The sequence below is a fragment of the Nycticebus coucang genome, chromosome 16 (genome assembly GCF_027406575.1).
Source record: "Nycticebus coucang isolate mNycCou1 chromosome 16, mNycCou1.pri, whole genome shotgun sequence".
Lineage (NCBI taxonomy): Eukaryota > Metazoa > Chordata > Mammalia > Primates > Lorisidae > Nycticebus > Nycticebus coucang.
Window position 1 is genome coordinate 58341156 of NC_069795.1, and position 72089 is coordinate 58413244.

A 72089-nucleotide genomic window follows, 5' to 3' on the forward strand; every position below is an offset into this window, starting at 1 on the left:
TAGTAAAGGAATTATAGGATTGAATGGCAGGTCTATTTTTAGGTCTCTAAGTATTCTCCAAACATCCTTCCAGAAGGAAGGATATTTAAGCAAGCCTCTTGCTTCAGTTTTTCTATTTTTAGTAGAGATGGGGTCTTGCTTTTGCTCAGGTTGGTCTTGAACTTGTGAGCTCAAGCAATCCACCCTCCTCGGCCTCCCAGAGTGCTAGGATTATAGATGTGAGCCACTGCTACTGCCCTTCTACTCTTTTTAGTTGGAGTAGTTTGTCAATAATTTAATGCTCCTTTCATCAAAGGTCATATTCTTTCTCAAGTTCATCTTGGTTTTATATAACCCTAATCTAGCAGAGGGAAATCTCTAATATTACCAGTAGGGATAAGTTAAATAAGGCATAGAAGGTATGCCAGTATTTCCAAATTTACTTACAGCCTAGTCCTCTTTTCCTTATATATTCAACAAATACAACCATAGAGTCCTAAATGTTATGATACACCTAGGGACAAAAGTTGATGTGTTATATTCCTTCTACTTTAAGCTTTGCTTTATTTTTCATCCCCAGATACTGGTGAGTTTTTTTTTTTTTTTTGAGACAGAGCCTCAGGCTGTCGCCCTGGGTAGAGTGCTGTGGCATCACAGCTCACAGCAACCTCCAACTCCTGGGCTCAAGCGATTCTCCTGCCTCCACCTCCCAAGTAGCTGGGACTCCAGGTGCCTGCCACGACACCAGGCTATTTTTTGGTTGCAGCCGTCATTGTTTGGTGGGCCCAGGCTGGATTTGAACCCACTACCTCAGGTGTATGTGGCTGGTGCCTTAGCCACTTGAGGCACAGGTGCTGAGCTGATACTGGTGAGTTTTTAAATCGACTTCTAATTTGGTCAAAAAGTCATTCAGTTTTGTAATTAGTCATCATGCAGTGGTGTTTTCCCTGTTTGTGTCTCACTTTTTGTAATTTAACAAGGGGTTTTTAGCTTAATAAATCTTGGTAAGTTTGTTTTGACAAGCTTATCTATTAGATAGCTTCCTGAACAGAGTCTAGGGAATAATTTTATATCAGAGACTTGTCAGTTTGGGTAAAAATGTTTCTATGAGCCTTTAGAAGTAAAATGCAGGGCGGTGCCTGTGGCTCAAGGAGTAGAGCACCGGTCCCATATGCCGGAGGTGGGGGGTTCAAACCTAGCCCCGGCCAAAAACCAAAAAAAAAAAAAGAAGTAAAATGCATATTTAGCTGGCTAACTGTGGCTTGGCAGTTGTGTTACTGAAGTCACTTAGTCACTTCTAAAGATGAATTGTTAACAAGCTGTAAGGTGTTAACCAGTGTCCCTAAGAAGAATGTGCAAGTCCATAAGCGCAGGTGTGAACAGAGACTGCACACCACACGAAGAGGTAGTGCCGGGCTTTGAAGGACAGGGTGTGTAAGTGGCTAATAATAAAATGGTTATGGAGTTTCCCAGGGGTTGCTATGCTCACGTGCATTTAATTATGCAAAATTAGGCTGATAATCTTGGCACTCTAGGAGGCTGAGGCAGGTGGATTGCTTGAGATCAGGAGTTGGAGACGAGCCTGAGCAAGAGGCGGTGCCTGTGGCTCAGTGAGTAGGGCACCAGCCCCATATACCGAGGGTAGAGGTTTTGAACCAGGCCCCCGCTAAACTGCAACAAAAAAATAGCTTGTTGTGGTGGGAGCCTGTAGTCCCGCTACTAGGGAGGCTGAGGCAAGAGAATCGCCTAAGACCAAGAGCTGGAGGTTGCTTTGAGCTGTGACTCCGTGGCACTCTACTGAGGGTGACAAAGTGAGACTCTGTCTCAAACAAACAAACAAACAAAAAAAAGCGAGATCCCATCTCTACTAAAAATAAAAAAACTAACTGGTTGTTGGGTGGGCACCTGTAGTCCCAGCTACTCGGGAGGCTGAGGCAGGAGGATCACTTGAGCCTAAGAATTTGAGATTGCTATGAGCTATGATACTATGGCACTCTACCCAGGGCAAGGGAATGAGACTCATGTCTCAAAAAAAAAAAAAATTATACAACGGCGGTGCCTGTGGCTCAGTGGGTAGGGTGCCAACCCCACATGCCGAGGGTGGTGGGTTCAAACATGGCCCCGGACAAACTGCAACAAAAAAAAAAAAAGAAAAAAAATTATACAAAATTATCTGTACTAAATCAATGCATATGTTTGGAAAGAAGTGAGATTTATCAGAAAGAAAATAGATTTGGCTCACCTAGATGCTGGGTTATGCTGAGTGCCTTACTTAACACTGTGTGTGCGCATGTGCGTGCTTGTGACTTATTTCTCTCATTTTATAACATTTTTGCTACTTTTATGTTGTGATGCAGCATGATATGGACCAAAGCTGTATAGTAGAATTTTCTGTGATGATGGAAATGTTCTGTATTTGCACTGTCCAATGGGGTAATCACTGGACTTGTGAATACATTTTTTTTTTTTTTTGAGACATGATTTCACTCTGTCACCCAGGCCTACACTTATATGTACTTTTGACTATTTGGCAATTATCAATGTAGACATCAAACAAAATCTACAGAAAAATCCATATTTAATCCAAAGGAACACCTTTATTTTGTTTGCATAAGCAGTTGTTTTGGGGTGGTTAAATATACTCAAAATAATTATGTCATTAAGCGTTGATGTTGGTCTCATTTTTAAATCAATGTGGTTAATGCAAATGAGTTGTGTAATTTTTAATTTAATTTAAATTACCATATGTGGCAAGTGGCTACTATATTGAACAGTGGTTATAGTCATTGACATATCAGAAATATTCCCTGTCTAGGCACAAGTAAGAATAACTGATAGTTTCACATGCATTGTGGAGGAGTAGCTTCTAAATACTTGTATTTCAGATGTGTAATGACAGAATTCTCTCCTCCCTTACACCAGAGTAAAATGCATCACTGATCTGAGTCTGTATCACTGATTTGAACTGTATCACGTGCTCTATCAGCTTTTACTTTTCTGTACCTTTTCTCCATGACAAGAATTGATAGCTATTGGCTTCTTTGTATTTTTCTGTATTTAATATGCATTTACTGAGTATTTTTTTTTTTTTTAGAGACAGAGTCTCACTTTATCACCCTCGGTAGGGTGCTGTGGTGTCACAGCCTACAGCAACTTCCAGCTCTAGCTGGGACTACAGGTGCCTGCCACAATGCCTCGCTATTTTTGTTACAATTCGTTTGGGGCTGGGTTCAAATCTGCCACCCTCCGTATATACAGGGCTGGCACCCTACTCACTGAGCCACAGGAGGCGTGGCCTTCACATCATATTCTTATAATATTCTTTTTTTTTTTTTTTTTGCAGTTTTTGGCTGAGGCTGGGTTTGAACCCTCCATCTCCGTCATATGGGGCCAGCGCCCTACTCCTTTGAACCACAGGTGCCACCCTCTTATAATATTCTTTTAATCAACTTAAAATTTTTGGGAAATTTCCCCATGAGAATTTTTTTTTTTTTTTGAGACAGAGTCTCACAATGTTGCCCCACTAGAGAGCCGTGGCATCACAGCTCACTGCAACCTCAAACTCTTGGGCTTAAGGGATCCTCTTGCCTCAGACTCCTGAGTAGCTGGGACTACAGGTGCCCACCACAACATCTGGCTAATTTTTCTGTTTTTTTTTTTTTTTCTTTATTGTTGGGGATTCATTGAGGGTACAATAAGCCAGGTTACACTGATTGCAATTGTTAGGTAAAGTCCCTCTTGCATTCATGTCTTGCCCCCATAAAGTGTGACACACACCAAGGCCCCACCCCCTTCCCTCCGTCCCTCTTTCTGCTTCCCCCCCCATAACCATAATTGTCATTAATTGTCCTCATATCAAAATTGAGTACATAGGATTCATGCTTCTCCATTCTTGTGATGCTTTACTAAGAATAATGTCTTCCACTTCCATCCAGGTTAATACGAAGGATGTAAAGTCTCCATTTTTTTAATGGCTGAATAGTATTCCATGGTATACATATACCACAGCTTGTTAATCCATTCCTGGGTTGGTGGGCATTTAGGCTGTTTCCACTTTTGGCGATTGTAAATTGAGCTGCAATAAACAGTCTAGTACAAGTGTTCTTATGATAAAAGGATTTTTTTTCCTTCTGGGTGGATGCCCAGTAATGGGATTGCAGGATCAAATGGGAGGTCTAGCTTGAGTGCTTTGAGATTTCTCCATACTTCCTTCCAGAAAGGTTGTACGAGTTTGCAGTCCCACCAGCAGTGTCAAAGTGTTCCCTTCTCTCCACATCCACACCAGCATCTGCAGTTTTGAGATTTTGTCATGTGGGCCATTCTCACTGGGGTTAGATGATATCTCAGGGTTGTTTTGATTTGCATTTCTCTAATATATAGAGATGATGAACATTTTTTCATGTGTTTGTTAGCCATTCATCTGTCATCATTAGAGAAAGTTCTATTCATGTCTCTTGCCCATTGATATATGGGATTGTTGGCTTTTTTCATGGGGATTAATTTGAGTTCTCTATAGATCCTAGTTATCAAGCTTTTGTCTGATTGAAAATATGCAAATATCCTTTCCCATTGTGTAGGTTGTCTCTTTGCTTTGGTTATTGTCTCCTTAGCTGTACAGAAGCTTTTCAGTTTAATGAAGTCCCATTTGTTTATTTTTGTTGTTGTTGCAATTGCCATGGCAGTCTTCTTCTTGAAGTCTTTCCCCAGGCCAATATCTTCCAGTGTTTTTCCTATGCTTTCTTTGAGGATTTTTATTGTTTCATGCCTTAAATTTAAGTCCTTTATCCATCTTGAATCAATTATTGTGAGTGGGGAAAGGTGTGGGTCCAGTTTCAGTCTTTTACATGTAGACATCCAGTTCTCCCAACACCATTTATTGAATAGGGAGTCTTTCCCCCAAGGTATGTTCTTGTTTGGTTTATCAAAGATTAGGTGGTTGTAAGATGTTAGTTTCATTTCTTGGTGTTCAATTCGATTCCAAGTGTCTATGTCTCTGTTTTTGTGTCAGTACCATGCTGTCTTGAGCACTATGGCTTTGTAGTACAGACTAAAATCTGGTATGCTGATGCCCCCAGCTTCATTTTTGTTAGAGAGAACTGCCTGAGCTATACGGGGTTTTTTCTGGTTCTATACAAAAAGCAGAATCATTTTTTCCAAATCTTGAAAGTACGATGTTGGTATTTTGATAGGAATGGCATTGAATAGGTAGATTGCTTTGGGAATTATAGACATTTTAACAATGTTGATTCTTCCCGTCCATGAGCATGGTATGTTCTTCCATTTGTTAATATCCTCTGCTATTTCCTTTCTGAGGATTTCATAGTTTTCTTTATAGAGGTCCTTCACCTCCTTCATTAGGTATATTCCTAGATATTTCATTTTCTTTGAAACTATGGTGAAGGGAGTTGTGTCCTTAATTAGTTTCTCATCTTGACTGTTATTGATGTATACAAAGGCTACTGACTTGTGGACATTGATTTTATATCCTGAAACATTACTGTATTTTTTGATGACTTCTAGGAGTCTTGTGGTTGAGTCTTTGGGGTTCTCTAAGTATAAGATCATGTCATCAGCAAAGAGGGAGAATTTGACCTCCTCTGCTCCCATTTGGATTCCCTTTATTTCCTTGTCTTGCCTAATTGTATTGGCTAGAACTTCCAGCACTATGTTGAATAGTAAAGGTGACAGAGGACGTTGTCTGGTTCCAGTTCTAAGAGGAAAAGCTTTGAGTTTTACTCCATTCAGTAAAATATTGGTTGTGGGTTTGTCATAGATAGCTTCAATCAGTTTTAGAAATGTGCCACCTATGCCTATACTCTTCAGTGTTCTAATTAGAAAAGGATGGAGGATTTTATCAAATGCTTTTTCTGCATCTATTGAGAGGATCATGTGATCTTTATTTTTGCCTATGTTAATATGGTGGATAACGTTTATGGACTTGCATCCCTGGGATGAAGCCTACTTGATCATGATGAATGACTTTTTTGATGATAAGCTGTAATCTATTGGCTAGGATTTTGTTGAGGATTTTTGCATCTATATTCTTGAGTGAGATTGGTCTGAAATTCTCCTTTTTGTTTGGGTCTTTTGCTGGTTTTGGTATCAGGTTGGTGTTTGCTTCATAGAATGTGTTGGTGAAGATACCTTCTTCCTCAATTTTTTGGAATAATTTCTGCAGTACAGGAATAAGCTCTTCCTTGAAGGTTTGATAGAATTCTGGAGTGAAGCCATCTGGACCAGGGCATTTTTTGTTTGGAAGATTTTTTATTGTTTCTTTGATCTCAGTGCTTGAAATTGGTCTGTTCAGGAGCTCTATTTCTTCCTGGCTGAGTCTAGGGAGAGGGTGTGATTCCAAATATTTATCCATTTCCTTCACATTGTCAAATACCTGGGCATAGAGTTTCTGGTAGTATTCAGAGATGATCTCTTGTATCTCTGTGGGATCAGTTGTTATTTCCCCTTTATCATTTCTGATTGAGGTTACTAGAGATTTTACTTTTCTATTCCTCGTTAGTCTGGCCCATGGTTTATCTATTTTTTCAAAAAACCAACTCCTTGTTTCATTAATTTTCTGAGTGATTCTTTTGTTTTCTATTCATTGATCTCTGATTTGATTTTGGATATTTCTTTTCTTCTACTGAGTTTAGGCTTAGATTGTTCTTCTTTTTCCAATTCCATAAGATCTCTTGTGAGATTGTTGATGTGCTCTCTTTCTGTTTTTCGAATGTAGGCATCTAAAGCGATGAATTTTCCTCTCAAAATTGCTTTTGCAGTATCCCACAGGTTTTGGTAGCTTGTGTCTTCATTGTTGTTATGCTCAAGGAAGTTAATGATTTCCTGTTTTATTTCTTCCTGCACCCATCTGTTATTCAACAGAAGATTGTTTAGTTTCCATGCCTTTGGGTGGGGTCGAGCATTTTTGTTAGAGTTGAGTTCCACCTTTAGTGCCTTATGGTCTGAGAAGATACAAGGTAAAATTTCAATTCTTTTGATTCTGTTGATATTTGTTTTGTGTCCCAGAATATGATCAATTTTGGAGAATGTTCCATGGGGTGATGAGAAGAATGTATATTCTTTATCTTTGGGATGGAGTGTTCTATATGCGTCTATCAAGCACAGTTGTTCTAGGGTCTCATTTAAATCTCTTATATCCTTGTTTAATTTCTGTTTAGAGGATCTGTCCAGCTCTGTAAGAGGAGTGTTAATGTCCCCTGTTATGATGGTATTATCAGATATCATATTGCTCAGACTGAGTAAGGTCTGTTTCAAGAATCTGGGAGCATTTAAATTGGGTGCATAGATATTTAGAATTGAAATGTCTTCTTGTTGTAGTTTTCCCTTGACCAATATAAAGTGACCATCTTTGTCTTTTTTGACTTTAGTTGCTTTAAATCCACATGTATCTGAAAATAAGATTGCAACTCCTCTTTTCTTCTGAATTCCATTTGCCTGAAAAATTGTCTTCCAACCCTTGACTCAGAGCTTTAATTTGTCTTTTGAAGCCAGGTGTGTTTCTTGCAGACAGCAAATGGATGGCTTGTGTTTTTTAATCCAGTCAGCCAATCTATGTCTCTTCATTGGGGAGTTCAAGCCATTAACATTTATTGAGATAATTGATAAGTGTGGTAGTATTCTATTCGTCTTATTTGGTGAGAGTCCATTGCTTAGTTTTATCTTTTGCATCAGTGTGGAGGCTAGGTTCTGTCCTTTAATTTCTGAGTTCTTACTTTGCTGTTGATCCATTGTGGTGGTCAGTGTGCAGAACAGGTTGAATTATTTCCTGTAGAGCTGGTCTTGTGGTGAATTTCCTCAATGTTTGTATATCCATAAATGATTTGATTTCTCTGTCAATTTTGAAGCTTAGCTTAGCAGGGTACAGAATTCTGGGCTGGAAATTGTTCTGTTTAAGTAGATTAAAGGTAGATGACCATTGTCTTCTTGCTTGGAAAGTTTCATTAGAGAAGTCTGCGGTCACTCTGATGGATTTGCCCCTGTAGGTCAACTGGCGCTTACTCCTGGCAGCTTGCAGAATCTTTTTTTTTGTCTTGACTTTGGACAGGTTCATCACAATGTGTCTGGGAGAAGCTCGGTTAGAGTTGAGGTGTCCTGGGGTCCGATATCCCTCTGAAAGCAGTGTGTCAGAATCTTTGGTGATATTTGGGAAATTTTCTTTTATAATATTCTCTAGTATGGTTTCCATTCCTCTGGGGCATTCTTCTTCCCCTTGTGGAATTCCTATAACTTGTAAGGTGGAATGCTTCATAAAGTCCCATAATTCTGACAGTGAACGTTCTGCTTTCTCTCTCTTCTTTTCTGCCTCTTTTACTATCTGAGTTATCTCAAGAACTTTGTCTTCTACCTCTGAAATTCTTCCTTCTGCATGGTCTAACCTGTTGCTGATACTTTCCATTGCATCTTTAAGTTCCCTAATTGACTGTTTCAGTTCCTTCAGCTCTGGTATATCCTTTTAATATTCTTCATATCGTTCATCTCTTATTTGATTCTGTTTTTGGATTTCCTTTTGGTTATTTTCCACTTTATTAGCAGTTTCCTTCATTGTTTCCATCATTTCTTTCATTGTTTTCAACATGTGTATTCTAAATTGTCTTTCTGTCATTCCTAACATTTCTTTATAGGTGGAATCATCTGCAGTAGCTACCTCATGGTCCCTTGGTGGGGTTGTTCTGGACTGGTTCTTCATGTTGCCTGGAGTTTTCTGCTGATTCTTCCTCATGAGTGATTTCTTTTGTCTGTTTCCTTGCCCTAATTTTCCTATCACTTCCTCTTGCTCTTTAAGTTCTTGTGCCTGTGGACTAAGGGTTACAGCAGCAGAAGGGTGAGAAGGTTGAAGAGCAAAGAAGGGATGAAAGAAAGGAGGACCGAGTGATAAGAGAAAAAAAAAATAGAGAAAGGAGAGGGGGTGGGTAAAAGCAATATTCACAAAAAGAAGAGAGGCACAGAAAGAGGGAGACAGAGCAATATAGGTGTACAGTTGGGTACTTTGATGCAACCTTAAAAAAACCGTACCTTCTGGGGGTGCCCAGTTGGGTAGTTCCCTTGAGGTCAGCAGCTCTTTGCTAACCTGATCAGACACAGTACCCCACCTCCACCAAGTAGAGAGGAAAGACAAAAATGCTATAAATCAAACCAAAACAAGCAAACAGAAAACTTTACGGGATAAAATTGGGTGAAAAACCAAATATTAGCGGTGGAAACACTGGCAAAAATGAAGTTCTAGTTATTGAAAAAGGCAGCAATGGGAAATTATAATTAAACTAGAAAAATTGAGAAAGAAAAAGGATTTGTATGGAATAGGTTGAAATTAAAAAACAAAACAACATCAACAACAACAAAATAAACAAAAAAAAACAACCAAACCAAAAAAAAAAAAAAAAACACACAACCAAAAACCAAGCACTATGTATATGTTATTGAGTATTGTCTGGGCAACACGTGGTCTTCTGGGGTATGAGATGTTAATCACAGTTCTGATACAACTGGAGGCTGCTGATTTCTCAAACCCCAGCAGGTAGACACCCTAAATCTCTCTTTAGCCCACTTAAAAGGCACTTTGAACTTGTAAACTTGCTGAGAAGAAGCTTTCCCAGGAAAGTGCTTGTAGGTGCAATCACTGCTGAAGTGGCTATCCACTTACCCAGTGTGCCAAAACTGGTCTCACTCTGCCCCTGAGGGTTAGGGCTGCAAGGCGGCTCAGACCCCACCCTTTGGCTACTCGGTCGCTGAGTTACCAGCTCCCACCCAATTCTAGCTCTGCGACCCTGAGGGCCGCGCTTGCCAGGGCAGATCGCTCACAATGGCTCCCTGTGACCCACAGCCAAACACTATTAGCTCTGTCTGGCTCAGCGGCTCAGACTAGGGCCCCAGACAACGGCCAAAGTTCTCCGCACTCCCACTCAGGCTCTCCCCAAGGCAGTTCAACTGAGTGCCAAGTCCAAAGACACCAAAACAGTTCACAGGTAAGGCCTTTCCGGTTTACAGTCTTGCTGCTACGGAACTTACAGTTGTGGGCGGGTTTAGACCAATTGAGCACACGCAACCACTTGCCGTTTTTCCACTGTTTTAGTCCTCCTCTTGGGGTCCAGAAGTCTCTCGCTGACTCCCTGTATCCTCACAGGGGTGGTGATAGGCAGATCCCACCAGCCAGAGATGCCTGGAGTCCTATCTCCCCAGACTCACGGTGCCCAGATGCAAGGAAGCTGTTACTCGGCCGCCATCTTGCTCCGCCTCCTCCAATTTTTCTGTTTTTTTAGTAGAGATGGGGTCTTTCTCTTGCTCAGGCTGGTCTGGAACTCCTGAGCTCAAGTTATTCACCTGCCTCAGCCTCTCAGAGTTCTGGGATTATAGGTATGAGCCACTTCATCCCACCTTCTCTACCTTTTGACTTTGTGGCAATTCTCAATGTAAATATTAAACAAGACCTACAGAAAATCTCTGTTTATTCCATATATTTTGTTTGGATAAGCAATTGTTATGTGGTGATCAAATATACTGAAAATAATTGTGCCATTAAAACTTAATATCCTGGGTGGCGCCTGTGGCTCAGTGAGTAGGGCGCTGGCCCTATATACTGAGAGTGGTGTGTTCAAACCCAGCCCCAGCCAAATTACAACAAAAAAATAGCTGGGTGTTGTGGCGGGCACCTGTAATCCCAGCTACTCAGGAGGCTGAGGCAAGAGAATCGCCTACGCTCAAGAATTTGGAGGTTGCTGTGAACTGTGACAGCACAGCACTCTACTGAGGGTTAATAAGTGAAACTCTGTCTCAAAAAAAAATACCTTAATATCCCATTTTTAAGTCAAATCTGAGATTGGATCATGTTTTTGATAATTCCTCTCCCAAAGATCTGCATTTTTCAGTGTGTGTGTGTAACCATCTCGGAGGTGAGAGTTCTTGTGGCATAGCTGGTTTTGGATTTCTCACAGGAGTAATGTTTAGGAAGCTTCAGTTCTAAGTGTTAGAAAGCTGACTGCTTCCCTTCCTACTGATGCTGTAACAAAATATCACAACTTTAGTAACTGAGGGCAACCAGAATTTTTTTTTATTATTCTGGAAGTCAGAAATCTAAATCAAGCTAGATAGCTAAAATCAAGGCATCAACAGGGCTCTGTTCCATTTTGAGGCTCCGGGGAGAATTAGTTTCCTTGTCTTTTCCATTTCTCATTGGCTGTCTGTAGTTCCTGGGTCATGGCCCTTCCCCCATGTCACTCTGATGTCTGCTTCCATTGTCACATCTCATCTCTAACACTGAACCTCATTCTTTTTTTTTTTGTAGAGACAGAGTTTCACTTTATTGCCCTCAGTAGAGTGTCATGGTGTCACACAGCTCACAGCAACCTCCAACTCCTGGGTTTAGGCGATTCACTTGCCTCAGCCACCCGAGTAGCTGGGACAATAGGCGCCCGCCACAATGCCTGGCTATTTTTTTGTTGCAGTTTGGCCGGGGCCGGGTTTGAATCTGCCACCCTAGGTATATGGGGCTGGTGCCTGCCCACTAAGCCACAGGCGATGCCCTGAACCTCATTCTTTTCTCTTTTAAGGATCCCTGTTATTACATGGGGCCACCTGGATAATCCAAGATAATCCTTCTCTGCCAACATGCTTAACTGCATCACATCTGCAAAGTTCCTTTAACATTTCTGGCAATTCTGTTGCAGACATCTTTGGGGATGCTTAATATGCTTAGCTACACCAACTTTTTTCCCCTGCTTTTACGAGAAGTAGAGGGAATGGATAGTCAAGAAAATAGCACTTGTAATTCAGAGCATTACATAATGCCATTAGGGCTCTCTCTAGGTTTTAAATCTTTTGTGGGGGTCTCTTTTTCGGGCAAGATCAGCCTACAAAGTGAAAAAAATTGGTCACTGGCAAACAATGGCTAAGACTCTTAGAGTTCTGTTTTCTACAGTTTCAGGGTTGACTCTTATTGACAGAGTGTGCATTTTATACTTCCGTATCCACTCCAAAATCCATCTCTCTGAGTCTTTTTTGGCCAGGTTTGGGCCACCTGAACTAGCGAGGAGAGCAAGTTCATCCTTACTCAAACCTCATAAATACAACTGTGAAGAAAAAGTGGTTTCCCTAATGAAAATGGAGCTGCTTTTACTAGAAGTAGAGGGAATGGATACTGAGAAGAAAAACTAACATTCATTTACCACATACCCCTTAGGATGTAGGCGTTGGTGTGTTTTCCTTTAAAAGTTTACAATCCGTGATGGCTCACACCTATAATCCTAGCACTCTGGGAGACCAAGGCAGGCAGATTGTGGAAGGTCAGGAGTTTGAGACAAGCCTGAAGAAGAAAGAGATTCCCTCTTCTACAAAAAATAGAAAAATTAGCCAGCTGTGGTAGTGTACACCTGTAACCACAGCTACTTGAGAGGCTGAGACAGGAGGATTGCTTGAGCCTAGGAGTTTGAGGTTGCAGTGAGCTACAATGATGCCACTGCTCTACGCAGGGCAACAGAGTGAGACTAAAAGAAAAAGGCAAGGCTCAGTGCCTATAGCTCAGCGGCTAGGCTGCCAGCCACGTACCCTGGAGCTGGCTGGTTTGAACCTGGCCAAGGCCTGCCAAACAACAATGACAACTACAACCAAAAAAATAGCCCGGCATTGTGGTAGGAGCCTGTAGTCCCAGCTACTTGAGAGGCTGAGGCAAGAGAATAGCTTAAGCATAAGAGTTGGAGGTAACTGTGAGCTGTGATGCCCCGGCACTCTATCAAGGGTGATAAAGTGAAATTCTGTCTTAAAAGTAAATAAATACTCCCTGTTAATAAAAAAAGTAAAATAACAACAACAATAAAAAAAAAAAAACCCAAAGGAAAAAAAAAATCCCAAGATGGTCATAATTTGGTTAAGTACTGAAGTTAGAGCATGGGTAGGTATGAGTCATCCTGTGTAACTAGTGTGTGGATTTGTATGTGGATGAATTTTTTTTTTTGCGGTTTTTGGCCAGGGCTGGGTTTGAACCCGCCACCTCTGGCATATGGGGCCAGCGCCCTCTGCCTTTGAGCCACAGGCACTGCCCAGAATTTTTTTTTTTTAATATAGGGTCTTTCTTTGTTACCCAGGCTAGAATACAATAGCATCAGTGCAAACTCAAACCCTTAGGCTCAAGGGATTCTCCTGCCTCTGCCTCCCAAGTATCTGGGACTACAGGTGCCCACCACCGTGCCTGACTAATTTTTTAATTTTTTGTAGAGATGGGTCTTGCTCTTGCTCAGGCTGGTCTCAAACTCCTGACCTCAAACAGTCCTCCTGCATTGGCCACCCAAAGTGCAAGGATTACAGGCATGAACCACTGCTCACAGCCTGCTGCATATGGAAGAAATTTTACAAATTAAAATGTTTTTTTTTATAAATTATTTACTTTTGCAAAAGATCTGTGACACCACCCTGAACAAAGAGAATGACATGAAATGGTTAGCAAAGTTGACCTAGGAGGACAGACTAATGGAGTTAGTATCAACTTGTCCCGACACAAGAGAAAGTCAATTGATGAGGTATCTGGACTATCTCTATAATAAAAAAGATCTTTTGTTTCTTCTTTCTCACTCCCCAAGTGATTGAAGAAAAAGAATAGGACAGAATAGGTAATAAAATAGACTATAACGTTTCTGTGTAGGTTAAAAATGATGTTGCTTAAGCTTCATGGCTTTCAAAGTAATCTACATATAACCTAATGTAAATGTTCTGACCATGTCTGAAATATAACTCAGCTAATATCTGGGGAACTGGAAAAAGGGATACTATAAAGTAATAAAGAGTTATCTATTTTTGTTTTGTTATTACGTCATTTGAGGCCCCAGCAGACATTCCTTGTTTAGCATTTCTATTACAGAACTATATTTTAACCCTTCTCCTGGCATAAAGAGTTATCTATTGAAATTAGGCCTTATCTATACAGCTTCATTATTTATTTGTTTATATGGAGGGAGGTGTTTAAGGGAATGTATTTTTTTGTGTGTTTTGAGAATTTTTTCTATTAAATAACTCTTCTCTTTTGAGCAATGTTTTATAGACAAGACAGAGAGGTCTCCAAGTTTAAGTACCTTCATCACTACCTAGCAGAGGAATGGCAGAGTGGCTAAATCATGTGTTAACTCTCATAATAATGACTGGTAATGAATGAGTACGTTTCACCAGGCATTAAGGCATCAAGTTAATGGTAACTGTAGTGGCCCAAGCCATGCTAATCTCCTCTAGAAGGATTAGATCAACTTTGTGAGCTTGATAATAAACAAATAGTTTCCTGGGGCTTTGAAATGTTCTGTGGATTATAAATCTCTTTTTTTTTCTTGAAATTATAGGCATGAATCACCATGTCTAGCCTATTCTGGATAATTTTAAAAACAAATATCAGATAAAATTTCACTCGTAAAGATAGGCGTTCATATAAAATATACTATTATCATTAGTGATAATAATTTTTAAAGTAATAATTTATCTAGTCCATATATGAAATTCCTCTCTTGACTCTCTCTTTTTAAAATAACTTGTTTGAATAAATAAGGTTGATCTTCCTTAGTCAACCTGCCTTTTATGTGTCTTTCAATCAATAGATTCCCCTCTCCCTTGTTTTCCTTTTATTTTTTTTCTCTTTCATTTATTTATTTGTTTCCTTGCAAATTATTTGTGAACGAAACCGGTTGTCCTATAGAGATTGAGAATGATTGGAGTTTGCTGATTATATCACACATTTGACATGTTCTTTCTTTCTTTTTTTTGAGACTGTCTTACTTTGTCACCCTGGGTAGACTGCCATGGCATCACAGCTCACAGCAACCTCCAACTCTTGGGCTTAAGCAATTCTCTTGCCTCAGCCTCCCAAGTGGCTGGACTATAGGTGCCCGCCACAATACCTGGCTATTTTTTGGTTATAGTTGGCCCGGGCTGGATTCGAACCCACCAGCTCTGGTGTATGTGGCTGGTGCCCTAGCCACTGTACAGGCACTGAGCCTGACATGTTCTTTCATCCATATATTTTCTCTATATTGATGATTAGAACTGTATGTGACTTCTTATTATTTGTTTTTCAAGACAAATTTGTGGGAAATGTTACTTATCAAAGACCTTCTGGGAACTTACTAATGCAGCAAAAAAAAGTCATTTATTTTGCCACAACCAGGAAATACTTTAAAGGAAAAATATATATAAACACGAATATAGCCATTCTACTCGCAGGGTAAACACATTTATCTCACCTGTGGCTCAGTGAGTAGGGCGCGGGCCCCATATGCCGAGGGTGGCGGGTTCAAAGCCAGCCCCGGCCAAACTGCAACAAAAAATAGCCGGGCGTTGTGGCGGGCGCCTGTAGTCCCAGCTGCTCGGGAGGCTGAGGCAAGAGAATTGCGTAAGCTCAAGAGTTAGAGGTTGCTGTGAGCCATGTGACGCCACGGCACTCTACCCAAGGGCGGTACAGTGAGACTCTGTCTCTACAAAAAAAAAAAAAACAAAAAAAAAACCACATTTATCTCAAAGTGGATACTTTCTGCATGAGTAGATACTGGAACTGTTCCTTGTCTTTATTTCTTATTCATTCTAGAATCCTGTGTTTGATATTTTACTCTTCTAAAAAAACTATGTAAAAAAATCAAACATAAAAAATAATTTTCCTTTTTCTTTTTTTTTTTGTAGAGACAGAGTCTCCCTGTACCACCCTCGGGTAGAGTGCCGTGGCGTCACACGGCTCACAGCAACCTCTAACTCTTGGGCTTACGCGATTCTCTTGCCTCAGCCTCCCAAGCAGCTGGGACTACAGGCGCCCGCCACAACGCCCGGCTATTTTTTTTTTTTTTTTTTTTTTTTTTGTAGAGACAGGGTCTCACTTTATGGCCCTCGGTAGAGCGCCGTGGCCTCACACAGCTCACAGCAACCTCCAACTCCTGGGCTTAAGCGATTCTCTTGCCTCAGCCTCCCGAGTAGCTGGGACTACAGGCGCCCGCCACAACGCCCGGCTATTTTTTTGGTTGCAGTTCAGCCGGGGCCGGGTTTGAACCCGACACCCTCGGTATATGGGGCCGGCGCCTTACCGACTGAGCCACAGGCGCCGCCCGGCTATTTTTTTTTGTTGTTGCAGTTTGGCCGGGGCTGGGTTTGAATCCGCCACCCTCGGCATATGGGGCCGACGCCCCACTCACCAAGCCACAGGCGCTGCCCAAAATTATTTATTTATTTTTGAGACAGAGTCTCAAGCTGTTGCCCTGAGTAGAGTGCTGTGTCATCACAGCTCACAGCAACCTCTAGCTCTTGGGCTTAGGTGACTCTCTAGCCTCAGCCTCCTGAGTAGCTGGGACTACAGGCACCCGCCACAATGCCTGGCTTTTTTTTTGTTGCAGTTTGGTTGGGGCCAGGTTCGTACCCACCACCGTTGGTATGTGGGGCCAATGCCCCACTCACTGAGCCACAGGCACCACCCATAAAAAATAACTTATATAGCATATAATAAACTTTAAAGAAAAATAATAAAACATGCACCAATATGTTTATCTTCAAGCTAAGGAATTATAAAGTTGTCAGGATCTTTGATACCCTCTTGCATCCTTCTCTAAGTTCATCCTTTTTATTCTCTTCCAGGTGTTTATTATTCCCTTATTTCTTCATAGTCTCACCACATAAATATGAATTTCTAAATAATATATTTTTTGTTTCTATTTTTGTATATTTATTTTGGTCATTTACAAAAGCTGTATGTATATGATGTAATTGTGAAGTAAATGATATAATGTACAATTCTTCTGCGACTTGCTTTTTTGCTCAATAGTATTTTTTTTCCATTCATATTTACGTCAGGGTTTCTCATGTCCGCACTATTGACAACTCAGATGGGCTAATTCTTTGCTGTGCATTGTAGGATGTTAGGTGTATACCGGCTTTCTATCCATTAGATGCCAGTCCCGTGTCTCCTACTTATGATAATTACAGATTTCTCCAGACATTGCAGAATGCCCCATGGGAGGTAAAATTACACCCCCACTTGAGAAACAATACTCAATATTGCTGTGTGTAGTTGAAGTTTATTTATTTTGTTAATCACTGATACGGATTGTTTTATTTTTATAAAATCATAGCTGCGTACATTAATGCAATCATGGGGTACAATGTGCTGGTTTTATGTACAATTTGAAATGTTTTCATAAAACTGGTTAACATAGCCTTCATAGCATTTTCTTAGTTATTGTGTTAAGACATATATATTCTGCACTTAGTAAATTTCACATGTACCCTTGGATACAGATTATTTTATTACTGAATATGCACCTGTTGATTTATCCATTCTTCTGTGAATGATATATGCATTTTCCCATTTTTGTTATTAAAAACTGGGCTACTTTGAAGGCACTTATGTGTGGCTGTCATACCTCCAGGTGTGGCTATGTAAGAGTAGAAATGCTGACTTAAGAAGTCTGCACCTGGGGAGGCACCTGTGGCTCAGTGAGTAGGGCGCCGACCCCATATACCTAGGGTGGTGGGTTCAAACCCGGTCCTAGCCAAACTGCAACAAAAAATAGCTGGGTGTTGTGGCAAGTGCCTGTAGTCCAAGCTACTCCAGAGGCTGAGGCAAGAGAATGGTCTAAGCCCAAAAGCTGGAGGTTGCTGTGAGCTGTAATGCCACAGCACTCTACTGGGGGCAAGGAAGTGAGATTCTGTCTCTAAAAAAAAAAAAAAAGAAGTCTGCACATCTTCAACTTTGAAGTTTAGGCCAAATATTTTCCACCTTTCTCTATTTCTGTTTAGAGAGACACATACACAGATCTCCTAATATCTTGTTTTTTTTTTCTTTTTGAGACAGAGTTTCACTATGTTGCCCTCAGTAAAATGCCATGGTGTCACAGCTCACAGCTCACAGCAACCTCCAACTCTTGGGCTTAAGCGATTCTCTTGCCTCAGCCCCCCAAGTAGCTGGGACTGCAGGCACCTACCACAATGCCCAGCTATTTTGTTGTTGCAGTTGTCAGTGTTGGTTAGCTGGCCCAGGTCAGGCTCGAACCCGCCAGCCTCGGTGCATGTGGCTGGCCCCATAACCACTGTGCTATGGGAGCTGAGCCTAATATCTTGTTTCTTCAATATTATAATACAAGATGGTAGCATGCATGCTGCCAATGGAAACAAAATTGATGGTGAAGTCAATGTTTCTTTCCTTAGGTGCTAGAAGATAAACAGTTGTGTGTGGTGTTTCTAGAATTGAAAAGTCTTACCTCTACCTCTCCACAAATTCTGATGTCAGAAAGAATCTTAAGGTTGGATAACCAGAATCAAGAAGCTCTAAAATTTTCTTTCTTTTACTTAGCATGTAATTGCTGAGCTTCTACTATGTGCCTGGCACTGTTAGAAACATCACAATAAGTAAAGGACCATTCTTTCCTCAAGAAACTCATATTAATTAGCTGGAAATATGTTAACATGGAAATGCTGTAATGTGGTAGATGTCAAGATAGAAATAAAGGTCAAGGGCCAGGAGAGCACAAATAAAGAAGTCCCTAACTCAGTTAAAAGGGTAAGGAACATTCAGCCATAAAAAAGGATGAATTAATATCTTTTCCAGCAAGTTAGAAGGAACTGGAGACCATTATCCCAAGTGAAGTATCTCAGGAATGGAAAAACATACACCACATATACTCACCAATAAACTGGAACTATTCAGTGGGCACACAAGTGTGCAGAGGGAAGTGAAAATCATTGGAAATCAAACAGGGGTCTGAGGCGAGGGGGTGCAGAAATCCGTCATCCAATGAACATTATTTGGTTGATGGGCACATTTATATAGCCCTGACTCAAGCTATGTGTCAAAAACATCTATATCCCCTTAATATTTTAAAAGTTAAAAAAATGGCAAAGGAAGACTTAACAGAAGAATGACATTTTATTTATTTATTAATTCAACACATAATATATTGAATTCTTGGGACTGGGATTGTTTAGAGACTACTGATAACTACCAGTCAATAAAACAATCACACTGGAGCTGACTTTCTAGTGGGGGGGGAAACGGACACAAGAAAACACATAAATCAATATGTGCTATGCCAGTTGTTTCTAATAAGGCAGGATAGAGAGGTTCATGGAGGGAGGGAAAGAGGGGACAGGAAAAAACTTTTTAATGAGGTGACATTTGAAAAGATCTATGAGTAGAATAAGGTTAATACAGATATCTAGAAGAAAAGTATATATGGGAAAAGTATAGTAGGCACAAGGAACAAGAAATGCAAATGCCCTGAGGTAGAACCCAGGATGGCGGGTTTGGGGAGCAGCAAGGATAATAGGAGAGGTGGGCTTTGAAGGGTCTTCTGGAATTTGTGTGGTGGTTGGAGGGAGTATTGGTAGCTGGAATATCATGAGGATGCACATGGTATACGAGGGTAGGGAATAGTGAGTTGTACTGTGTGCTTGGCTTCTAAGATGTATGGAAAGAAGCAAAAGACAAGAAGAGATTTCTGGGAGAAGGATGTGATTGGAAGAGGAGATTGGATATGGAACAAACTTTATTATAAAATCCCTCAAATATACAACAAAAGTAGAGAAAGTTGTATAGTGAACCCCTAGATTCTTTAACTATAAAGACTTTGCCGCACTTCCTTCTTCTTGTCCCCTTTCTCCTTCTCCTCCTTATTATGCTTTTTATTTTAAAGCAAATCCCAGACATTATGTCATCTCTCTAACATCATTCAGAATATATTTCTAAAGTTATATGAATTTTTGAAAATATAATCATAGTGTCATTATCACATTTGCCAAATTTAATAAAATTTCCTTGGCACCATTCAATAGCCAACACATATTCAGATTTCACAGATTGTCTAAACCAATTTTTAAGTAGTCCATTTATTCAAATGAATATTTAAGTGGGGTCTACTTACTGGATTTGACTATTAAGTCTTTAATCTTTTTAAATTTTTGTTTTCCATGAAACTTGTTAAAAAAACTGAATCTGTGGTCCTGGGAATGTCCTTACATTTAAGGTATTACTCTATCCCTGGTATTTACTATGAAATAGAAGTTAGAACTAAAGTTTGTACGTATTTTAGCTCACTATATTTGGAAAGGAATCTTCATAAGTGGTATTGGCTGCTTCACATGTTTCATGTCAGAAGCATATAGGTATTTTTGGTTGCCCTACTTTAAAGATACAAACATTCATCATTGAAATTCATGTGGTGACGGTCTGTTTCCTTTCATACATAAGTTCTCTATCCAACTTTCACTTAGTTTTTCATCCACTGTTAATCTATTAAGTGTTGCAAATGTATTCTTTCATCCACATTTTAAGCTGTAAATATTTTTTAGAGAAGTTTCATTTCGTTCTTTAGTTATACCACTTGGGTTATCCAAAATACAGTTCGTAAAAGAAAGACCAGATAATTGCTCAGTTCTTTCCCTAAAATCCTACCTTGGAGAGTTTGGTGTCCTAATTGCTGCCAGTGTGATCAGTGCTCTCTTTTTCTTGCTTTCTCTCCCATTAAAACCTCATGCATTTTTATATATTCATGTGTTTGAATCAGTGCAGTCATTATCAAACTATTTTTCAATGATAATAATGAGCTGCTATGGGATTTAAGAATAGAGTGGTATGAATTTCAAGGAAATCAGGAATGATTATGTAGAACAAAGAACCCTCTATACAAAAATGCTGAAATGGTATTGAGAAAATTGGTCATCTCTCTTCATCACAGATAGAACTGTACTGAGCATCTCTGTGTAATCAAGAATGTTTAAACTCTAAGTAATGCCTAGTTGCCTTCCATTGGGGTTGATTCTTAGGAATAAAGTAAAGATAGTAAAGGGATAGCTGAAGTCATATATACTGAAAAATGGGAAATACAATTCTTTTCACATACTATACCATCAGCACAGTCTAGGACAAATTCCATTTCCAAATTGAAGAATCCACATAGGCTGTGAAAACAATGGAGAATATTTGCTTTTAATCATGGACTATTAAATGGGTGGGTCTTTTTCTTTCTTTCTTTTTTTTTTTTTGAGACAGAATCTCGCTTTGTTGCCCTTGGTAGAATGCCATGGCATCACAGCTCACAGCAACCTCCAACTCTTGGGCTTAAGCGATTCTCTTGCCTCAGCCTCCTGAATAGCTGGGACTACAGGTGCCTGCCACAACGCCTGGCTATTTTTTTGTTGCACTTTGGCTGGGGCCGGTTTTGAACCCACCACCCTCGGTATATGGGGCTGGCACCCTACTCACTGAGCCACAGGAGCTGCCCAAATGAGTGGATCTTAAACATCATCCATCTCCTTAATTCCTTATTTCACCAAGATGAAAACTGAACCTACAAGATATTGTTAATAACTCACACAGTAAAAAGAAAATTTTCATTAAAAATTCTGCCACTTGCACACTAATACGTTCCTTCTGGAAAGATGTTTGGAGAATACTTAGAGACCTAAAAATAGACCTGCCATTCGATCCTATAATTCCTTTATTAGGTTTATACCCAGAAGACCAAAAATCACAATATAAAAAAGACATCTGTACCAGAATGTTTATTGCAGCCCAATTCATAATTGCTAAGTCATGGAAGAAGCCCTAGTGCCCATCGATCCACAAATGGACTAGCAAATTGTGGTACATGTATACCATGGAATATTATGCAGCCTTAAAGAAAGATGGAGACTTTACCTCTTTCATGTTTACATGGATGGAGCTGGAACATATTCTTCTTAGCAAAGTATCTCAGGAATGGAAGAAAAAGTATCCAATGTACTCAGCCCTACTATGAAGCTAAATTATAGTTTTCACATAAGGGCTATAACCCAACTATAGCACAAGACTATAAGGAAAGGGCCACGGAAGGTGAAGGGAGGGGGAAGGTTATGGTGGAGGGAGTGTAATGGATGGGGCCACACATACGGTGCATCTTAGAATGGGTATAGGCGAAACTTACTAAATGCAGAATACAAATGTCTACATACAGCAACTAAGAAAATGCCATGAAGGCTACGTTGAACAGTTTGACAAGAATATTACAGATTGTATATGAAACCAGCACATTGTACCCCTTGATTGCACTAATGTACACAGCTATGATTTAACAATAAAAATAAATAAAAAAAATTCTGCCCTTTACTAGACTATTCCTATCAACATAAAAAGTGCTATTATTTCTTTTCCCTTAAAACATGAACACATAACTCTTGTCCCTGGTACTCCTCCAAATTTACAGAAAAACTCCTGGAAATACTTCCCGGGTTCTGAATTTCCCATCGTATGTCTAACATCCCATTTAATCTCACCATTTGTCTATCTAAGAGTCCTTAGAAAAGTCCTTAGAAAAGGACTCTCAGCTTTCCTCCAATTAGCTCTTCACACCTTGGCAACAACATCATTCTTGCAGTTACTCAGGCCAAATACATTAGAGCCATCCTTGACTCCTCTCCTTCTCTAACATCTCATGTCCTTGGCACTGGGAAATCCTCCACTATGTACCTTTCCCATAATCTAGAAATTTTCTGTCACTATGGCCATTACCTTCCTGGTCCAAGTCACCATCACTTACCACCACAATTGGGGAGCCTATTAATATGTTCCCTCCACCCTTCGCACTGTGTTTTTAACACAGCTACCAGAATGATCTCGACCAAAGCAGTTCTTGTCACTTCTTTGTTCAAAAGTCTTTAATGGCTTCTTGCCTCAGACTGAATAAAAGTCATAACAATGGAGCGGCGCCTGTGGCTCAGTGAGTAGGGCGCCTGCCCCATATGCCGAGGGTGGCGGGTTCAAACCTACCCCCGGCCAAACTGCAACAAAAAATAGCCGGGCGTTGTGGCGGGCGCCTGTAGTCCCAGCTGCTCGGGAGGCTGAGGCAAGAGAATCGCGTAAGCCCAAGAGTTAGAGGTTGCTGTGAGCCGTGTGACGCCCCGGCACTCTACCCGAGGGTAGTATAGTGAGACTCTGTCTCTACAAAAAAAAAAAAAAAAAAAGTCATAACAATGACCTACATGGTCCTTCTGACCTCATCTTCTCCCCTCCCACTCTGATCACTGTTGTGATACTGAGCTCCTTGCTTGTCCTACATTGCTTGCTGCTTCTTCCTCAGGGTTCTTCACACTCATTCATCTCCCTATCTCTAATTATTTTCCTTCAAATGTCTGGTAGAATGTGTCCCATCCCTCTTTTCTTCTCAACTTTCACCTTTTCAGTGAAGCCCTCCATAATTGCTTTTATGAAAGTCTCACCTCACAGTGGGACATACCTGTAACCCCAACACTTTGGGAGGCCAAGGTGGGAGGATCTCTTGAGGCCAGAAGTTCAAGAACAGCTTAGGCATCATAGAGAGACACCATCTCTACAAAAAATGAGAAAAAGTAGCTGGGTGTGGTGATACTGTGTGAAGACTGTAGCTACTCCCTAGCTACTCAGGAGGCAAAGGCAGGAGTTTGAGGTAGCAATGAGATATATTTGCACTATTCCATTCCAGCCTGAGTGACAGAGTGAAATCCTGTCTCTAAGAAGAAAAAAAGAGAAAGAGAAAATCTTCATCCCTCTCCCTTATCACTAATTAGCTCCCTCCTCTGCTTCATTTTTTCCCCCATTACACTTCTCATTTTCTGCTACCTGAAGTTGAAACATAGGAAATTGACAATATTCAACCATTTAAAACCTACTTATGTGACACTTTTATGTGGAAAAATGAATAATTTGTTTATTTGCTGTATTTCCCACTAGAATGTAAACTCTGTGCTACTGAATTAATACTGATATAAAATAGGCATTTAATAAGTATTGGCTGAATGGCTAAATGAGTGAATGGTCAATCTGGAGATTTCTGTAGAAGAGAAAGAAAATAAATTCAATAGTAAATATGGACATAATTTAAATTGAGAATTTTGGACATATGTTTGAATACCTTGGGAAGAGGTATTCTAATCTTTAATTCTATTTCCTTTAAGGACTGTGGTATTCATCTCATTCTTTGGTTTTTAAAGAGTGAACTTTCCAAAATTTATGAAAAATAAATGCTGGGGCAGACTGCTGGTCAGCTAATTAAATCCATTCGCTCTTCTTCCATAGCAACAGAGCCTCAGTCTTGTTCAGTGAGGCCAAGTGTCCAGCTATGATACCAAATTTCACAACTGTTCTTACCAGTAGGCCTGGCCAATGAGCTGTAGAACTTAAAGATCATTGGAAGAACTCCTTAAATGAAGCTTCCTGGGCTAGAAACATTGTTTTTTTTTTTTTTTTTCCTTTCTTTTTTCCCCTCCCATCTGAAATTCAAAAATAATTCCAGGATTTGCAGTAACCTTGTTGAATTATGAGGTAACCTGAGGATGGAAGCCTTTTTTCAAGATGGAAAAATACAAAGATAAGAGAATTAAAGCCTAACAATGATGTCACAGAATTGCCACCCATATCCTGGTCTGTCTACTTCTGGACATCTCTTAAGTGCAAGAAAAGTTAACTCCCCAAATTATTTATGATACTGTTTTAATGTGTTTATTGCCTTAAAAATATATAGTCTGAGGCAGTTCTGTGAGTCATAGCTGACTTCAGTTCTTAACAAAAAGAGTGTTGTTAACATGCTTATCATCTTAAAAAGAGAATCCTGAAGGTTTACCTGGGGAAAATATGGAAACATTTATTTATTTTTATTTTTTGTTGCAGTTGTCATTGTTTAGCCGGCCTGGGCCAGGTTCGAACCCGCCAGCCTTAATGCATGTGGCTGGCTGAGACAACGCACACACAGTATTTTTTTTTTTTTTGAGACAGAGTCTCAAGCTGTCGTCCTGGGTAGAGTGCTGTGGTGTCACAGCTCACACCAACCTCAAACTCTTGGGCTTAAGCGATTCTCTTGCTTCAGCCTCCCAAGTAGCTGGGATACAGGCGCCTGCCACAATGCCTGGCCATTTTTTTGTTGTTGTTGCAGTTGTCATTGTTGTTTTAGCTGGCCCGGACTGGGTTCGAACCCCCCAGCCTCCATGTATGTGGCTGGTGCCCTACCCACTGACGTATGGGCACTGCCCGAAAGATTTAGATGAAATTCTGCCTTACTTTTGTGTATGTGAGTCATACCCAATACTAATATCTCAAGAAAGTTGTTGGAAAAACTCCTGAATGTAGATAAATTTCTAACTTAGACATAAAAAGGTTAATTTATGACAAGTCTCTATTTTTTCTTTCCACAGATTTATTGATGTTTGCTTCATATACTATAGAATTAATCCATTTGTAGGATACAGTTCAGGCGCTTTTGAATTATGTACAGAGTTAAGTAACCATTCCCATTCTAATTTTAGAACATTGCAGGACTTCAGAGAGACATTGCTTACCCATTACCAACACATTTTCCATTCCCCATTCTTACCCTCAACCTACCTACCCCAGCCCTGGACTTAGCCACAGCTCCTGGCAAGGGCTAATTTACTTTGTTTTTATAAATTTGATTATTCTGGACATTTCACATAAATGGATTCATATAATATATAAGTATTTTTGTGATGGATTTATTTTATTGAGCATATGTTTTCAAGAGTTGTCCACATAGAGTGCAATAATACTTCATTCCTTCTAATGGCCCAATGATCCTCCACTGCATTGATATGCCAAATTTTGCTTATTAATCAGCTGATGAGCATTTATGTTGCCTCCACATTTTGGCTATTATGAATAATGTTGCTGTGTATATTCACTTTTAAGTTTCTGTGTGGACAAATGTTTTCATTTCTCTTAGGAGTGAGTTTGCTAATCGTATAGTAATCCTGTGTCTCAAATTTTTAAGAACTGTCAAACTGTTTTCTGAAGTGGCCGTACCATTTTATAATTCCAACAGCAATGTATGAGGACTCCAATTTTCTACATCTTTTACAACACTTGTTATTACTTGCCTTTTTTAATATACTCATCCTTGTAAAATTGAAATGTTATCCTACTGTGGTTTTGATTTACATTTACCTAATGACTGATGATATTGAACATTCATGTATCTTCTTTGGAGAAGTGTCTCATTAAATCTTTTGCCCAGTTTTTATTTGGGTGACTTATTTTCTTATTGTTGAGCTGCATTCTTATATGTTCTGGATGAGTCCCTTATTAGATATATGATTTAAAAGTATTTTCTCCCATTCTATGGGTTGTTTTTTTGCTTTTATGATGCACAGAATTTTTACTTTTAACAAAGTCCAACTTACATATTTTCCTATTGTTTCATGTGCTTTTGGTGTTGTAGCTAAGAAATCAACCATTGCCTGACTCAGTGTCACAAAGATTTACTCTTTGAGATTCCTTTTTCTATATGTTGTGGTCACTCACTCTCTCCCTTTTTCTCGGGAAAATAAATAAACTGTATACTTCTTTCTATTCTAATCACTGTGTGAGAATTTTTTTCACCAATTTACCATGAACACATAGTAAGTTTCCACCCTAACAGATATATTATCCCTTTTGCATTAATATTTGTGTACATTGTGAGGCAGTGGTGTTCAAATTCACTCTTTTGCACATGGATATCCAGTTGTCTGAGCACCATTTTTGAAAATACTATTCTTTTCCTACTGAGTTGTTTCGGCATCCTTGTTAAAAATCAAGATTGTATATGAAACCAGTACGTTGTACCCCTTGATTGCACTAATGTACACAGCTATGATTTAACAATAAAAAAAAATCAATTGACTATAAATGTGAAAGTTTGTATCTGGATTTTCAATTCTGTTACATTGGTCTACACGTCTGCCTTTCTGTCGGAATCCATTGTGTTGATTACTGTAGCTTTGTAGTAGGTTTTGAAATCCAGAAATCTGAGTCTTAACTGTTATTTTTCAAGATCGTTCTGGCTATTCTTAGTCCCTTGGATTCTTGCATGAATTTTAGTGCTCGCTTGTTAATTTCTGAAAAAAAAAATTGGAATTTTTACAATTTTGTTGAATTTATAGATTAATTTGGGGAATATTGCTATTTTAACAATTGAATCTTTCTGATTTATGAACTTGGGATGTCTTCCTATTTAGATTATTTTAAAATTTATTTCAACAATATTTTGTAGTGTTCAGTGTACAAGGCTTGTGCTACTTTTGTTAATTTTTTAGGTATTTAAAATTTTTTTTTTTTTTTTTGTAGAGACAGAGTCTCACGGTACCACCCTCGGGTAGAGTGCCGTGGTGTCACATGGCTCACAGCAACCTCTAACTCTTGGGCTTACGCTATTCTCTTTCCTCAGCCTCCCAAGCAGCTGGGACTACAGGTGCCTGCCACAACGCCCAGCTATTTTTTTGATCCAAAGCTTGTTTTTTTTTTTTTTTTCTTTTTTTTTATTGTTGGGGATTCATTGAGGGTACAATAAGCCAGTTACACTGATTGCAATTGTTAGGTAAAGTCCCTCTTGCAAGCATGTCTTGCCCCCATAAAGTGTGACACACACTAGGGCCCCACCCCCCTCCCTCCCTCCCTCTTTCTGCTTCCCCCCCCCATAACCTTAATTGTCATTAATTGTCCTCATATCAAGATTGAGTACATAGGATTCATGCTTCTCCATTCTTGTGATGCTTTACTAAGAATAATGTCTTCCACTTCCATCCAGGTTAATACAAAGGATGTAAAGTCTCCATTTTTTTTAATGGCTGAATAGTATTCCATGGTATACATATACCACAGCTTGTTAATCCATTCCTGGGTTGGTGGGCATTTAGGCTGTTTCCACATTTTGGCGATTGTAAATTGAGCTGCAATAAACAGTCTAGTACAAGTGTCCTTATGATAAAAGGATTTTTTTCCTTCTGGGTAGATGCCCAGTAATGGGATTGCAGGATCGAATGGGAGGTCTAGGTTGAGTGCTTTGAGGTTTCTCCATACTTCCTTCCAGAAAGGTTGTACTAGTTTGCAGTCCCACCAGCAGTGTAAAAGTGTTCCCTTCTTTCCACATCCACGCCAGCATCTGCAGTTTTGAGATTTTGTGATGTGGGCCATTCTCTCTGGGGTTAGATGATATCTCAGGGATGTTTTGATTTGCATTTCTCTAATATATAGAGATGATGAACATTTTTTCATGTGTTTGTTAGCCATTCGTCTGTCATCTTTAGAGAAAGTTCTATTCATGTCTCTTGCCCATTGATATAAGGGATTGTTGGCTTTTTTCATGTGGATTAATTTGAGTTCTCTATAGATCCTAGTTATCAAGCTTTTGTCTGATTGAAAATATGCAAATATCCTTTCCCATTGTGTGGGTTGTCTCTTTGCTTTGGTTATCGTCACCTTAGCTGTACAGAAGCTTTTCAGTTTAATGAAGTCCCATTTGTTTATTTTTGTTGTTGTTGCAATTGCCATGGCAGTCTTCTTCATGAAGTCTTCCCCCAGGCCAATATCTTCCAGTGTTTTTCCTATGCTTTCTTTGAGGATTTTTATTGTTTCATGCCTTAAATTTAAGTCTTTTATCCATCTTGAATCAATTTTTGTGAGTGGGGAAAGGTGTGGGTCCAGTTTCAGTCTTTTACACGCAGACATCCAATTCTCCCAACGCCATTTATTGAATAGGGAGTCTTTCCCCAAAGGTAAGTTCTTGTTTGGTTTATCGAAGATTAGGTGGTTGTAAGATGTTAGTTTCATTTCTTGGTTTTCAATTCGATTCCAAGTGTCTATGTCTCTGTTTTTGTGCCAGTACCATGCTGTCTTGAGCACTATGGCTTTGTAGTACAGACTAAAATCTGGTATGCTGATGCCCCCAGCTTTATTTTTGTTACTAAGAACTGCCTTGGGTATACGGGGTTTTTTCCGGTTCCATACAAAACGCAGAATCATTTTTTCCAAATCTTGAAAGTACGATGTAGGTACTTTGATAGGAATGGCATTGAATAGGTAGATTGCTTTGGGAAGTATAGACATTTTAACAATGTTGAGTCTTCCCATCCATGAGCATGGTATGTTCTTCCATTTGTTAATATCCTCTGCTATTTCCTTTCTGAGGATTTCATAGTTTTCTTTATAGAGGTCCTTCACCTCCTTCGTTAGGTATATTCCTAGGTATTTCATTTTCTTTGAAACTATGGTGAAGGGAGTTGTGTCCTTAATTAGCTTCTCATCTTGACTGTTATTGGTGTATACAAAGGCTACTGACTTGTGGACATTGATTTTATATCCTGAAACATTACTGTATTTTTTGATGACTTCTAGGAGTCTTGTGGTTGAGTCTTTGGGGTTTTCTAAGTATAAGATCATGTCGTCAGCAAAGAGGGAGAGTTTGACCTCCTCTGCTCCCATTTGGATTCCCTTTATTTCCTTGTCTTGCCTAATTGTATTGGCTAGAACTTCCAGAACTATGTTGAATAGTAAAGGTGACAGAGGACAACCTTGTCTGGTTCCAGTTCTAAGAGGAAAAGCTTTGAGTTTTACTCCATTCAGTAAAATATTGGCTGTGGGTTTGTCATAGATAGCTTCAATCAGTTTTAGAAATGTGCCACCTATGCCTATACTCTTCAGTGTTCTAATTAGAAAAGGATGCTGGATTTTATCAAATGCTTTTTCTGCATCTATTGAGAGGATCATGTGATCTTTATTTTTGCCTCTGTTAATATGGTGGATAACGTTTATGGACTTGCGTATGTTAAACCAGCCTTGCATCCCTGGGATGAAGCCTACTTGATCATGATGAATGACTTTTTTGATGATAAGCTGTAATCTATTGGCTAGGATTTTGTTGAGAATTTTTGCATCTATATTCATGAGTGAGATTGGTCTGAAATTCTCCTTTTTGTTTGGGTCTTTTCCTGGTTTTGGTATCAGGGTGATGTTTGCTTCATAGAATGTGTTGGGGAAGATTCCTTCTTCCTCAGTTTTTTGGAATAATTTCTGCAGTACAGGAATAAGCTCTTCCTTGAAGGTTTGATAGAATTCTGGAGTGAAGCCATCTGGACCAGGGCATTTTTTAGTTGGAAGCTTTTGTATTGTTTCTTTGATCTCAGTGCTTGAAATTGGTCTGTTCAGGAGGTCTATTTCTTCCTGGCTAAGTCTAGGGAGAGGGTGTGATTCCAAATATTGATCCATTTCCTTCACATTGTCAAATTTCTGGGCATACAGTTTCTGGTAGTATTCAGAGATGATCTCTTGTATCTCTGTGGGATCAGTTGTTATTTCCCCTTTATCGTTTCTGATTGAGGTTACTAGAGATTTTACTTTTCTATTTCTAGTTAGTCTGGCCAATGGTTTATCTATTTTATTTATTTTTTCAAAAAACCAACTCCTTGTTTCATTAATTTTCTGAATGATTCTTTTGTTTTCAATTTCATTGATCTCTGATTTGATTTTGATTTCTTTTGTTCTACTGAGTTTAGGCTTAGATTGTTCTTCCTTTTCCAATTCCATAAGGGCTCTTGTGAGATTGTTGATGTGCTCTCTGTCTGTTTTTCGAATGTAGGCATCTAAAGCGATGAATTTTCCTCTCAAAACTGCTTTTGCAGTATCCCACAGGTTTTGGTAGCTTGTGTCTTCATTGTTGTTATGCTCAAGGAAGTTAATGATTTCCTGTTTGATTTCTTCCTGCACCCATCTGTTATTCAACAGAAGATTGTTTAATTTCCATGCCTTTGGGTGGGGTCGAGCATTTTTGTTAGAGTTGAGTTCCACCTTTAGTGCCTTATGGTCTGAAAAGATACAAGGTAAAATTTCAATTCTTTTGATTCTGTTGATATTTGTTTTGTGTCCCAGGATATGATCAATTTTGGAGAATGTTCCATGGGGTGATGAGAAGAATGTATATTCTTTATCTTTGGGGTGGAGTGTTCTATATACGTCTATCAAGCATAGTTGTTCTAGGGTCTCATTTAAATCTCTTGTATCTTTGTTTAATTTCTGTTTAGAGGATCTGTCCAGCTCTGTAAGAGGTGTGTTAAAGTCCCCTTTTATGATGGTATTATCAGATATCATATTGTTCAGACTGAGTAAGGTCTGTTTCAAGAATCTGGGAGCATTTAAATTGGGTGCATAGATATTTAGAATTGAAATGTCTTCTTGTTGTATTTTTCCCTTGACCAATATAAAGTGACCATCTTTGTCTTTTTTGACTTTAGTTGCTTTAAATCCACATGTATCTGAAAATAAGATTGCAACTCCTCTTTTTTTCTGAATTCCATTTGCCTGAAAAATTGTCTTCCAACCCTTGACTCGGAGCTTTAATTTGTCTTTTGAAGCCAGGTGTGTTTCTTGCAGACAGCAAATGGATGGCTTGTGTTTTTTAATCCAGTCAGCCAATCTATGTCTCTTCAGTGGGGAATTCAAGCCATTAACATTTATGGAGATAATTGATAAGTGTGGTAGTATTCTATTCGTCTTATTTGGTGAGAGTCCATTGCTTAGTTTTATCTTTTGCATCAGTGTGGAGGTTAGGTTCTGTCCTTTGATTTCTGAGTTCTTACTTTGCTGCTGATCCATTGTGGTGGTCAGTGTGCAGAACAGGTTGAAGTATTTCCTGTAGAGCTGGTCTTGTTGTGGCGAATTTTCTCAATGTTTGTATATCCGTAAATGATTTGATTTCTCCGTCAATTTTGAAGCTTAGCTTAGCAGGGTACAGAATTCTGGGCTGAAAATTGTTCTGTTGAAGTAGATTAAAGGTAGATGACCATTGTCTTCTTGCTTGGAAAGTTTCATTAAAGAAGTCTGCGGTCAATCTGATGGATTTTCCCCTGTAGGTCAACTGGCGCTTACTCCTGGCAGCTTGCAGAATCTTTTCTTTTGTCTTGACTTTGGACAGGTTCATCACAATGTGTCTTGGAGAAGCTCGGTTAGAGTTGAGGCGACCTGGGGTCCGATATCCCTCTGAAAGCAGTGTGTCAGAATCTTTCGTGATGTTTGGGAAATTTTCTTTTATAATATTCTCTAGTATGGCTTCCATTCCTCTGGGGCATTCTTCTTCCCCTTCTGGAATTCCTATAACTCGTATGTTGGAACGCTTCATAAAGTCCCATAATTCTGACAGTGAACGTTCTGCTTTCTCTCTCTTCTTTTCTGCCTCTTTTACTATCTGAGTTATCTCAAAAACTTTGTCTTCTACCTCTGAAATTCTTTCTTCTGCATGGTCTAACCTGTTGCTGATACTTTCCATTGCATCTTTAAGTTCCCTGATTGACTGTTTCATTTCCTTCAGCTCTGCTATATCCTTTTTATATTCTTCATATCGTTCATCTCTGATTTGATTCTGTTTTTGGATTTCCTTTTGGTTATTTTCCACTTTATTAGCAGTTTCCTTCATTGTTTCCATCATTTCTTTCATTGTTTTCAACATGTATATTCTAAATTCCCTTTCTGTCATTCCTAACATTTCTGTATAGGTGGAATCCTCTGCAGTAGCTACCTCATGGTCCCTTGGCGGGGTTGTTCTGGACTGGTTCTTCGTGTTGCCTGGAGTTTTCTGCTGATTCTTCCTCATGAGTGATTTCTTTTATCTGTTTCCTTGCCCTAATTTTCCTATCACTTCCTCTTGCTCTTTAAGTTCTTGTGCCTGTGGACTAAGGGTTACAGAACCAGAAAGGTGAGAAGGTTGAAGAGCAAAAAAGGGATGAAAGAAAGGAGGACCGAGTGATAAGAAAAAAAAGAAAGATAGAGAAAGGAGAGGGGGTGGGGATAAGGAATATTGACAAAAAGAAGAGAGGCACAGAAAGAGGGAGACAGGGCAATGTAGGTGTACTGTAGGGTACTTTGACACAACCTTAAAAAACCCCACCTTCTGGGGGTTGGGTGCCCAGTTGGGTGGTTCCCTTGAGGTCAGCAGCTCTTTGCTATCCTGGTCAGACACAGTACCCCACCTCCACCAAGTAGAGAGGAAAGACAAAAATGGTATAAATCAAACCAAAACAAGCAAACAGAAAACTTTATGGATATAAAATTGGGTGAAAAACCAAGTGATAGCGGTAGAAACACTAGCAAAAATGAAGTTGTAGTTATTAAAAAAGGCAGTAATGGGAAATTATAATTAAACTAGAAAAATTGAGAAAGAAAAAGGGATCTGTATGGAAAAGATTGAAATTAAGAAACAAAAGAACATCAACAACGTCAAAATAAACAAACAAAAAAACCCAACCAAACAAAAAAAAAAGAAAAAAAAATACACAACCAAAAACAAAGCAGTTTGTATATGTTATTGAATATTGTCTGGGCAACACGTGGTCTTTTGGGGTATGAGATGTTAGTCACAGTTCTGATACGACTGGAGGCTGCTGATTTCTCAAACCCCAGCAGGTAGACACCCTAAATCTCTCTTCAGCCCACTTAAAAGGCACTTTGAACTTGTAAACTTGCTGAGCAGAAGCTTTCCCAGCTTTCTCGCTGGAATCACTGCTGAAGTGGCTATCCACTTACCCAGTGTGCCAAAACCAGTCTCACTCTGCCCCTGAGGGTTAGGGCTGCAAGGCGGCTCAGACCCCACCCTTAGGCTACTTGGTTGCTGGGTTACCAGCTCCCACCTGTTTCTAGCTCTGCGACCCTGAGGGCGGAGCTTGCCGGGGCAGATCACTGACAATGGTTCCGTGTGACCCACCGCCAAACACTAGTAGCTCCGTCTGGCTCAGCGGCTCAGACTGGGGCCCTAGACAACGGCCAAAGTTCTCCGCACTCCCGCTCAGGCCTTCCCCAAGGCAGTTCAACTCAGTGCCAAGTCCAAGGACATCAAAACAGTTCACAGGTAAGGCCTTTCTGGTTTGCAGTCTCGCTGCTACTGAACTTACAGTTGTGGGCGGGTTTAGACGGATTGAACACACGCGACCACTTGCCGGTTTTCCACTGTTTTAGTCCTCCTCTTGGGGTCCAGAAGTCTCTCTCTGACTCCCTGTATCCTCATAGGAGTGATGATAGGCAGTTCCCACCAGCCAGAGATGCCTGGAGTCCTATCTCCCCAGACTCACGGTGCCCAGATGCAAGGAAGCTGTTACTCGGCTGCCATCTTGCTCCGCCCCCCCCAGCTATTTTTTTTTTTTTTGTTGTTGTTGTTGCAGTTTGGCCGGGGCTGGGTTTGAACCCACCAACCTCGGCATATGGGGCCGGCGCCCTACTCACTGAGCCACAGGTGCCACCGGGTATTTTAATTTATTTGTTGCTATTATGTGGAATTGTTTTTCTCCTCAGGAAAAATTCTTTTTTTTTTTTTTTTTAATTTCAGATTAATGTAAAGGTACATAAGATTAGGTTACATTGTTTGCATTTGTTAGGTAACATCCAAGTTATAGTTGAGCCCTTCACCCAGGAGTGTGTCATATACCCCTACCTTGTGCCCATTAGGTGAGAGCTAATCAAAACCCCTCTCCCCTACCCCTCCCATCTCCTCCCTCTCCCCTTTCATCTGCCCTTCTTGAATTTTATTGTGTTTTTTTCATGTGGGAATGAAGTCGTTCATCAACTAGTTTGATATTAGTATTGAGTACATTGGATGCTTGCTTTTCCATTCTTGCAACACTTTATTTAGGAGGATGTTCTCCAAATCCATCCAGGTAAATGCAAAAGATATGAAGTCTCTATCTTTCTTTATGGCTGAATAATATTTCATGCACAGTTTATCCATTCAGGAATTGATGGGCACTTGGATTGTTTCCACATCTTGGTGATTGTTAACTGAGCTGCGTTAAACATTCTAATCTAGTGCAAATGTCCTTGTGGTAAAATGATTTTTTTTCTCCTGGGTAGATACCTAGTAATAAAATGGAAGGTCTATTTTTATCTTATTGGGGATTCTCAATATTTCTTTCCAGAAAGGCTGTATTAGTTTGCAATCTTATCAACAGTGTATAAGTGTTCCCTTCTCTCTGCACCCACACCAGCATCTGCAGTTTTGAGACTAACTCAGTCATTTAAAGAGGCAGACAAGAAGAGGGTAAAAGCAGAGCAATCTCTTAGAGAATCATGGAACTGTTTTAAATTTGATTTTTAGATTATTCATTGCTTGTGATATAAATACAATTAAATTTTGTATATTGACCTGGTATTTTGCCAACTTAAAAAAAATTATTATGGGTGTGTAGTAGTTGTATGTCTTTGTAGGGTATATATGATGTTTTGATATAGGCATGCAATGTGAATTAATTAAAACAAATTTATTAGGGTATCCATCACCTCAGGCATTTATAATTTATTTGTGTTAGGAACATGCCAATTCCATTCTTTTGGATATTTTAAAGTGAATCCTAACTTACTGGTGATTATAGTCACTTTGTTGTGCTACCAATAATTATGCATTTTATCTAGTTTTCTAGCTATATTTTTGCACCATTAACCATCTTCACTTTATTCTCCCTTCCCACTACCCTTCCCAGCCTTTGATAACCCTCTTTCCACTCTCTATCTCCATGAGATCAAATGTTTTTAATATTTAGCTCCCACATATGGTGAGAATATGTGAGATTTGTCTTTCTGTGTTTGGCTTATTTCACGTAATAAAATGTTCTCCAGGGCGGCGCCTATGGCTCAGTGGGTAGGGTGCCAGCCCCATATACCCAGGGTGGCAGGTTCAAACCCAGCCCCGGCCAATCTTCAACAAAAAAATAGCCAGGTGTTGTGGTGGACGCCTGTAGTCCCAGCTACTTGGGAGGCTGAGGCAAGAGAATTGCCTAAGCCCAGTAGTTGGAGGCTGCTGTGAGCTGTGTGACACTACAGCACTCTACTGAGGGTGACAAAGTGAGACTCTGTCTCTACAAAAAAAAAAAACTTTTCTCCAGTTACATCCATGTTGTTGCAAATGGCAATATCTCATTTTATTTTGTGGCTATATAATATTCTGTTGTGTATTTGTACCATGATTTCTTTATCCATTTATCCATTGATGGGAAAGTGAGGTTGATTCCAAATCTTGGCTATTGTGAGTAGTGAGTGTTGCAATAAACGTGAGAGTGCAGATATCTTTTGAATATATAGAATTCCCCACGTTTTAATACATACCCAGCAATGGTCATGCAGTAATTCTAGTTTTAGTTTTTTGGGGAACCTCTATACTATTCTCCAGGTGGTTGCACTACTTTACTTTCCTACCAGCACTGTACCATATCCTGCCAACTTGTAATCTAATTTATTAGTTTTTTAGCAGATTCTTTAGGATTTTATGCAAAAATCATACATGTATATGTATGATTATACACATATATCGTGTATATGATTATCCATAATCATATAATCTTCAAATAAAGATACTTTTACATCTTCCTTTCCAATCTCTTTTTTTGTGCCTGTTTTGGCCAGAATCTTCAGTCAGTGTTGATTAAAGTGATGAGTACCGTCATACTTATTCCTGTTCTTAGGGAAAAGGCATTCAGTTTTTCTATATTAAGCATGATATGGTTTTCCATAGATACCCTTAGTCAGATGAATCAACTTCTTTCTATTCCTAGTTTTCAAAGGTTGTTACTTTTTTTTAAAGTCAGGATTCTGCTCTATTGCTTAGGGGTATATTGCATTGGCACAATCATATCTCATTACATCCTCAAACTCCTGGGCTCAAGAGAGCCCCACAAGTATCTTGGACTATAGGTAAATGTTATCACACCTGGCTAATTTTTCTAGTTTTTGTAGAGATGAAGTCTTACTATATTTCCCAGGCTGTTTTTGAACTCCTGGCTTTAAGGGATCCTCTTGCTTCAGTCTCTCCAAGTGCTGAAATTACAGATGTGAGCTACTGTGCCTGGCTTTTAAAGTGTTTTTTTTTGTTTGTTTGTTTGGTTTTTTTTGATGAAAATGTTGAATTTTGTCAACTACTTTTTATGTCTATTGAGGAAATCCTGCTTTGTATTTCTTTTTTTTTTCTATTAATATGATTGATTTTTGTGTCTTAAACCAATTTTACATTTCTGAGATAAATTAACCTTTGTCATGATGTATGATTCTTTTATATTGTGCTGATCATGGTTTGATAGTATTTTGATGAGTATTTTTGTGTCTATATTTATAAGGAGTAATTATCTGTTTTTTTTCATGTTCCTTTTTTTTTTTTTGGTGATTTTATAATTTTATTTGATATGTCTGACAATCACCAGTTAGTTCTCATCCACGTTGACTGTCTGTAGATTTTTGAAAGTAGTAACAGGTACATAGGTAACCAAAGTATAGAGCTTGTTTGGTGAATCTTCATCTTCATTGCGTTTTCTGGATAACCGCACACGGATACGGTATGGGACATTCCTTATGCCTTTGGCCCAGACAGCTTTGTTAAGCCTGGTATCAATGCGCACATCTGGAATTCCCATCTCTTTCATGGCAAATTTCCAGATCTCTTTGAGTGCCTGAGGGGCACGCTTCTTGAAGCCCACTCCATGGATGCGCTTGTGAATATTGATAGTGTATTCTCGAGTCATCACCTCGTTGATGGCAGACCGGCCCTTCTTCTTCTCGCCACCCTTCTTTGCGGGAGCCATCCTACAGGTCCCAAGTTGGAAAGCTTCATGTTCCTTTTTTTTTTTTGGTTTTTGGCCAGGGCTGGGTTTGAACCCACCACCTCTGGCATATGGGACTGGCGCCCTACTCTTTGAGCCACAGGCGCCGCCCGTCTTCATGTTCCTTTTTAAAGAACAATTAGAGTGTTTTTTTGAAAAAAAAAAAAAATTCATCCTTAATAAAAAGAAATGGAATACCCATATACTTTTCATATAGATTCTCCAAACATTAACATCTCTACTTGATTCAGCATTTTCTATCTATATATTTATATATGTATCTCTGTGTGTGTGAGAGTTTTTTTCTCTACTTGTGAGTACCTTGAATACAACATACCTCTATATTATTAAATAATTTAGTGTTTCCTTACATATAATATATAACATAAATATTATTTAAAGTAAATAATATATATATAATCTATAATTTTATTATATATAGATATTATATATATAAGATCTGATCCAGGATGCAAATATGTATTTAGTTGTCATATATATTTAGCGTCTTTTTATTTTTTGGTTCTTGGAGTTGCTGTTTTATGTTTAGTCTTCTTTAACTTGGGATGGTTCTACAGTTGTTCTTTCTCTTTCATGACCTGAAGTGTTAAAGAACACAGGCCAATTATTTTGTAAAATATCTCCCAGTTTGGCTTTGTACCATGTTTCCTTTGTATTAGACTCAGGATATCCAAGTTTTTAAAAAAAAATATGGAATATTTCATGAATCTGGGCATCATTCTTACACAGGGCCATGTTAATCTTCTCTATACTGTTTCAATTCTAACAAGCAACCAGTCCTTGAGTTACAAACATCTGACTCACATAAAACTTGCGCTTGCGAACAAAGGCTATAATAGGTAAATGTATCTGTTCCAACTTAGATACAAATTCAACTTGAGGATAAACCTGAAGAACCTATCTCATTTATAACCTGCGGACTGCCTGCATGTGCTGCTGAAGCAAGCACAAGATTAAGGCAATGGATTTTTTTTTTTTTTTGCAGTTTTTGGCTGGGGCCGGGTTTGAACCTGCCACTCTGGTATATGGGGCCAGTGCCCTACTCCTGTGAGCCACGGGCGCCATCCAAGGCTATGGATTTTGACAGGGACACAACAGAAGTGCATTCTCAGGAAGCTGACTGCCTTCTCAGTGCCTCTGACAGGAGTGCAGCAGAAGTACATGCGTCAGAAGTGTTCTCAGGGCAGCGCATCATCAGGCACATGTGGAGATCATCATGAGAGGGAATGTTAGGTTAGGGTTAGTGTTAGCATTAGGATTAGTAAGGTCTGTCAGTTTCTGTAACTGAAAATTTATTATTTCTTGGAAAGTAATATCTTGTGGGGTGATACTTTGAGACTAGGTTAATATACTGTTTTTATCATACTACATCCACAAATTCCTATTGACTGAAAATTAATACTGTGGGTGGTTGCCAAATGATGATTTTTTTCCTAATGTTATTGTTCATTATGTATTTACTAGTTGGAATTCTACTGCAAAAAGGAGCCTTCCTTTGTCTCTTATTTATTTACCTATTTATGTGAATGTAGCTTCATGAATTCTTATGTAATTTTATGGGTCAGCAGCTGTCATTTATTTTATGGGTTGTATTATCTCAGATTCAGCCAAGGGATTCCCTTTAAACTGGCTTTTTGTTTTTTGTTTTTTTTTTTGTTTGTCCCCATCGTTTTATAAGCACATCCTTACCTGTTAGATGTCCATGATTCTTTTCTTTCTTTTTATATCGAGACAGGATTTCAAGCTGTTGCCCTGGGTAGAGTGCACAGCTCACAGCAACCTCAAACTTTTGGGCTTAAGTGATTCTCTTGCTTCAGCCTCCCAAAGTAGCTGGGACTACAGGTGCCTGCCGCAACTCCCGGCTATTTTTTTTTGTTGCAGTTGTCATTGCTTTAGCTGTCCTGTGCCGGGTTCGAACCTGCCAGCTTCAGTGTATGTGGCTGGCACCCTACCCACTGAGCTACAGGTGCCTCCGATGTACATGATTCTTAATATCAGAGTTGTGAAATGCTCTTTAAATCATTTAGTGTGACTAAAGAACTGGGAACTTGGTGCTAATGTGCAAGTTCAAACTCTAAGAGCTTTTGTTACTTATTATATGTATCTTGTATTTAATGGAAGCAATGGAAGAAAGTTTCTTTTGCCAGAGGACACCTCGTCTACAATTTCAATCTCTTCTTTTTATTTTAATTTTAAAATCTCAAATTTTTTTTTTTTTTTGTAGAGACAGAGTCTCACTTTATGGCCCTTGGTAGAGTGCCGTGGCCTCACCCAGCTCACAGCAACCTCCAACTCCTGGGCTTAAGCGATTCTCTTGCCTCAGCCTCCCGAGTAGCTGGGACTACAGGAGCCCGCCACAACGCCCCGCTATTTTTTGGTTGCAGTTCGGCCGGGGCCGGGTTTGAACCCATCACCCTCGGTATATGGGGCTGGCGCCCTACTGACTGAGCCACAGGCGCTGCCCCTCAAAATTTTTTTTAATCAAAAAGATCAAAAGATGCACTGTCTCTGTTTCGTCGCTCTCCTTCATCCTTCACATACAGTCTGTCAGAAATTTCTATTAATTTTGCCTCCAAAATATTTATTAAATTTGGCCTACTTCTCCCATCTCCACTGCCACCATCCTCATCCAGGTGACCATGATCTCTCACCAGGACTTCTACAATAGGAACCAAACAGGCTTCTCTGCTTCCATCATTGTCGGTTTCCAATCCATTTCTAAAAGAACAACTGTTGTGATTAAAAAACGTTTATATATATGGAATACATGACACCCAGATACAATGAAATGTATCTGTATATCTGGTTTTGGTATTTCTCAACTTAAAACCTTTTCTAAAAGGTTTACTTTGCACTTCGAGAAAAAGTGTCTAAATTGTCTACATGAGCTACAAAGTCTGAGCTTACTCCTCCAAATTTCCATATTTTTTTGCATTTTGCACTTGGACAAAAAATATTTAAATTGTTTACCACAAGCTACAAAGTCTCTGCTTACTCCTCCAAAATTCCTTATTTTTTAAAAAAAACTTGGGTATCCTGAATCTAATATAAGGAAACACAGTATAAAGCCAAATTGGGAGATATTTTACAAAATAACTGGCCTATATTCTTTAACACTTAAGGTCATGAAAGATAAAGAACAACTGTGGAACTATCCCAAGTTAAAGAAGGCTGAATATAAAACAGCAACTCCAAGAACCAAAAAATAAAAAGGCGCTAAATAGATACAACAACTAAATACATATTTGCATCCTGGATCAGATCCTGTATATATAATATCTATCTATATATAATAAAATTGTAGATTTATCTCCTTATTCTTTTGACTACTGTGTCCCAGTAGTATACAATTTTATTATATATAGATATTATAATGTTCTAAATGTGCCCAATTATTTTCCACTTGGGAGCATCAGTTTGTATAGGCTGTTTCCTTTCCCCAAAATTCTTTTGCTTCTCTGTTCTTTTTTTGTTGAGACAGAGTCTCAAGCTATTGCCCTGGGTAGAGTGTCATGGCATCACAGCTCACAACAACCTCCAATTCCTGGGCTCAAGCAATTCTCCTGCCTCCACCTCCCAAGTAGCTAGGACTACAGACGCCCGCCACAACACCTGCCTATTTTTTAGTTGCAGCCATCATTGCTGTTTTTGGCAGCCCAGGCTGGATTCGAACCCGCCAGCTCAGGTGTATGTGGCTGGCGCCTTAGCCGCTTGAGTCACAGGTGCTGAGCCTGCTTCTCTGTTTTAAGGAGTAGATTCTTCTCATCCTTGTGTTTCAGTTCAAGTGATACCTTATCAGTGCATTATCCACATCTGTGTGAGTCTCACTTTTCTCACACTGCATCCTAAGTGTTTCCCCCAGGAAGATTTTTTTAATTCAAAATGTATATATTTTTAGTTACCTTGATTATTCTTTGTTTTTCTCATTGGTTTGTAAACTCTGACAAGAGGGTACCATACTTCTTTTATTTACCATGGCATAATAAATGTTTAACACAGTGCCTTGCATGCAATAATTATTTAAGAGATATTAGCTGAAAAAGAATAAATAGAATATAGAATAAGTGCTTTGTATATATTAGAATATATATACTAATATAACTAGTATATTATCTTTTCAAAGATTTATTTTTGTCTGAGTTGAGAATGAAAATGTTTAAGCAGGAAGTGTTTCTTCTGGAAGAAGATTGACAAACCAATTAAAGGGCATACAATACAGTTCATGATGCTTTCAAATTAAATGTTAGATTTCATGACTTATTTCAGTTTGGTATGAAAAAAAGGGAGTAAAAATTTGTTCACAATTAAACTAATACCAAAGGAGACTTATGATTAAAATTTGAGGAAATGAGAAAATACTAAATATCAAAACTAATGAGATTTAAAGACACTTTGTGAATAAAACCAAAACAAAGCAAATAAATAACATGAGCAAACAAAGAAGACACACAAAACCAAACCAAAGGGCTTCTGTTAACAAAGTAGGATAGTGAGAGTGGGGAGTGGGGCATTTCGTTCTTCTAAAATTATGATCTAACTTCAAGGAAAGCGTGTTTACCATAGGCTTTTTAGAGCTTACATTAAGGATTAAGTAATATTGAGAAAAAGTGGCAAATGTGTTTATTTTATTTGGTTTCCTGATTATTTTTGGAGGTCTAAGTTTTGGAATATTGTCAGTTGCCTGTGGAAAGGCAGTTAGAGGCCTTGGTGCCTACTTGTATACCATGTATAATAGAAGCAGGTCATTGAGTAAAAGAGGGAAAAGTTTTCGTTTAGCATTGCTTAAGTTTAAACTAGAGTTGGACTAAATATAAAAACAGTCCAGTTTATAAAGCCAAAAATAATGACTATGGTACAATAATAATTGAATTTCTGACAAGAAGAAAGCTATTTCAGAAGATAAATATAGGGAAAATTGAATTTATTCTTTCATATACAGGATACCTATAAAGTTCATGTGCAAATGAAAATAGACAACTATTTTAAATTGCACACGAACTTTTTGGGCACCCTGTATGTAAAATTTAAAAAATAAATAAAAACTGTTAAATATAATTTTAAATATTAGTTGTTTTAAAATTTAAGACTGAATATCCTTGTGTATTTCTTCAGGTAGTCAATTAATAGCTAAACATCTTTGTGTATTTCTTCATGTAATAGTACAATTAATAGCTAAAAATACTGAAATTCTTATGGAAATATTTATTTCATACTAAATAATAATTCGCTAGTCCATTCTTTTTTTTTTTTTTTTTTTTTTTGTGGTTTTTGGCCGGGGCTGGGTTTAAACCCGCCACCTCTTACTCCTTGAGCCACAGGTGCCGCCCTAGTCCATTCATTGTTATAACATGGGTTCTCACAATTTTAATTAAACAATTTTTGACATATTTGAATTAACAGTAATGCCATGAATGTCAGGGAAATGAATGATTTTCATCATTAGGTAGAGAAAGAGGAAACAAATTCAATATTCCAGTTTCTTCAATGTGGTGATTTTTCTCTGTCAGTATTTTCTAAAGATGCCGTATTGAGGAGCAGCATGCTAATTGTTGGGAAACACTGCTCAGTCCAGGAGTGCTTGGCCACATTGAAAAAAGACCCAAGTTTAAGAGGCCTGGTCATTATGGTCATTATGCTGGGGTCATTATGCTGCCACAGGGAGTGGAGGGGAGAATAAGGTTCTCATAGGGGACACTTCAAAGGGCTACTCAGACCATGGGTAGAGGGCCAGTGTCTAAGAGGACTAGAGAGAAGTTTCTCTTCAAGTCCCTTGCCTACCCTGAGATGAGATCGCTTGTTCTTTTCTTGCTAATACGTTTGAGTTCTCTGTGGATTCTGATTATTAAACCTTTGTTGGAGACATAACCTGCAAATATATTCTCCCATTCTGAGGGCTGTCTGCTTGCTTTACTTACTGTGTTTTTGGCTATGCAGATATTTTTAGTTTGATCAGATCCTAGTAATGTATTTTTGGTGTTGCTTCAATTGCCCAGGGGGTCTTCCTCAGCCCAGGCTGATTTCTTCAAGTGTTTTCCCTGCACTTTCTTCAAGTATTTTTATAGTTTCATGTCTTAAGTTTAAATCTTTAATCCAGTGAGAGTCTATCTTAGTTAATGGTGAAGGTGTGGGTCTAGTTCCAGTCTTCTACACCCAGCACCATTTGTTAAATGGGGAATCTTTTCCCCACTGAATGTTTTTAATGGCCATATCAAAGATCAAATAATGGCAAGTAGCTGGGTTCATCTCTTGGTTCTCTATTCTGTTCCAGACATCTACTTCTCTGTTTTTGTGTAAGTACCAGGCTGTTTTGATCACTATTGATTTATAGTATAGTCTGAGGTCTGCTAGCATGATTCCTCCTTCTTTGTTTTTATTTCTGAGTAATGTCTTGGCTATTTGAGTTTTTTTCCTGATTCCATATAAAACAAAGTATTATTTTTTCGAGATCTTTAAAGTATGACAGTGGTGCTATAATAGGGATTGCATTACAATTGTATATTGCTTTGGGTAATATGGACATTTTGACAATGTTGATTCTTCCCAGCCATAAGCATGGTATGTTTTTCCATTTGTTAACATCTTCAGCTATTTCTTTTCTGAGAGTTTCATAGTTCTCTTTATAGGGATCTTTCATGTTCTTTGTTAGATAAGCTCCCAAATATTTCATCTTCTTTGGCACTACTGTGAAAGGAATAGAGTCCTTGACTATTTTTTCAGCTTGACTATTGTTGGTATATATAAAGGCTACAGATTTATGAGTGTTGATTTTGTAACCTGAGACGCTGCTGTATTCCTTGATGACTTCTAAGAGTTTTGTAGTAGAATCCCTGGTGTTTTCCAGGTACACAATCATATCATCTGCAAAGAGTGAAAGGTTGATCTCTTCTGACCCTATGTGGATACCCTTGATTGTCTTTTCTTTCCTAATTGTGATGGCTAAGACTTCCATTACAATGTTGGAAAGCAGTGGAGACAATGGGCAGCGTTGTCTGGTTCCTGATCTGAGTGGAAATGATTCTAATTTAACTCCGTTTAATATGATATTGGCTGTGGGTTTGCTGTAGATGGCCTCTATCAGTTTAAGAAATGTCCCTTCTATACTGATTTTCTTAAGTGTTCTGATCATGAAGAGATGCTGGATATTATCAAAAGCTTTTTCTGCATCAATTGATTGATAGATTTACGTATATTGAACCAGCCTTGAGACCCTGGGATAAAGCGCTCTTGGTCATGTTGTATAATTTGTTTGATGTGTTGCTGGATTCTGTTAGTTAGGATCTTTTTGAATATTTTGGCATCTATATTCATTAGTGATATTGGTCTATAATTTTCTTTTCTTGTTGGGTCCTTTCCTGGTTTGGGGATCAAGGTGATGTTTGCTTTATAGAATGTATTAGGTAGTATTCCTTCTTTTTCTATATTTTGGAAAAGGTTGAGTAATATAGGTACTAGTTCCTCTTTAAAGGTTTGGTAGAATTCTGATGTGAAGCCAGAGGTCCTAGGCTTTTTTTTTTTTAGGGAGATTTTGTATAGTTGATGCTATTTTGGAACTTGATATAGGCCTGTTCAACATTTCCACTTCATTCTGGCTAAGTCTGGGAAGGGGTTGTGCTTCTAAGTATTGGTCTGTTTTCTTCAAATTTTTGTATTTCTGAGAATAGAGTTTCTTGTAATATTCAGTAAGGGTTTTTTGAATTTCTGAGGAATATATTGTTATTTCATCTTTGTAATTTCTGATTGATGAAATTAGAGATTTTACTCTTTTTTTTCCTCATTAGGTTAGCCAAAGGTTTATCTATTTTATTGACCTTTTCAAAAAACCAAGTTTTAGATTTATTGATCTGTTGTATAATGCTTTTGTTTTCAATTTCATTTAATTCTGCTCTAATTTTGGTTATTTCTTTTCTTCTGCTGGGCTTGGGATTGGAATGTTCTTCCTTTTCCAATTGCTTGAGATGTCTCATTAAGTTGTTAACTTCCTCTCTTTCTGTTCTCTTGAGGAAGGCTTGCAGTGCTATAAATTTCACTCTCAGGACTATCTTTGTGGTCTCCCAGAGGTTCTGGTAATGCATGTCTTCATTATCATTTTGTTCCAAGAATTTGGTAATTTCCTTCTTAATCTCGTCTATGACCCAGCTATTCTTCACCATAAGGTTATTTAGTTTCCATGTTTTTTGTATGAGTTTGCAGATTCCTATTTTACTGAGTTCAACTTTTATTCCATGGTGGTCCAAGAAGATGCAAGGAATAATTTCTATTCTTTTAAATTTGCTGAGGTTAGACTATTGACCTAAGGTGTGATCGATTTTGGAGTATGTTCCATGGGCTGATGGGAAGAATGTGTATTCAGTTTTGTTAGGATGAAATGTTCTGTAGATATCTGTTAAATTTGATTGTTGTATGGTGAAGTTTAAGTCCCAAATTTCTTTGCTTAGTTTTTTTCCTTTTTTCTTCTTTCTTCTTCTTCTGACAGTCTCACTTTATTGCCCTCGGTAGAGTGCTGTGGCATCACAGCTCACAGCAATCTCCAGTTCTCAGGATTTGCTTAGTTTGTTATTGGAGCATCTATCCAACACTGCCAAAAGGGTATTAAAATCTCCAACTATTGGGGTGGCGCCTGTGGCTCAAGGAGTAGGGCGCCGGCCCCATATGCCAGAGGTGGAGGGTTCAAACCCAGCCCCAGCCAAAAAAATGCAAAAAAAAAAAAAAATCTCCAACTATTATGGTTCTAGAAGGTATTAAGTTGTTCATATCTGTTAGGGTCTCCCTTATAAATTGAGGAGCATTCTGGTTGGGCGAATAAATGTTCATAATTGACATCTCATCATGTTGGGTGTTTCCCTTAACAAATATGAAATGACCATTCTTGTCTTTCCTTACTTTTTTTGGTTTAAGGACTATTCTATCTGCAAATAAAATTGCCACCCCTGCTTTTTTCTGATTTCCATTTGCCTGGATTACAGATGCCCATTCCTTCATCCTGAGTCTATATTTATCCTTTAAGGGAAGATGAGATTATTGTATGAAGCAGATATCTGGCCTGAGTTTTTGTATCCAGTCAGCCAACCTGTGCCTCTTTAGAGGACTTTTTTTGAGACAGAGCCTCAAGCTGTCACCCTGGGTAGAGTGCTATGGCATCACAGTTCACAGCAACCTCCACTCCTGGAGGTTTTGTAGAGACAGTCTCACTTTATTGCCTTTGGTAGAGTGCTGTGGCATCTAGGTGATGCTCTTGCCTCAGCTTCCCAAGTAGCTGAGACTACAGGCGCCTGCCACAATTCCTGGCTATTTTTTGATTGTAGTTGTTACTGTTATTTGGCAGGCCCAGGCAGGATTCAAACCCTCCCGCTCTGGTGTATATGAGTGGCGCCTTAGCCACTTGAGCTACAGGAGCACAGCCCTCAATTTTCTTATTTAAAAGAATATCAAACTGAGATTGGGGCTTAAAAGTTTTCTTTAGTGGATTTTGAGATGAAGCTTATTTCTTTTTGTTGTTCTTTTTTTTTTTTGAGATAGAGTCTCACTTTGTCGGTCTTGGTACAGTGCTGTCATCATAGCTCACAGCAACCTCAAATTCTTGGGCTTAAGTGATTCTCTTGCCTCAGCCTCCCAAGTAGCTGGAACTACAGGTGCCTGCTACAATGCCCGGCTATTTTCTTATTGCAGTTGTCATGGTTGCTTAGCTGGCCCAGGCTGGGCTTTAATTGCCAGTGTAGTGTATGTGGCTGGAACTGTAAACATTATGCTACAGGTGCCAAACCATGAAACTAATTTCTAATATAAAGTTGTATTCAGTGTGGAAGCTCAAACACATCCATATTCTTTAAATTGGTAAAATTTTCCCAGTAAAACAGTGTATTTCAAGGTGTGTATATTTTTAGGGAAGTGTGAAAAATAAATACAAGTTATTCTTTGGATCAACATAGTTGGGGGTATTTGTTGGAACTTTGTATGTCTGGAGACTTCATCCAACTGAAACCAAAATGGCCTTTGAAGCTCATGTTGGGAATTTTAAGCACAGTATGTGGTATTAATTGCTTTTCAAAGCATAAAATTTATATACAGATATACTATCTGTCATGAAACCTTATTTAACATTCAGATGTTGACTGTGTATCCTCTATTGATCCCCAGTAGTGTTTTCTTTCAAGACACCTTTTCTATGTAGTTTTTGTTTTTAATGCCTCTTGACAAATACACTTAAAGAGTGGTTAAATAATTATTGCTGGAGAAGCTATTTATAGTCCTAGAAATATAATAATTTTTTATATTTTGAAGGGTTATATCCAAAATTCAGTTATGTATCAAGCTTAAATTTCAAAAAGGGTAAAAGAAATTCAAGTAGAGAAGAAACAAAAGGCAGGTTAATGACTGTGAGCTATTGGATATTTGGGCGATATAAATTTATGTGACTCAAAAGTATGAATAAAAGCAACAGCCCAGTTCTTCTTCATGATTGAATAAACAAGGTGGGAACTGCCTCTTCCCAAATTGTATTTTAATCTTTTCCAATTTTTCTCCTGCCTCTTAGTATAATTACTGGTTGATAGTTAGTAATTTATTAATTTATTTGGCATTTATCATGCCAGTGTTAATTCATGCATATCTAATATGCCTTAATTAGAATTGGGAAACATTTTCTGATATGATGAACTAATTCTAATATAGTATTGAGAGAAAATAAGTATTTTCATATGAATTCCATTGCAGTTTACTAATTAATTACTCTTATACAAGAATATACAGAGTGACATTGAAATCTACACTAAATGAAATAGCAGTAATTTTAAAATTGGTCAATATTGGTCAGTTGGTTGGTACTTAATGCATCCCTTTTGGAAAAAAATTACACAGCAAGCAAGTATTGCTACAAACTATATTTCTAGTTTGTACTTTAGCCTGGGAAGCTTACCAGTTGAGCTAGCAGGGAGATGATGGCTAAAAATTATTACACTTTCCCTTGATCATTGTTATTTGACCTCCCTGCTCCTCATGAGACTATGCTCATGCACCATCACCCTGTCTCTTGTTTCTCTTCCTTGTTTGAATTTCAGTCTCAGGTCTTGCCTTATTTCAAAATTTAGTGTAGAATCTCAGGCCGAGCTCTTGAGAGTCAGGTTATAAGAATTGAGTTCTAAAGATACTTGAGACCATGTTTTTCTGCTAATGTCATGTGAAATGTGGTAAAATCAATATCTTTTATGGCTTTTGGTACAAATAATTACTTACTTTATATGATTTCTATAAGTTGAATCCATTTTTAATGCATGGAAAGAATTGTTTAAAACTCATTATTCATGAACATGCTTTTAGGCTCTTTATGTATTTCTACCTCTATCAAAGCTAATGAAACTTTATATTCTTTTTTTCTTTTACAAAAAGCACTTTGACTACTTGAATAAGCTCTAGATGTAAGGAAGCAGAATCAAGTTAAAATCAAGAGCATTGAACACTGAATGTATTGAGCATTAAACATTGTAAGCAGGTGTCCGACATTAAGATGGATTTACATTTTAAAATTAAGCATTTTATTGCTCAGAAAAGAGGAATATTTACAAACAACTTGAATTTTTAAAAACAAATTTGTAAAACATCATATAATTGTGTGAAAAGGTAAACTTACTGCTAAACACTATCAGATTATAAACATCTGTAGAGGAGAGACTTTTTTTTGAGAGGAACCCCTTTATTAATAACAATAATAAGATAATAATAAAGTTGAAGATAATGGATATCTTCCATGTTTTATCCATGAGACAGGTGCTATACTAAACTTTTTTTATTAAATCATAACTATATACATTAATGCATTTATGGGGTACAATGTACTGATTTTATATACAATTTGGAATGCTTACATAAAACTGGTTAACATAGCCTTCACCTCACTTAATTATTGTGTTAAGACATTTATACTCTACACTTTGAGAGACTCTTTTTCATGTTTGGATTATCTGAACCCACCAGATAGTATGCACTTAGTAAATTTTTTTTTTTTTTTGAGATAGTCTCACTATGTCATCCTTGGCAGAGTGCCATGGCATCACAGCTCATAGGCTTAAGCGATTCTCTTGCCTCCCAATTAGCTGGAACTATAGATCCCTGCCCTAATGCCTGGCCTTTTTTTTGTAGTTGTCATTGTTTTTTGGCTGGCCAGGGCTGAGTTCTAACTAGCCAGCCTCGGTGTATGTGGCTGGCTCAGTAACCACTGTGCTATGGGCACCGAGCCTAATTACAAACATTTTAAAATTATAGCAAGTATGACTTTAAAGTTTTAGATAATACTATTTGTTTATATCAACAACTTTAGTTATGAGTGAAATAGCAAGCAAACCTATCATTTTAACAGTTAAGTAGACTTGTCCAATAATGTCAACCAGAAACTGTTTCTTCCTGGTATTGGTAAAAAATTAATCACACACTGCATATAAAGTTGAGTAGCTATTATGTTTCCCTTCATTTATTTTTTTTATTTCAGATTAATAGGAGAGTACAAACAATTATATTACATTGTTTGCATTTGTTAGGTAAAGTCTGAGTTGTAAATGTTTCCCCGTTTTTTTTTTTTTTTTATTGAGACAGAGCCTCACTTTGATGCCTTTGATGGAGTGCCATGGCGTCATAGCTCACAGCAACCTCAAACTCTTGGGCTCAAGGGATTCTCTTGCCTTAGTCTCCCAAGTAGCTGAGACTACAGGTGCCTTCCAACACCCACCTATTTTTAAAGATGGTGGGGGGTCTCACTCTTGCTCAGGCTGGTCTTGAACTCCTGAGCCTTAGCAGTCCACCCACCTCGGCCTTCTAGAGTGCTAGGATTACAGGTGTGAGCCACTGAGCCTGGCCTAAATGTTTGCCTTTGAAGACAAGTAGTAGCTCAATAATTTAAGTGCCTCCCAAAGTTATAGTAAGTAGCAAATACATAATTAGTAGCTAGATTTTTAAAGATTTAATCGCTAATCTTATGAGGACTATATTTATACTTACAAAACAAGGTATTTTTATTACACAGAAAACATTACTCTTATTTTCTGTCATTCATTTAGACCTAAAAGTTAAGTTCAAAGTCAGATACTAAATCAAATTCTTTCTAAAGTACTCAAGTATACCACTGCTGGTAAAATGATCCTGTTTTTCTCCAGTCCCAACATGGCAAACTTAATTAGGCCCATCCCTGGCCTTCCAGAATAAGATGCTTCTTTCTTTAAAATAATGAAGTTGACAGTAATAGTATCTACCATTTATTTAGCAGTTAGTTCTGAAAACATTGCTAAGTGTTTTTATGTATTATCTTATTTAATCTTCACAGGCTAATTTTATTATTCCATTTTACAGCTAAGGAAACAGTTTCAAGGTGTTAAAGTAACTTGTGCCAGGTTGCTCAGCTCTTAAACTCAGACCTGGAATTCAGACTCAGGTCTGTGAGTGTCAAAAATCTGCATTCCTGCTGCTCCCTAGACTATGATAACCATGCTCATACTGTTTTAATGTGGAATCTACAATGGCTGAGAGCTTATTTTATTCAGCTATACCTTTTGAGTTACCAGTACTAAGCCCAGTTGTGGTGAATTAAGATTAACAGTGTGGGACAAATGATGTGATAATCATGATGAAAGAGGCAGACACTGTTTTGTGTGTACTCTGAAGCACCTGTACTGATAACTTCTTAGAGAAGTGAATATTAGGCTGTCTGTGAGCTCGTTGAGGGCAGAGTCCATACCTTACCTTGTGTGTGACACCCCTAGTCCATAGCCAATGTCCTGTAACTCCAGGTGCACATGCATGTGTTGGATGAATAAATAAAGGAAGGAATGAATGCACTCTTATGTTAATACATTTTTAGAAGATTAATTTAATTCTAGAATTAAGGAATTTCTTTAATTTCTAAAGAATTTCATGAAATTTTAGAAGCCAGGGCAAAAATTTCATTTATTCCAGTGCTTTAAAAAATGACATATTTCTGTTTCATAAGTTAACCCATCTGCTTTTCCACATCAGAATCACATCCAATATCACTTTTATAAACCACACAGACATGATGTTGAGCCAAGATGCTGAAGTTTATATCACCACTAATGGAGCATTAAATAGATAGTGTGTGCCTGAGAAGGACACAAACCTGACATGTGTTGAATTATTCCCATTAGAAGTCTGTAGTCTCTTCCATCCAGATTGTCACAAAACATACTAGATAGCCTTTTTTTTTTTTTTTTGCCCAGGCTGGGTTTGAACCCACCACCTCTGGTATATGGGCCAGTGCCCTACTCCTTTGAGCCACGGGTGCTTCCCGAGATAGCCATTTTTTTAATGGCTAAGTAGTACTCCATAGTATACATATAACACATTTTGTATTAATCCATTCATGTACTGGTGGGCACTTGGGTTGTTTCCATGTTTCTGTGATTGAATTGTGCTGCTATAAACATTTGAGTGCATGTGTTCTTTTTATAAAATCACCCTTTTCCCTTTTCATATATACCCAGCAGTGGGATTGCTGTATCAAATGGAACTACTTTAAGTTCTTTGAGGTATCTCCATACAATTTTCCATAGAGGTTGCATAGTTTGCAGTCCTATCAACAGTGTATAAGAGTTCTTTTCTCTCTGCATGAATGCCAGCATTTGTTGTTTGGGACTTTTTAATACAAGCCATTCTCATTAGAGTTAAGCGATATCTAATTGTGGTTTTGATTTGCATTTCCCTAATGATTAGAGATATTGATCATTTTTTTGGGTTTATTTGCTATGACTATATCTTTTTTTTTTTTGAGGCAGAGTCACTATGTCACCCTCCGTAGAGTGCTATGGTGTTACAGCCCACAGCAACCTCAAACTCTTGGGCTTAAGCAATTCTCTTGCCCTGGCCTCCAAAGTAGCTGGGAGTACAGGCACCTGCCACAAGGCCCAGCTTTTTTTTTTTTTTCTTTGCAGTTGTCATTGTGTAGCAGGCCCGGGCCGGGTTTGAGCCCTCGAACCCGCCACCCTTGGTACATGTGGCTGGCGCTGTAACCACTGTGTTACGGGTGCTGAGCCATTACTGATTTCTTCATTTTAAAAATTTTCATTCATGTCTTTTGCCCATTTTTGAAAAATAAGATTGTTTGCTTGAGTTCTTTGTAGATTCTGGTTATCAGTCCTTTATCAGACATATAGCATGCAAATATTTTTTCCCATTCTGTGTGCTATTTGCTCTTTGGACTATATTGCAGAAGTTTTTTAATTTGATCTTTTGTAACAGCCTGGATGGAATGGCAAACCAGTCTTCTAAGTGAAACATTACAAGAGAAACAAACACATGTACTCAATACCAAATTGGAACTAGTAGATCAATACTTAAGTACACATATAGAAGTAAATCTCAGTGAAAATAAAGCTGGGGGAAGAAGGAGGGGTGGGTAAATTCTAACTTATTTGGTACAATGCCCACTAACTGGGTGAAGGGTACACTTATAACTTTGACTCATTCTGTATAAAAAACAAAGTATATTGGCTTGGCGCTCATAGCTCAGTGGGTAGGGTGCTGGCCACACACATCGAGGCTGGCAGGTTTGAGCTTGGCCGGGGCCTGCTAAACAACAATGACAACTGCAACTAAAAAGTAGCTGGGTGTTGCGGCAGGTGCCTGTAGTCCCAGCTACTTAGGATGCTGAGGCAAGAAAATTGCTTAAGCCCAAGAGTTTGAGGTTGCTGTAAGCTATAATGCCATGGCATTCTACTGAGGGCAACATAGTGAGACTCTGTCTCAAAAAAATAATAAATAAATAAAAAATGAAAAACAATGTATGTAGGCTCGGCACCTGTGGCTCAAGCGGCTAAGGTGCTAGCCACATACACCTGTGCTGACGGGTTTGAATCCAGCCCGGGCCTGCCAAACAACAATGATGACTGCAACCAAAAAATAGCCCGGCATTGCGGCAGGCGCCTGTAATCCCAGATACTTGGGAGGTGGAGGCAGGAGAATCGCTTAAGCCCAGGAGTTGGAGGTTGCTGTGAGCTGTGACGTGACAGCACTCTACCCAGGGTGACAGCTTGAGGCTCTGTCTCAAAACAAAAACAAAAACCAATGTATATAAACAAAACATGTGTACCCCTAATATTCTGGAAAACATAAAGAAATGTGTAATCTGAACAATAATGAGGAAACATCAGACAAACACTATGCAACACTGTGCAAAAATATTACTTTGTATTATTAGAACATTTTTAAAAATTAAGGTCATAGAAGACAAAGACTGAAAAACTGTTCCAAATTAAAAGAGACCAAAGAGGCAAGGCAGTGCAGTGTATCTGTAATAATGGATTGAATCCACCCTAGGAAAACATTCTCTCTCCCCCACCCCCTACCCCCACCTCCCCCAATACACACACACAAACACACACACACAGAGTCATGTATTTTTATGATAGACAAAAGCATACAAAGGACTTTAGGAAGGCAATTGCTAAAATTAGAATGATGTCTATAGATTAGATAGTAAAACTATATATTAATGTTAATTTTCAGATTTTGATAATTCTAGTATGGTCACATAAGAGAACATCCTTGTTATTAAAAATATGCTGAGTTAATTGGGGATAAGGATCTCTCTCTCTCTATTGAATGAGAAAGCAAATGGGATAAATTGTTACCATTTAGGGAAGCTGGGTGACAGGTATAGGGCATTTTTGCACTATTTAAAACATTTGGGGCAGGGCGGCGCCTGTGGCTCAGTCGGTAAGGTGCCGGCCCCATATACTGAGGGTGGTGGGTTCAAACCCGGCCCCGGCCAAACTGCAACCAAAAAAATAGCCGGGCATTGTAGCGGGTGCCTGTAGTCCCAGCTACTCGGGAGGCTGAGGCAAGAGAATCGCCTAAGCCCAGGAGTTGGAGGTTGCTGTGAGCTGTGTGAGGCCACGGCACTCTACCGAGGGCCATAAAGTGAGACTCTGTCTCTACAAACAACAACAACAACAACAACAAAAAACATTTGGGGCAGTGTGGCAGCTCATGCCTATGATCTTAGCACTCAGGGAGGCTGAGGTGGGAGGATTGATTGAGGGCAGAAATTCGAGATTAGCTGAGCAAAGAGAGACCCCCATCTCTCCTAAAAATAGACACATTAGCTGGGTGTGGTGGGTGTTTGTATTTCCAGATACTTGGGAATGAGGCTGAAGCAGGAGGATCGCTTGAGCCCAGGAGTTTGAGGTTTCTGGGAACTAGGCTGAGGGCAGGGCACTCTGGCCCTGGTGACAGAGCAAGACTCTTATCTCAAACACATATACACTTACAAACACACCCCAAACATACACATTTTTCTGTTAAGTCTGAAATTACTTCAAAATAAAAACTTGAAAAATCACTTTTTAAATAAATATTTTTCTACTTTAGAAATAAAGTAGAAGTTTTGCCATAAATAATCATTATGAGTTTTACAAAGTTAAATACTTTATTATTCCTGAGCTTTAACATAATGGTTTGGGTGATAAACCAGTTCTGGGAAAAGTACTGCTGCCATTTGCAGCCTAAACCCTGCCTCTGTGAATGAGCAATTTTGCTTACACTCTGCCATTGCCCATTACCTTAGAATTTTCCCCTAGAAACTAAAAAAATAAAAATAAAAATAAAAATCTTTCCCCGGAAACACTCAAATCCCTCCCTTGTGTACCCAACAAGTTTTTTGCTTTGGAACTCATAGTTAATATATTTAGTCAATCTTTTGAGTACTTACTATATTCTCTGTGTTTGGCAGGGGAGAGGCTTAAGGTTTGGTTTGTGAAGGGGATCAAGACATGCCACCCCAAAGTACAATGCTTTGGCCTATTGATTATTTTGAGCTAAAATAGCAGATGGAGGAAGAACTGTGTTCCCTCCCTTTTCTGCCTGAAAGCAAAGCCTGAATTTCCTATAACAAAGGTATCCTCTCAGTACCAGGAAGAAGAAAACATTCTTATCCCTAGAGGTGGGGAGTTGATGCTGAGATGAGTCTGCACAAACAAACCTTACTAAAAAAACTCTGATTTTTCATTGATTTCCCATGTACATTTCCTGGCCACTTTTCCAAGCTGCACCAACTCTGGTAGCCCAAATACCTTTTCTTTGTCTAGGCTTTTTTCCACAAGCCTTTTTGGGGGTTTCATTTCTTTTCTATTTAAAAAAAAGAAGAGGCTCAGCGCCTGTAGCTCAAGTGGCTAAGGCACCAACCACATACACCGGAGCTGGTGGGTTCGAATCCAGCCCGGGCCTGCCAAACAGCAATGATAACTACAACCAAGAAAAAATGACCAGACGTTGTGGCAGGCACCTGTAGTCCCAGCTACTTGGGAGGTTGAGGCAAGAGAATTGCTTAAGCCCAGGAGTTTGAGGTTGCTGTGAACTGTGATGCCATGGCACTCTACCCAGGGCGACAGCTTGAGACTCTGTCTCAAAAAGAAAAAAAGAAGAAAAAAGAAATTAATTAACATCAAATAAAATGTAAAATGATTTTTTTCTATTAATCTGTCTTTTGTCTGCTTAATTAATTCACAGGCTTCAGTCATAGTACCTAAGAAAGTAGAGGAAAAGTTTTTTTTTCTTTATACTCACATGCAAAGTTTAATGACATTAGGTGGTAAAGCCCCATAGTTGAGGGCAAGTCTGTTGACACAAGCTGAGTGGGTTCAAATCCCACCTGTCATCTACTAACTAGCTCTGTGTCCTTAGCCAGGTTACATAAGTCTCCACACTTCATCAGTAGAATGGAGATAAACATGGTATATATCTTAAAGAATTTTTATTATAGAAGGAATAAGTTAACATATGGGCAATACTTTTTAAAAAATCTAGCACTTTAAAAAAAGTATTACACATATGTTGCTGTTAACTTTGGTGTTGATGATGTTGCTCCTGCTGCTGTTGTGGCATCATACAGGTAGAAGTTTTGCAGGGTAAAAGCAACCCAATATTAAATTGTAGTTTTGCCTCTCACTAGCTGTGATGAGGAGTCTCCAGAAATGGCCTCAGGTTGAGTCACACTTCCTCATAGTCATGCTTTGTCACTTCCCTCTCACATTGACATTGAATCTAGGTTGACTTTCTTTCTCTTTCTTTCTTTCTTTCTTTCTTTCTTTCTTTCTTTCTTTCTTTCTTTCTTTCTTTCTTTCTTTCTTTCTTTCTTTCTTTCTTTCTTTCTTTCTTTCTTTTTCTTTCTTTTTTTTTTTTTTTTTCAGAGTCTCACTTTATCACCCTCGGCAGAGTGCCATGGTGTCACAACTCACAGCAACCTCCAACTCCTGGGCTTAGATGATTCTCTTGCCTCAGCCTCCCAAATAGCTGGGACTACAGGTGCCCACTACAATACCCAGCTGTTTTTTTTGTTGCAGTTTGGCTGGGGCTGGGTTTGAAACTGCCACCTTCGGTATATGGTATATGGAGTGGCTGCTGTGGCTCAGTGGGACCCTACCCACTGAGCCACAGGAGCCGCTCTTTCTTTTTTTTTTTTTTTTGATACAGAGTCTCATTATGTTGCCCTTGCTAGAGTGCCATGGCGTCACACCTTAAACCACTGGGCTCAAGCGATTTTCTTGACTCAGCCTCCCAAATAATTGGTACTACAGGCACCTGCCACAACACCCAGCTATTTTTTTTGCTGTAGTTGTCATTGTTGTTTGGTAGCCCCGAGCTGGGTTTGAACCTGCCAGCTCCCTGGGTATGTGGCTGGTGCCCTCACTACAGGTGCCGAGCTGGTTGACTTTCATTAACAAAAGAAAATGAAGTAAAAGTGTCACAGCACTTCTGGGCTTAGTTTTAAAGAGAGCTGGCAGTTTTTGCTTCCTCCCTGTTGGATGGGGACCTTGGGCCATCATGTGAAATATCCATTTTTCTTTGGTGCATTTCAAGTGAGAGACAAGCCAATTATTTCCCTCTTTCTATCACCAGAAATAATGCTGAATGGAGCAATTCAGTGTCCTCATTTAAACCCCCTTATAGATGTGTCAGAATTTCTTTTCTTTTTTTCCTATTTTTTATTTTTTTTAATTAAATTGTAACTGTGCACATTTATTCATTAATGGGGTTCAGTGTACTGATTTGATATACAATGTGAAAAGCTTACATCAAACTGATTCACACAGCCATCACCTCACTTACTTATTTGTTGTGGTAAGACAATTATACTGTTTTCTTACTAGTTTTGAAAAGTACCATTGCATTATACACATTAGGTGAGGACCCCAAAATACCTTTCCTTCTTCTGCCTCTTCCCTCCCCTCCTCTCTGTTTTCCTCTTCCCTTCTATTTTCTGGACTATAGTTATGTTTTACCATTTGTATGAAGTGTAGATGATTATATATTGATTTCATAGTAGTATTGAGTACATTGGATACTTCTTTTTCCATTCTTGAGATACTTTACTAAGAAGAGTATGTTCCAGATCCATACAGGTAAACATAAAAGATGTGAAGTCTTTATCTTTTTTATGGCTGCATAGTATTTCATAGTGTACATATACCACACTTTGTTAATCCATTCAAGGGTTAACGGGCGCTTGGGCTGTTTTCATGTCTTGGCAATTATGTATTGGGCTGCAACAAACATTCTGGTGCAAATGTCTTTGTTGTAAAATAATTTTTGATCATCTGGGTATATACCTAGTAGAGAAATTACAGGATTGATCTGTAGGTTTACTTTTAGTTCCTTGAGTGTTCTCCAAACTTCTTTCCAAAAATGTCGCATTAGCTTGCATTCCCCCAGCAGTGTAGAAATGTTCCCTTCTCTCTGCATACACACCAACATCTGAAGTTTTGGGATTTTATGATGTGGGCTAATCTTACTGGAGTTAGATGATATCTCAAAGTGGTTTTGATTTGCATTTCTCTGATGATTAAAGATGATGAGCTGATGAGCATTTTTACATGTGTTTGTAGGCCATGTGCCTGTCTTCTTCAAAGAAGTTTCTGTTCAAGTCTCTTGCCCACATAAAAATGGGGTTATTTGTTCTTTTCTTATTGATTTCTCTGTGGATTCTAGTTATTAGACCTTTGTTGGAAGCATAACCTGAAAAAAATCTTCTCCCATTCTGAAGGTTGTCTGTTTGCTTTACTTACTGTGCTCTTGGCTGTGTAAAAGCTTTTTAGTTTGATCAGATCCCAGTAATGTATTTTTGGTGTTGCTTTCAATTGCCCGGGGATGGGGGGTCCCCTTCATAAGATATTCTCCCAGGCCTATTTCTTCAAGTGTTTTCCCTGCACTCTCTCCTAGTATTTTTGTAGTTGCATGTCTTAAATTTAAATCTTTTATCCAGTGAGAATCAATTTTTGTTAATGGTGAAAGGTGTGGGTCCAGTTTCAGTCTTCTATAGGTCACCAGCCAGTTCATCCAGCACCATTTGTTAAATAGGGAGTCTTTCCCCCACTGAATGTTTTTGATAGACTTATCAAAGATCAAATAGAGATAAGTAGCTGGGTTCATCTCTTGGTTCTCTATTCTGTTCCATGAATCTATCTTTCTGTTTTTGTGCCAGTACATGATGTTTTGATCTCTGTAGATTTATAGTATAGTCTAAAGTCTAGTAATGTGATACCCCCTGATTTGTTCTTATTTCTAAGTAATGTATTGGGTATTCAAAGTTTTTTATGATTGCATATAAAATGAAGCACTATTTTTTCAAGTTCTTTAAAGTATGACAATGGTGCTTTAATAGGAATTGCATTAAATCTGCAGATTGCTTTGGGTAGTATGGACATTTTAACAATGTTAATGCTTCCCAGCCATGAGCATGGTATGTTTTCCCATTTTGTTAACATCTTCAGCTAGTTCTTTTCATAGCATTTCATCTCTTTATAGAGATCTTTCACGTCCTTTGTTAGGTAAGTTCATAGATATGTCATCTTCTTTGGTGCTTCTGTAAAAGGAATAGTGTCCTTGACTATATTTTCAGTTTGACTATTATTGGCATATATAAAAGCTACTGATTTGGAAGTATTGATTTTGTATCCTGAGTGTATTCCTTGGTCATTTCTAAGAGTTTTATAGTTGAATCCCTGGGATTTTCCAGGGATAGGATCATATCAGCGAAGAGTGAGAGTTTCATGTCCTCTGACCCCATTTGGATACTCTTGATTGTCCTCTCTTGCCTAATTGTGATGGCTAATACTTTCATTACTATGTTGAATAGGAGTGGAGACAGTGGGTATCCTTGTCTTGTTCCTGATCTGAGTGGACATGTTTTCAATTTTACTCCATTCAATATGATATTGGCTGTGGGTTTACTGTAGGATGGCCTCTATCAGTTTAAGAAATGTCCCTTCTATGCCTGTTTTCTTAAGTGTTCTGATTATGAAAGGATGCTGGATATTATCAAAAGCTTTTTCTGCATCAATTGAGAGAATCTTATGGTTTTTTTGTTTGTTTGTTTTTTTTTTGTAGAGACAGAGTCTCACTTTGTCACCCTTGGTAGAGTGCAGTGGCATCACAGCTTAGAGCAACCTCCAACTCCTGAGCTTAGGTGATTTTCTTGCCTCAGCCTCCTGAGTAGCTGGCACTACAGGTGCCTGCCACAACGCCTGGCTATTTTTTTTTGTTGTTGTTGCAGTTTGGCCGGGGCCAGGTTTGAACCCTCCACCCTCGGTATATGGGGTTGGTGCCCTACCCACTGAGCTACAGGCACTGCTATGGTCTTTGTTTTTTATTTTATTGATGTGATGTACTATATTTATAGATTAGCATATGCTGAACTAACATGTAACCCTGGAATAGAACCAACTTCATCATGGTGTATAATTTTTTTGATGTGTTGTTGAATTCTATTTGCTAAGATCTTATTGAGTATTTTTGCATCAATATTCATTATAGATATTGGTGTATAATTTTCTTTCCTTGTTAGGTCTTTTCCTAGTTTAGGGATCAGGGTGATATTTGCTTCATAGAATGTGTTGGGAAGTATTCCTTCCTTTTCCATGCTTTGGAAAAAGGTTGCATAATATAGATACTAGTTCCTCTTTAAAGGTTTGATAGAGTTCAGATGTGAAGCCATCTGGTCCTGGACTTTTCTTTTATGGAAGATTTCGTATAGTTGATGCTATTTCAGTGATTGATATAGGTCTATTCAAAATTTCTAATTCTTTCTGGTTAGGTCTAGGAAGGTGGTGTGCTTTCAGGTATTGGTCCATTTCCTTCAGATTTTCAAATTTCTGAGAATGGATTTTTTTGTAGTAATCATTGAGGATTTTTTGAATTTCTGAGGTGTCTGTTGTTATTTCTCCTTTATTATTTCTGATGGACAATATTAAAGATTTTACTTTTCTCTTTTTGGTTAGGTTGGCAAAAGGTTTATCCATTTTATTAATCTTTTCAAAAAACCAACTTTTTGTTTTGTTGATCTTCTGAATGATTCTTCTGTTTTCAATTTCATTTAATTCTGCCCTAATTTTTTTTTTTTTCTGCTGTGTTTGGAGTTGGAGCGTTTTTCCTTTTCCAGTTACTTGAGATGACTTTTTAAGTTTTTTTTTTTTTATTAAATCATAACTGTATACATTGATATGATCATGGGGCATCATACACTCGCTTCATAGACCATTTGACACATTTTTATCACAGTGGTTAACATAGCCTTTCCGGTGTTATCTCAGTTACTGTGCCAAAACCTTTACATTCTACATTTACCAAGTTTCGCAAACACCCCTGTAAGATGCACCACAGGTGTGATCCCACCGATCCCCCTCCCTCTACCCACCTCCCCTTTCCCACTCCCCCCTATTGTTAAGTTGTAGCTGGGTTATAGCTTTCATGTGAGAGCCCCAAATTAGTTTCATAGTAGGGCTGAGTACATTGGGTACTTTTTCTTCCATTCTTGAGATACTTTACTAAGAAGAATATGTTCCAGCTCCATCCATGTAAACATGAAAGAGGTAAAGTCTCCATCTTTCTTTAAGGCTGCATAGTATTCCATGGTATACATATACCACAATTTATTAATCCATTTGTGGATCGATGGGCACTTGGGCTTTTTCCATGACTTAGCTATTATGAATTGGGCTGCATAAAGATTCTGGTACAAATATCTTTGTTATGTTGTGATTTTTGGTCTTCTGGGTATATGCCCAGCAGAGGAATTACAGGATTGAATGGCAGATCTATTTTTAGATCTCTGAGTGTTCTCCATATATCTTTCCAAAAGGAATGTATTAATTTGCATTCCCACCAGCAGTGCAGAAGTGTTCCCTTTTCTCCGCATCCACGCCAACATCTCTGGTCTTGAGATTTTGTGATATAGGCTAGTCTTATTGGAGTTAGATGATATCTCAAAGTAGTTTTGATTTGCATTTCTCTGATGATTAAAGATGATGAGCATTTTTTCATATGTCTGAAGGCCGTGCGCCTGTCTTCTTCAGAGAAGTTTCTCTTCAAATCCCTTGCCCAGCCTGCGATGGGATCCCTTGTTTTTTTCTTGCTGATGCGTTTGTTCTCTGTGGATTCTGGTTATTAAACCTTTGTCAGAGATATACCCTGCAAATATCTTCTCCCATTCTGAGGGCTGTCTGCTTGCTCTGCTTACTGTGTTCTTAGCTGTGCAGAAGCTTTTTAGTTTGATCAAGTCCCAGTAGTGTATTTTTGAAGCTGCTTCAATTGCCCGGGGGGTTCTCCTCATGAAATACTCACCCAGACCAATTTCTTCAAGGGTTTTCCCTGCATTCTCCTCTAGTATTTTTATAGTTTCATGTTTTAAGTTTAAATCTTTAATCCAATGAGAGTCTATCTTAGTTAATGGTGAAAGGTGTGGGTCCAATTTCAGTCTTCTACAGGTTGCCAGCCAGTTCACCCAGCACCATTTGTTAAATAGGGAATCTTTTCCCCACTGAATGTTTTTAATTGGCTTGTCAAAAATCAAATAGCGGTAAGTAGCTGGATTCATCTCTTGGTTCTCCATTCTGTTCCAGATATCTACTTCTCTGTTTTTGTGCCAATACCATGCTGTTTTGATCACTATCGATTTGTAGTAAAGTCTGAGGTCTGGTAGTGTGATTCCTCCTGTTTTGTTTTTATTTCTGAGTAATGTCTTGGCTATTCGAGGTTTTTTCTGATTCCATATAAAACGAAGTAATGTTTTTCAAGATCTTTAAAATATGACAGTGGAGCTTTAATAGGGATTGCATTGAAATTATATATTGCTTTGGGTAGTATGGACATTTTGATAATGTTGATTCTTCCTAGCCATGAGCATGGTATGTTTTTCCATTTGTTAACATTTTCAGCTATTTCTTTTCTTAGAGTTTCATGGTTCTCTTTATAGAGATCTTTCACGTCTTTCTTTAGGTAAATTCCCAAATATTTCATCTTCTTTGGCACTACTGTGAATGGGATAGAATCCTTAACTGCTTTTTCAACTTGACTGTTGTTGGTGTATATAAAGGCTACCGATTTATGGATGTTGATTTTGTAACCTGAGACGCTGCTGTATTCCTTGATCACTTCTAGGAGTTTTGTAGTAGAATCCCTAGTGTTTTCCAGATACACAATCATATCATCTGCAAAGAGCGAAAGTTTGATCTCTTCTGACCCTATATGGATACCCTTGATCGCCTTTTCTTCCCTAATTGCGGTGGCTAAAACTTCCATTACAATGTTGAAAAGCAATGGAGACAATGGGCAACCTTGTCTCGTTCCTGATCTGAGTGGAAATGATTCCAATTTAACTCCATTCAATATGATATTGGCTGTGGGTTTGCTGTAGATGGCCTCTATCAGTTTAAGGAAAGTCCCTTCTAGACCGATTTTCTTCAGTGTTCTGATCATGAAGGGATGCTGGATATTATCAAAACCTTTTTCTGCATCAATTGAGAGAATTATATGGTCTTTGTTTTTTAATTTGTTTATGTGCTGGATTACATTTATAGATTTACGTATATTGAACCAGCCTTGAGACTCTGGGATAAAACCAACTTGGTCATGATGTATAATTTGTTTGATGTGTTGCTGGATTCTGTTTGTTAGGTCTTGTTGAATATTTTTGCATCTATATTCATAAGTGATATTGGTCTATAATTTTCTATTCTTGTTGGGTCTTTTCCTGGTTTGGGGATCAGGGTGATGTTTGCTTCATAGAACGTGTTGGGTAGTCTTCCTTCTTTTTCTACATTTTGGAACAGGTTGAGTAATATAGGTACTAATTCCCAAACCCCCTATATTACGGGGTTTGGTAGAATTCTGACGTGAACCATCTGGTCCCGGGCTTTTCTTTTTAGGGTGGTTTTGTATAGTTGATACTATTTCTGAACTTGATATGGGTCTGTTCAACATTTCCACTTGATTCTGGTTAAGTCTTGGAAGGTGGCGTGCTTCCAAGTATCAGTCAATTTCCTTCAGATTTTCATATTTCTGAGAATAAAGTTTCTTGTAATATTCATTAAGGATTTTTTGGATTTCTGATGAGTCTGTGGTTATTTCGTCTTTGTTGTTTCTGATTGATGAGACTAGAGATTTTACTCTTTTTTTCCTGATTAGGTTGGCCAGAGGTTTATCTATTTTATTGACCTTTTCAAAAAACCAACTTTTTGATTTATTGATCTGCTGTATTATTCTTTTGTTTTCAATTTCATTTAATTCTGCTCTAATTTTGGTTATTTCTTTTCTTCTACTGGGTTTGGGGTTGGAATGTTCTTCCTTTTCCTGTTGCTTGAGATGTCCCATTAAGTTGTTAACTTCCTCTCTTTCCGTTCTCTTGAGGAAGGCTTGCAGTGCTATAAATTTCCCTCTTAGAACTGCCTTTGCGGTGTCCCAGAGGTTCTGATAGTTTGTGTCTTCGTTGTCGTTTTGTTCCAAAAAATTGGCGATTTCTTTCTTAATCTCATCTCTGACCCAGCTATCATTCAGCATAAGGTTATTTAACTTCCATGTTTTTGTATGAGTATGCAGATTCCTGTTGTTACTCAATTCAAGTTTTATTCCATGATGGTCTGAGAAGATGCATGGAATAATTTCTATTCCTTTAGATTTACTGAGGTTAGACTTGTGACCTAAAATGTGGTCAATTTTGGAGTAAGTTCCTTGGGCTGGTGAGAAGTATGTGTATTCAGTTTTGTTGGGATGAAATGTTCTGTAGATGTCTGCTAAATCTAAATATTGGATGGTTAAGTTTAAATCTAAGATTTCTTTGCTCAGCTTCTTGCTGGAGGATCGATCCAACACTGCCAAAGGAGTGTTGAAATCTCTGACGATTATGGAGCTGGAGGAAATCAAGTTACTCATGTCTGTTAGAGTTTCTCTTATAAATTGAGGTGCATTCTGGTTGGGTGCATAAATATTAATAATTGAGATCTCATCATATTGAGTATTACCCTTAACAAATATGAAGTGACCATTCTTGTCCTCCTTACTTTTGATGGTTTAAAGCCTACTGTATCTGCAAATAAAATTGCAACACCTGCTTTTTTCTGATTACCATTTGCCTGAAATATGGATGACCATCCTTTCACCCTGAGTCTGTATTTGTCTTTTAAGTTGAGATGTGACTCTTGTATGCAACAAATATCTGGCTTGAGTTTTTGTATCCAGTCAGCTAACCTATGCCTCTTTAGAGGACAGTTTAAGCCATTCACATTGATGGAGAGTATTGATAAGTCTGTTGGAATTTTGGGTATCGAGTTTTTCAAGGGTCCAGTGGACATTTTTAATCCTTTCGCCAGTGTGGAAGTTGGCGTTTGATCCGAAGTTTCTGAGTGAGTTTACTTTTGTGGTATAGGATTGGGTTGGTCATTGTGGAGGATAGGTCTGAGAATATCCTGAAGAGCTGGTTTACTTATGGCAAATTTTTTCAACATATGAATGTCATTGAAGTATTTAATTTCTCCATCATAGATGAAACTCAGTTTGGCTAGATACAAGATCCTGGGTTGAAAGTTATTTTGCTTTAGGAGATTAAAAGTTGATGACCACCCTCTTCTGGCTTGAAAAGTTTCAGCAGAGAGATCTGCAGTTATTCTAATATTCTTACCTTTGTACGTAATAGTTTTCTTTCGCCGGACTGCTTTGAGAATCTTCTCTTTCATGTTAACTTTAGTGAAGCTAATTATAATATGTCTGGGTCGGCCCTGCCCTGGAAGCTTCCCGGGTTTGTGAGCAGTGTCGGGAAATCCCCCGCTCACCGGTGGCCTCCTCTGGTTGCCCAGGGAGACATGGGGTGTGGCCTCAGAATAACCAGAAGTGAGCCGTTCTGCCGGTAAAGAAAAAACGGCTGTTGATCTGCCTCCAGGGAACTGCCGCTCTGGTGTGGGTACTCAGCTGACCCTTTTCTCCTCTGTCTCGCGCCCCAGAGTCAGCACTGAGTGGCTGCAGTTTATGCTGGGTCCACACCCCTCAAGAGATCCCCCAAGAATCTGAACTCTTGGGGGATAGGCCCCCAGACCCCGATTGGGAGTGGGGGGGAAGCTAGAGTTTCATTCAGTTTTACGCCCGCCCGGGGAGGGCTGTTGCACCGTACCACAGAGAAGTGCCACCAAGGCTTGATTTCCCCTCAGCAGAGTGCCCTCTCCTTGCTCACGTGTCTCAGAGTCAGCACTGACCTGACGCAGCTCGGGCACTGTGCACTCCCCTTGAGAAATCACCCAAGGATCCCAACTCCTGGGGGATAGGCCTCCAGACCCCGAGTGAGAGTAGGGGCTCTCAGCTCTCAGCAGGGAAGCTAGAGTTTTATTCAGTTTTGTGCCTGGCCCCGTAATGTTGCCCGGGGAGGGCTGCTGCACCTAATCCGCAGGGAAGTGCTGCTGAGGCGTGACTCCCCCTCAGTAGAGTGCTTTCTCCTCGCCCGCGTGTCTCAGAGTCAGCGCTGACCAGTCGTGGCTCGGGCACTGTGCGCTCCCCTTGAGAAATCACCCAAGGATCCGAACTCCCGGGGGACAGGTCCCCAGACCCCGAGTGAGAGTCGGGGGGGAAGCTAGAGTTTCATTCAGTTTTATGTCTGGCTGCATTGATGCACAGGGAGGGCCTTTGCACTGCACCACAGGGAAGTGCCACCGAGGCATGACTCCCCCTCAGCCCAGTGCCCTCTCCTCACTCGCGTGCCTCAGAGTCAATGCTGACCAGTCGCAACTCGGGGACTGTCCATTCCCCTTGAGAAATCACTCAAGAATCTGAACTCCTGGGGGACAGGCCTCCAGACCTCAGTGGGCGGGAGGGGAGTGTTGGGGATTCAGGGTTGCCGGCAAAGGATTTTTAAAGTTTTATTCAGTTTTATGCCCGGCAGGAGAACGCCACGGCACCCCAGTAGGGGAGGTAGGTCCAGTTTTTAGAAGGTCTCTCCCGTGGAGTGTAGTGGGAAGGCCTTTAATTTCTGTCCACTTGTTTAATTGTGGGGCTCTTGAGCTGGTCCCATGGGGGAGGGGGACTCCCGTCCGCTTGGTGGTGGATTTTGTACCTTTTGTTTGCGTCCTTGTGATCACAGCTTGCCTCAGCGGTGTTGATGTGCGTTCTTCAACCTTCTCATAATCAAAATGCAGATGTCAATAATACTCTCACTACAGCACGGCAAAAGAAGAGGAACAGCTCAATAATGTACCCTGCAGGAGTAAAAATGGCTTATCAGTTTTCTGGAAGTTGCATAAGAGTAACATAGACTCCAGAAAATTAGGCTTTTACTGTAACAGGTTTGGCTGTTCATTTAGGAAGGGAAAAAGATCAAACTCTAAATCTCTTCCCATTCCATCCACCCTGACAGCTTTAAACAAAGAAAAGTAGTTTTTTGTTTATTACCTTCGTCATAATAGTATTTCCTTCACACTTCTCTGGCACTCATGACATATCCTTTGCTGTTGTCAGTGTGACAGAGCATTTTCTCTTCCTATTTAACTTGCTTTGTTCTAAAGTAATTGTATCAAGTAGATATTATTTTTTGACGCTACTTTTCTAGTACCACAATCTGCCATTGGAGTGGAAACTCCTGGTAAACAGAATTTAATTTTCTCAAGTGTTTGTTCTTAGACTGTGGAAATTTGAGCTTTGCATTTTCTTTCATTTTTCTACTGAGTTCTGTGCTCACAAGATAAGTGATCCTTTCTGGGAACTGAAGTTTATCTAGAGCACAGGGGCACTTTGATTCATAAAAACCAATATAAGAAAACCTTAATGCAAGAGAGATGTTGGGGGATTTTTGTCAAAAAATGGATTTGCCAAGGGGTTGCTTCTAGAAGCCAGCTGTATAAATAGGTCTGCTTATTTTATACATAATTAACTATTTTACAAAGAAATCAGGGAAGAGGAAATTAAAAAGTTAGGAATCCATTGCCAATTATTGAGGAATTAAAAATTAGGGCATGTTTATCTAAAATTATAGTGAAAATCAATGTGAAAACATGATCTTCAGGCCTAATGGGGGCACATATACAGAGTAGTCTGCTTCAGACATTCTTCTTCTTTTTTTTTTTTTCTGTCTCACTTTATTGCCCTTGGTAGAGTGCTATGGCATCACAGCTCACAGCAACCTCTGCTCTTGGGCTTCTCTTGCCTTAGCCTTCCAAGTAGCTGGGAATCCAGGTACCCGCCACAGTGCCTGGCTATTTTTTTGTTGCAGTTTGGCTGGGGTTAGGTTCAAACCTGCCGTCCTCAGTATTTGGGGCCGGTGCCCTACCCACTGAGCTACAGGCGCCACCCCCCAGAACCTGACATTCTTGATATCCATTGAATCATCTGCTATTATGGGCTGAGCTTTGTTCAAAGGCCACAGAAGTTGCTATAGTTTAAATATCAGCTTTGTTCTCAAGAGACAGTTTAGTGAGAATTACCAAATTGATGAATGCTTGACTATTGCCTGTTAGAGAGGACAGAATTGCTTTGGAATTGAGATTAAATAGTCTGGTTAGTGGTTCTCAGTTAATCAGAAAAATCTTCCAGAAAACAGGCTTAGATTTATGGCCTATCAAGGGGAAATATCCCCAATCCTACAGAGCAAATAAACAGGTGGGAAAAGTATACAGTTTGGCATCTGGAAATTTGAATTGTCTCTTAACTGTGTGAGTTGGGAAAAGTTACTTACCTTCCCCAAGCTTCAGTTTTCTTTATCTTAAAACAAGACTAATGATCTTTATCTACTCAAAGCACTGTAGTGGAAACTAAATGAGAAACAGTTGGAATGTGATTAGCTCAGTCTTTGGCACAATTTCTCCAGTTGACTTGCTGTGTTCTCAGTCTGCATCCATTAAGCTGTCACTTATCCCAGGTCCATGTCTGCCTCTGAGCTGTAAACCTGGCCAGGTGAATGGACAATCAGCCTCAGGGGACAGGAGGAGAACAGTAGGGGAGCCTTTGAGAATGAGATTGACCCTAGTACAGAGCAGTTTGTGGGCCAGGACTGCTTAGATTAGAGGCACTAAATTTGCAAAACTGGAAATTTGAAATACTTAAGCAACAAATAAATAAAAATATAAAGAAAGGTAACATGAAAAAATATTTAAACAGAGGAAGAGGCAGAGAATTCTTTTGATGAATGGTAGTTTTCTCGAGAACAGAGATCAGTGTTCTGCAACTTAAAGATTGGTTTGTAATTATTTAATGTACACGTAAGTGGAAAATCCCTATTTACTGTGTATGAAAATTGGGGTTTTCTGCATGAACGTATCTGTACACTGACACATGATGAGATGGGTTAGGAATAGGTATTGCCTATGACATCTCCATGCCCACTGTCCCTATCAGTGCCTGCCTGAATTTAAAGCAGCGAGTATAGCCCTTTGGAAATCCAAGTTGCTGGTGTCTAGAACTCAATTTTCTCTTTGTCTCAGGGGACTACAAAGCCAGAGTCACAGTTAATGCAGCCTTGGGTGGGGCGTGGGGGTGGGGGTGGGGGAGCAGAAGAAACAATCCTGGATTGTCATTCTTCTGCCTCTGGCTAGAAGATGTTCATGGAACAGTGAGGAGGTGGGTAACCTCAGCAGTTTGGGGAAATTCCTTTCCCCCATCACTGGCGCAAATGTAAGATAATTTATGAAATAATTTTTACATATCTGGACTTTTGTCAAAAAACCAGGATTATATCAGGAAGTTTCTTGCTTCGAAAGCTCCCTCTGCTATCTGGTTAGGCACAGACTCTTGGCTAAAATATTCATCTAACAAAGGTAGATCAGAGATACCCAGCTGTTCTCTTGGTTATGAAAAGACTTTTTTTCTCTTTCTGTTTATTAGTTTACTAAGTGCCCCAAAGCTGTCAGATGGTAACAGTCTTTTCATCCATGGTTAATCTAATAGTCTATTAGAAGTAGCCACTTATTTTCCAGTAGGCACCTGAGCCTCTCCTATATTAACTTTTCTTAAGTATTACCTTTAGATGTCAATCTGATAGCGGAGAGATAGATGTTACTCAGAGGTCAAATTTTAATGCATCAAGTGAGGTTTGTTTCTGAGAAGTCACTGGTTCCACAGAATCAGAAATGGTTGAGCTAAAGGATAGAATAAAAGGTCATCTACTTTATCTTTCTATCTCTACACAGTCATTGGAATGACCAATATAATATTTACTTTAGTTATTCTTGTTCTGTGGGTTAGGTGGAATGTCATTTCCTGTCTCTGTCCGTCAGCTACAGATCCTGTAGTGCAACATTTGTTTCACTGATAACACTGGTAACTGCTGCCATAATGTCATTGAATCAAACACAAACTGATTTTGTGATTGAAACAATAGTTGCCACTATTACTTGATTTTTTAAAATGCCTTTCTACAGATACATTTGGCCTTTGTCTAATTTTCTCTGTTTCAGTTTTCCTAACATCCTGAGCTTGACTTGCTACTTACGGGTGAGTACATCTTGTCAATGTATAAATGATTCTCAAGGACTGGGGAGGAAATAGAAACCCTAGGCTTAGGGACTTCAGAGCCTCCTCTTTTGTTCCTTTCAATTACATGTACTTTTGATCGTACTGTTTTCGTAAGAGAAAAAACAAAGTGAAGCTGAGAGTTAACTTCAATTTTTCTTTGAAAGAATCAGCTCTCCTAAATTTAGGTCTCCTGAGTTGTATTGAATGTAAGCTGACAGCTCAGGTTTCTGAGGAAGAGGCAGAGAACTCCTTTGATGAATGGTAGTTTCCTTGAGAACAGAGATCAGTGTTCTGCAACTTAAAAATTGGTTTGTAATTATTTGATGTACATGTAAATGGGAAATCCCTGTTTACTATGCATGAACATTTGAGTTTTCTGCATGAACATACTTGTACACTGACACATGACAAGGTGGGTTAGGAAAAGGTATTGCCTCCAGTATCTCCTCAATCTCCAAAAGGTCCAGCTGTGCTCTCTTGGCCTCTGACACCTTAGACAACTCATCCAATCTTCTACACAGTGCCGCAAATAGACAGCAGGTGGCATTTTTGTTTGTTTATCAAGTGTCAGACTCTTAGATGGCTCCAGTAGATCCTAAACCCTATTTTTGTTTTGTCAGTGGTTATTCCATGAATAGCATAACACAAAAGCACTCAGGAACCAGATAGGTTGTTATGGGGTTCTACTCTCCCATTTATCCTTTCCAGAGTTTATAATTAGCCAGTATGTACCTGTATTTGTGATTTATGTGTCTGTAGGTGTGTGTGTGTGTGTGTGTGAGAGAGAGAGAGTGAGAAATTGATTTTTCATACTTCACTTTATAATTTCATAAATAACATCTTCCTCAGTGATGGAATAGAGAAATTGCTCATTAAGTCTGCAGATGGGACTATACTGGGCAAGCTAACAAGATATAAAGTTAGTTAATTTCAGAGCTATACAAAGGCAATGGAGAACTAGATGAGACTGTCACAAACATAGAAATCAGGTTGGGTCATGAATGTGAAATAAAAGAACCATGTTTTTGTAGAGAGAAGTCCAGGAAAATTTAAATAGCAAAGTGGAATAAATTTTCAGTAAAAGTTGAGAAGGGGGTCAAGAAAAATCATTATGACTTTTAAATATAAGGCTGGGAAGCTGGTAAAAATTATTATTATAGAATAACATATTTATAGTATAGCTCTATATTATTATAGAATGTCTGAATAATAAAAGATCAATTAAAATCAGACCAGGTTGCATCTGGTGGTGGCGAGGTAGAAGTCAACTAGATCAGGTGAGAATTGTATGTGAGAATTAGATGAATTTATTCATTAGACAAATGTTTAATTCACTTGCTGAATGACCCCTTTTAAACCATTTTCCATATTGCAAACAATCTCTTTTAATTTTGAAATAATTTTACATTTATAGTAAAGTTCTAAAAATAAAGTTCTATATACCCTTCACCTAGACTTCTCAAATGTTAACATTTTACCACATTTGTAATTCTTTCTTTTTTCCTCTCTCCCTCCCTTTTTCCCTTTCTTTTTTCCTCTCTTTTTACACACACACACAGAAACACATACACATATACATATATACACACACACAATGCCAAAAAAGTATACAAATTTTAAGAAGGGAAAAAAATAATTTGTAATACTTAATATATACTGATAACAGAGGATGAATACAAATCATGTTTGAGCACCTCTTGTAATTACAGAAGTCAGGCATGACTTGAGTATTACAATTTTAGTACAGTTTTTACTTTCTTAAAATGTGTACACCTTTTCTTGAAACACCCTGTTTATACATGTGTATTTATGTGTGTGTATAAATATATATTTGTACCTTTTTTGAGAATAAATTGGAAACATGATACTTTTGCCTATAAATACCTCAGTGTATATTTCTTAAAAAATGAGTACTTTTTTATGTAGCTACAGTATAATGATCAAAATTAGAAAATTAATAATAATATAATACTGTTATATAATATACAGCC

At 38.7% G+C, this 72089-nt stretch overlaps 1 protein-coding gene and 1 non-coding gene across 2 annotated transcripts; both read right to left on the reverse strand.

Moving 5' to 3' along the window:
- Positions 1-36895: 36895 nt before the first annotated feature.
- LOC128567714 (60S ribosomal protein L31-like) lies at positions 36896-37330 on the reverse strand. Its single transcript, XM_053565155.1, has one exon. The coding sequence runs from the start codon at positions 37309-37311 to the stop codon at positions 36934-36936; it is 378 nt and encodes a 125-aa protein (XP_053421130.1). The 5' UTR covers positions 37312-37330; the 3' UTR covers positions 36896-36933.
- Positions 37331-38034: 704 nt separating this feature from the next.
- Positions 38035-38137, reverse strand: LOC128568244 (U6 spliceosomal RNA). Its single transcript, XR_008375065.1, has one exon. It is a non-coding gene; the product is annotated as a U6 spliceosomal RNA (small nuclear RNA).
- Positions 38138-72089: the final 33952 nt, after the last annotated feature.

Excerpts from the sequence above, each read along its gene's own strand:
- LOC128567714 (XM_053565155.1), bottom strand. The coding sequence starts at position 37,311 with ATGGCTCCCGCAAAGAAGGGTGGCGAGAAGAAGAAGGGCCGGTCTGCC.